The sequence below is a fragment of the Capsicum annuum genome, chromosome 6 (genome assembly GCF_002878395.1).
Source record: "Capsicum annuum cultivar UCD-10X-F1 chromosome 6, UCD10Xv1.1, whole genome shotgun sequence".
NCBI lineage: Eukaryota > Viridiplantae > Streptophyta > Magnoliopsida > Solanales > Solanaceae > Capsicum > Capsicum annuum.
Genome location: NC_061116.1, coordinates 76,892,847 through 76,964,935, shown reverse-complemented (window position 1 = coordinate 76,964,935; position 72,089 = coordinate 76,892,847). Strand labels below are relative to the sequence as shown.

At 33.1% G+C, this 72,089-nt stretch overlaps 1 long non-coding RNA gene and 1 pseudogene across 1 annotated transcript; one reads left to right on the top strand and one right to left on the bottom strand.

Annotated features, from left to right (window-relative positions):
* Positions 1-28,928: 28,928 nt before the first annotated feature.
* Positions 28,929-36,745, bottom strand: LOC107873271. Its single transcript, XR_001675229.2, has 3 exons — positions 36,507-36,745; positions 36,213-36,424; positions 28,929-29,472 (listed from the first exon to the last, which is right to left on the bottom strand). It is a non-coding gene; the product is annotated as an uncharacterized LOC107873271 (long non-coding RNA).
* A 31,676-nt stretch (positions 36,746-68,421) lies between these two features.
* Positions 68,422-70,715, top strand: LOC107874248 (annotated as a pseudogene).
* Positions 70,716-72,089: the final 1,374 nt, after the last annotated feature.

The following is a 72,089-nucleotide window of genomic DNA, read 5'->3' as shown; positions in this document are numbered from 1 at the left end:
GAAGACATTGAAGACTCTTAAGAATTTCGGTCATAATTTTTTTTTCTTTTTTGGTTTCAAGTGGAAGAATTTTAATAATTGTTCAAGTTTAAATTATAATATGACAATTTTTTTTTATTATTTTGTCGTTTTAGAAAAATTGTGGATGCTATTTTATATGCCCATAAATGAAATTAGCATCATTACGTCGAGATTGAGGAGAACCTGTTTTGATGGTGATACGACTTTACAGAGTAAGATTAAGATTAACACGCAATTTAACTTTAAAAGAAATATAGAAGATAGAGATCGATTATCACTAGACATTGCTAAGAGAATCAAAAGAAAAACAAAATCTCTTGAAAGATTTGCTTAATAAATATCCAACATAAAGAGAGTTTCTATTTTTTTTTTTTTTTTAACAAAAAGGAAATTGAATGAAGAAGTTAAAAAAGAAAAGAAAATTGTTGGATATTTCTGTTAATCAACATCAATTACAATATTTACCAATCATATTTAGCTTAATCATCTTTTACATATTTGGAAGTAGGTTATATATAATTATTTTAGAATATTCTGTAACTATATTTATCATGTATAGTTCTTATCGTGTATAACATTTTCAATGTTATTATGAAATATAAAATAAAGAACAAGAAGAGTTGAGAGAGAAGAGAGAATTCTTTATTTCTCATAAAGAATTTCTAGATGGGTGAATTAAAATGAAGGTAAATCCCATTATTTATAGTAGAAAACTAACCTTAGGGTTTCTAACCTTTTCATAAATAGACATTCACTATATATGGTAAAGTAGACATTCACTATATATGATAATATATTTATTACACTCCCCCTTGAATGTCTAATTAATAGATAACATGCCTCGTTAAAATCTTACTAGAAAAAATTTGAAGGAAAAAAAGTACACATTTCTAATAATACGCATATAGGATGCCTCATTAAAAAACTTACAAGAAAAATCCAGTGAGACAAAACCTCATAAGAAAAAAAGAGTACAACACGTATTAACTCCCCCTAATGAGAACATCTTTGAACTTTTGCATCCCGATCTAGTGCACCATCTTTTTGAAAGTTGCAATTGGAGGAGACTTGGTGAATAAATCAACCACATTGTCACTTGAACGAATATGTTGCATGTTAATATCAACATTCTTTTGTAGCTCGTGTATATAGAAAAGTTTTGATGAAGTGTGCTTTGTTCTATCTCTTTATGTGAATCCTCCCTTATGTTGTGCCATGCATACTGCATTATCTTCATATAAAATTGTGGATAATTTGTCACATTTTAAACCATATTTTTCTTGAATGAGATGTATCATGGACCTTAACCATACACATTCTTGGCTAGCTTCATGAATAAATATTATCTCAGCATGGTTCAATGAAGTGGCTAGCTAGACTACTTTGTATATCTCCAAGATATGACAGTGTCCCCACATGTGAACACATTACCTATTTGAAATTGAGATTTATGCGGGTTAAATAAATACTTAGCACCATCATAATCAACAAGATCAGAACAACAATCTTCAGAATAAAATAAGATTATGTTGATTCCATTTCGATATCTCTTAGTAGGAGTAAAACTATACCTTGCTAACAAATTAACTAAAAAAGGTTATATCAAACCTTGTAGTATTTGCAAGATACATTAGTGCACCAATTACACTAAGATATGGTATTTCAGGACCAAGGAGTTCCTCATTCCTTTTTTCTTAGGTCGGAATGGATCCTTATTCAATTCTGCATGTTTCTCATTTAAGTAAATATTCTATTTCTTTTGAAAACTCTCCAAGAGTTTCAATAATGTTAAAACCATCAATTTATCCCTTATAATGATAATAAATAAGTTTCCCAGAAACTTTATATGCTTCAGGCTTTTTGAAACCTTTAGGGATTTTCATATTAATTTTTGTCAAGTGACAATATCCAACATTTCCTATGTGACATCTTCTAGTGTTTGGGCTGCAAATTAAATAAGTGTTATGCTTACCAAAATGCATCCTTTCATGTCACTTGATAAATGTTTCTACGTCAGCATGCTTAATAGACGTAAAATTTAGATTCTCATAATCGTTCACAATATTGCACAAATATTGTGTCAAACATATCATTGATGATATATCATTTTGTATCGATTCACAGTTTAACATAACATTTTGAGATCTTATCACTTCATTATTTTCAAGTACCTCAACCTCTCATAAAGTTTCATGAACTGTTATGTCGTAGGCTCTTTAAGAACACATTACCTTCTTATTATAATTATTTACTTTATATCTTTTTCAAGAATTATTTCATTTGGAACCGATTGGTCTGTCACGCTTCACGCATGCATAGACCTTGTCCTCTAGGGATATAAAATAGGAGCACTTGTAGCTTAAATATGATATGTTTTTGGCATTTGAATTGAATTATCTTTTGAATGAGGATCTGATGATAATTCTTAACATATTTCATAGCTACTTATAATCTCCCCTTTATGTTAGAAAAACTACCATACATCTTTCATCTTCTTTGAGAAATTCATCTTTATGCATTAGGTATATTCATTTATTAAATACCACACATCAAAACTACTAGATAGAATAATTAATTCCTTACCTTGAACCAAGTGAGAGAGAAGTATTAATCATAATTTTTGGTCTAATGCAAACAAGTGTTATTGTATACAATATATCATACTTCAGACCTACACATGTGACTTTTTTCTCATATACAAAGATTCAACTAATTATTGAAGTCATTTCGCACCAACTTAATTAACATTATCAAGATGAATTGTCTTGATTACACAATCTAAAAATTATGCTCTTAACTCAATTTTATTGAGCAAGCAACTTTATGAATGTCAAATTGCAGGTTGGAAATAAATGCACATGTGATTATCTTATTAATGCATCTTTTTAACATATCACATGATAGGTGAATGACCCATATTCTCTTTTTATAATTTTTAAATTTTAAGGGATTCAATCTCAACATTAGTTGGTCCAACCAACTTATCATGAGAACAAATAACATTAAAAGTAATGAAGAATTTTCTAATTCTTCAATATATGTTAAATACTGAGTATTTACATCTTTGAGATGGCACAATCGTTCATGTTATTTAGATGGCGCAATCGTTCATGTTAATTTGATGAAATTTTATTCTAGCAAACTCTAAGTTTACCATAACATGTACCTTTTATTTTAGTAAATTTCAGATTTAGTATTACATGAATAAATTTTAGATTTTCTACTTTAGAAGTAGATTTCAAAATAACTCTACTCAATTATTTAGCCTCTTTCGGGGGTGAGTTATGATACCATCACAATCAAGTACACGTTTGCGTTAATAAACTTATCATTCCCCAGGAATGAAAAATAATCATTCCTTAACCCTATCAAATTCTGATAGTTTATAACCTCTTTCATGATATTGCTACTTCAGGAGAACATCAAGTCATACATATCATTCAAAGTATATCATATATTGCTACCACATTCACTTTAAGAATGGAGCAAATTGTATCTTTCATACTTATCATATATTGCTATCACATTCACTTCATGGAATTGATCATATTCAATGGACAAGTTTCATGAATTTTTATAAAATACATATTTTTTCTGACTTAGCCATCATAATAACATTAATATGGTGCATTGAGATTCAAACTCATTGTCTTTATCCATATAAAGGCGTTTCGGCCTAACTCAGTAGGAATTGAACCCAACATCTTATCATGATGGTGCATTGAAACTTTTAACCCAATGTCTTACCCTCTTAATGAGATAAGACTAAATTCAACATCATATGTTTTAACAATATTGTTCTTTATGAATAAATTTAAAGCATAAATGGTTCCAAACCAATTATTTTTCTCAAATCCAACAATAATTATATCATTAGTAGAAAAAGACAAATAACATAAGTGTAAACACCTAATTTTTTACCAAATCTAAGTGTTTTTGCCACTTTAGTGTTCAATTTCGTTTTAGGGTCTAAATTAGACATTTTAAATTTATCTTATTTTTACTAAATATATTTTAAAATTTTTGAAAAAAATACAAAAATAGAGTCACATTTTAAATAAGTTTTATTTTTATTTTTTTTAGTTTTTATTTGTTTATTTATTTAAAAAAAAAAGGAGAAGAAATTTTTCTAAATTATAGTTGTTTCTTCTTTCAATTTTTAATAAAGAATGTTGTGATATTAATATTTCTTAACCATATACCTAAGACTAGCTAGTTAACTTATCTTGTATTTTGTTAGTTTTAAAATAGATTTTATTATTTTATTTAAAATATTAATTAAAATAATTAAAAAAAAAAGAATCCTAAACTACCCAAACCACCCACAAGTCCCACTCTCAGAAAACCTCTCCCCCATTTTCCCATAACACACACACACGACACAAACACATACACATTATATATAACACACACATGCACACAACCAAGAAAGGAAAAAAGAAAAACAACAAAAGAGACAGAAAAAAAACAACAACCAAGAAACAGAAAAGAAAACAACAAAGAAGTAGGAAGGAAAAAACAAAAAAGAAACAAAAAGAAAAAAAAAGAAACGAAACAGAAGAAGGGAGACGGAAAGGAAAAACAACCAAAAAAAAAACGAGTTAAGGATTTCGTTCGAGATTCCGGTGAAATCGTCTTTACTTCTACATTTGATTTTTTCAGGTTCTTATTTAATGTATTTATTTTGTTATAATTGTGTTGTCGAAGCATAAACAAATTTATTTGGTGAGAAAAAGAAAAAAAAACATTCTCAATTCTTTTTTTTATAATGTAACATCACGAATCTGCTAAACTTTATTTCAATATACAAAGTTGTTTGAGTTTCATGAATGTTTAATCTATTAATATTTATTACATGTGAACGTTAATAGTTTATTTAATTAAAATTAGAGTAAAGTAGTATAATGAATAATTGTTTTGCATGCCTATGCGAAATTCAACTGTTTATTTTTGTTTCGGAGGATACTAAACAGTTTTTGTTAAATTGTATTTTAGTTTAATTAATTATATATATTAACCAAGTAAATTAGATCTCTGTAATTTATACCAATGAAACCAATGGTCCTTATTCTGTGTTTCTTGAAACCACATTGATGATAACAACCATATTGTGTAATGATGAAGGTTTTTTTTTCTATTTTTTTTACCACACGCCGGGATTAATCATAAAAAAAAAAATAGAAATTAATTATTGCACATGCCTTAGTAATAATATCGTAATACCTTGATTCATATCAAAACCTTAAAGATTTTTTCTTAGAATAAACAGTAAGGTATTAAGTTTTTTTTTTGTTCAAAGTGTTTGGGGTGTGATTTTTTGTTTAAAGTGTATGTGTTATTTAAATTATTGATCCGGACATGTAATCATCCAGAATGACGTTTAGGTATTTGTGCTCGTTTTATTTTCCTCACTTAAGTGGGTGTCTAGTGTTTAACTCGGTGTCGTGTGTGGGATGATGTTTATTAATAAATTGATTATTATGGTATCAAGTTTATTTGGTTACGATATTTGAGTCTCCGATGAAATTTTAGAAATGTTTAGGCTTAAAGTCGAAGTTAATGGCTCCGATTTATTATTTATTATTATTATCTTAATTAGAGTAGGGTAAAAGGAATAAGATATAATTGTCTCGAATTCATAATGGACTAATCAATGCTTTTAAAGCTAGAAATTTTTAGGCCTTTAAAAATATTTTATCGATAAATAAAGAGATGAAAAGCTCATTTTTTTAGGGCACGGATATGTAGAAAGAATGATTTAGGTTTTAACCCCCAGTAAAATTACATTAATGTTTTCTTACTTATATATATTGGTAAATTTAATCTACTTTAGAGCAAAATGTAAGATTAATTCTTTTCTTTTAAAAGAAAATAAATAAATAAATAAAAAAGAACTTTGGGTTTAGATATCAAACGATAGAGTTTCTCCAATTTTTAAGTTTAAATCTACGAAGTATAGAAGAATAAATGTTCAAAGTTTAACATAAGTGAAAATTAACGATGAAGTTGGAAAGCCCTGCTACCGACCATTCGTTATAATAAATTGACCTACCGTTTGAAATCGATTGAATTGGGTGGGTAAATTTCAAACCTATTAGGTGCTTATTTAGACTACGAAAATGGAGACGATTCATAAATGCCTCAAAGGCACGTGAAATGTACCAAAACTCATGGTAAGGCCGAAAAGTACTACTATCGGTAAGCCACACATCAATGCAGTTTTAAATAATTTAAAATAAATTCAAAGTAGGATGTAAGTAGCTTTTAGGCCGACAAATATTATGTATCCAAAAGATTAATTTAAGCCAGACATAAGTCATTAAAGCGACTGTGCTAGAACCATGGGACTCGAGGGGTGCCTAACACCTTCCCCTCGGTCAATAGAATTCCTTATCCGGATTTCTAGTTCGCAGACGAAAAAATAAAAATTGAAGAGTCATTTTCTTTTGAATAGGGATTCAATAAGGTGACTTGGAACACCCAGACTCAATTCTAAGTGGCGACTCTGTAAATAAAATAATCCCTTTTCAAAACGTCACTTTAATTGGAAAACCCATTTTCTCTAAAACCAACTCCCTAGCGGGGTCGGATGCGGTGAAAACCGGGGGTGTGACAATAAGGAATTACTAACCTTGAAATTACCTTTAGATTTATAATCTCACCTTATTTGACAGAGTCTCGTGCTGATAATGTGTTATGAAATATAAAATAAAGAACAAAAAGAATTGAGAGAGAATAGAGAAGACTTCTTTATTTCTCATGAGAATTTCTTGATGGGTGAATTACAATGAAGGTAAACCCCATTATTTATAGTAGAAAACTAACATTGGGGTTTCTAACTTTTGCTTAAATAGACATTCACTATATATGGTAAAGTAAATATTCACTATATATGGTAAAGTAGACATTCACTATTGTAATACCCCGTACTTCTACCTATCTTGAAATCGTCCCAAGTATGTTAGAAACTTACTTTGAAAGATGAATTCACTTTTATATACAAGGAATTTTTAAGATTTTCACATTTTCATGTGGGAAATTGAATTAGCTTTCCAACGATACCAATTTTATCCAAATTCGGTATCGGGGTAGAAAGTTATGGCCATTTTATAGAAAGTAGTCAAAACTACCCAGATGTGACGATGAGGGCCGACGGACCATCGAGCTAGCGAAGAACCGTCACCCAAAATATTGCAGCAGAGGCAGTGAGACTACTTTTTGCCTAAGGGTGATGACTCAGGCCGATGGAACATCGAGCTTGCGATGGACCATCGCCCAAGCCTTCACAGCAGAGACAGTGAACCCCTATGCTGCCCAAGTGCGATGGTTAAGACCGACGGACCATCGACCCAATAATGGAATATCGCACCCACCATCGCATAACTCATTCAGTTATTTTAAAGTTATTTTTAAAAGGGTATTTGGGTCTTTTTCCACTCATTTTTACCCCTAATAATATCAGATCAAGGCTTATAAGTTCATTATCCATCTATAACACCAAATTAGAGTTTCTCTCAATGATCAATCCCCAAGAACAAGAAACCCTAGCTATTTAATTCCAAGTCAATAATTCAAGATTTCCTCCACCAATCTTTAAGAAATCATTCACCCAGGTATGTCATGTGTTGATTCATGGGTTCCTTTCACCCATGAAGCTCAAGAATCCCTTTTCAAAATCCAAGATTTGTGTATTTATGAATGTTCATAATTTAAATTGAATTAAAATTCATGTTCATGATGTTGTGGGGTTTTGATTCATGTTTAAAATTACATATTCCAATGATTGACCCTAGGATGTGAGGATTTGCTTAGTATTCATAATAAACCCTTCAATTTACAAGTTTGATGATGATTGTATAACCAAAGCATGCTCCCTATGTGTTTGATTAAATGCCTATGTGAAGGAAAAGTGTCATACTAGGATAAGAATATGAAATCCCCATTCATGTACAAGTTCATGCATGTCAAGTGTTTGATGAAATGTCTTAGTCAATGAATTATGGATATATGTGTAGCCATTGTGGTACTTTAGAACTTGTACTTCATGAAATTTCAAACTTATTATATTATGGATTGTTGATGTTGGTCGTGTATTCAAGAAAGTCATGCTTTGTCAGTTTCTTCCCATCGAGTCCTGGGGGTACTTATACTCAAAAATTTAGCTATGTGCCTAGAATTAGTGTCATGTTTTCATGATAATCTTAGTCAAGCCATGATCAGCAGAATTCAATCAGTTACATGACTCAGGAAAACTCAGTAAATTCAGTATCAGTCCAGTAACCTCAGTAATCTCAGTAATGTCAGTAATCTCAGTAATCTCAGTCAGTTATCAGATCTCAATAACATTCTATCAGTCAACGAAATTCAGTGAAACTCAATCCAGTTCAGTCCAGTATATTCTGTTCAGTGTCTATTCAGATGAGAATAGGATTCAGCACCGAGTGAGCCAAGGATGGGAACTCACCGGCGAGTAGAGGGTGTGATTCTTAGAAACAATCCTTGCGCTCCAGAACTACGTAGCCAGCGTAGGTTGAGATATCAAACCTGCTAGATGAGGGTAGATAAGGTGGCTTAACCTGTTAGATGAGGGTCCCGTCATTCTCATTAGAGTACCTGTTAGATGAGGGTCACTCACAGCTTGTTCTTACTAGTGGCACAGTATTGATATCCTTCCAATTGGGGTAACAAATTAGATCCCAACTCAGCTATAATATTTTATTAGGGGCATGTCGGTTAAAGGACTATTTCTCACAGTTTCAGTTACAGATCAGGACTATCAAACATAGTCATTTAATCTCAGTAAAAGAACTCAGATAGTTCTTTAAATTTTAGGACTATCAGATACAGTCAACTCAGAATAGTACGAAACTCATCTAGTTCCATCAGAACCTAGACTATTAGATACAGTCGCTCAGTATCTCATGTTATCAGTACTCAAACTCAGTAATCATGTTATCATGAACGCAATTACAATTATTATGTATTCATGTATACATTCTCACATTCATGTTATCCAGTCAGTTAGTATAGTTCATGCATGTGAAACATTGCATTCAGCCTACCTCATATGCATACCAATACATTCAAGCATACTGACGCATTTGCGCTATGGTATTTTATACCATAGGTTCAGATGCATGAGCTCCAGAGCATCAGTAGCATTCCAACCTTAGCAGTTAGAGTTAGCAGTGAGTCCTCATCCTTCGAGGACATGACCATTACTTTATTATCTCATTAATTAATTTATTTCAGTAGTTGAAGTTAGTTGGGGACATGTCCCATCAACTCTTTATTCAGATAGTTTAGAGGCTTTTAGACTAGCATGTTCAGACAGTTATTTTAGTTGTCTTTGCTATTTCATACCTCCTCCAGATATTATGTTTTATCAGTTATGTTATAGTTTTAAACATTACGGACTTACAACTTTTATTTTCATATTTATACAGTATATTATACAGTATTTAGGTACATATATCAGTCATGGGTTAGCTTATGATCCTTCGGGGTCATGAGCACCGTGTAGCATTTTGAGTACCAGATTCAGGGCATTACAAACTTGGTATCAGAGCCTAAGGTTCAACAGTGTCTTAGGAAGTCTGAAAAGCCACATCTAGTAGAGTGTTGTGCATGGGTGTGTTGTGCACCACACTTATGGACAGAAGGCTATGAGATGTTTTAGGAACAGTTTTTCTTCTTTCAGTATTCATGTCGTGCCAGTGAGTATAAGCTTAAATATAAACTCCCAGTCTAATCCGTTCTTCTATTTTATTTATAGAATATGTCTCCCAAAAGGGCTATCAAAAGGAGAATTGGAAATCAGTCAGTACCTTTGCCTGTTCAGACAGATTCCCTGGACGAGCATGCCTTTCATGGCGAATTCAAAATCGACTCCCTCAATTTATCTTACTCAGTAGTAGCTTAGAGCAATTAATAGGTTATTATTCCAACCCCTTGTCCAGTCAGTGCTCCAGTACCAAAATTCTGAGGTGGCAATAGGGATAGGGCGCCAGGGCTTAAATCTCAGGGCAGTGTTAGAAGTGATCGAACCCATCCCCTTTGTCAGATTTGTGGTAAGAACCATCAGGGTATTTATAGAGATGACAACGATGTTAGTTTCGGATGTGGAAAGCCAAACCACAGAGTCAGAGATTGTCCTTAGTTAGGTTTTTAGGGTCAGCATAACTGTTCCTCAGCTCAGTCCGATCGCCCGAATAGTAGGGTGCCACCTCTAGTGCTACCAATAGGCAATGTCTAAATAGACTCTATGCTCTTCAATTCTGAAAGGATCAGGAAAATTCTCCTGATGGGGTTACTGGTATGTTATAGATCTTTCATGTACATATTTACGTCTTGCTAGATCCAGGAGCTTCTTTGTCTTTTGTTACTCCCTATTTAGCAGTTGATTTCAGAGTCAGTCTCAAAATTCTAGCAGAGCCCTTCTCAGTATCTATCCAGTGGGTAAAACTATCATAGCCCGATAGGTATACAGGAAATGCCCAGTCATAATATTTCAGAAAGTCACCTCAGCAGACTTAGTTGAATTAGAGATGACTGATTTTGATGTCATTCTCAAAATGGATTGGCTTCATTCCTTCTATGCCACAGTCGACTGTAGAAATAGAGTTGTCCAGTTTTAGTTCTCGAATGAACCCGTCCTAGAGTGGAAGGGTAGTACTTCAGTTTTCAGAGGTCAGCTTATTTCCTACCTTCGAGCATGGAAAATGATATCTAAAGGATATGTTTATCATCTTGTTCATGTTAAGGACTCTAGTTCCAGAACTCCCAGTCTTGAATCAGTCTCAGTAGTGAATAAATATTCAGATATGTTTCCTAAATATTTTCTCAGAGTTCCTCCCAAAAGGGAAATAAACTTTAGCATTAATGTTCTTTCAGATACTCATCCTTTATCTGTTCTTCCATATAGAATGACACCAGCGAAACTCAAGAACTAAAAGAACAATTGAAGGATCTCTTAGATAAGGGATTCATCAGTCCCAGTGTTTCCCCATGGGGTGCACTAGTTCTATTCGTGTGAAAGAGAGACGACTCTCTTAGAATGTATATAGACTACCTTCAACTCAATAAAGTCATGGTTACGAATAAGTATCCACTTCCCAGAATCAATGACTTGTTTGTCTAACTTCAGGGTGCCAGATATTTCTCTAAGATGGACATCAGATCAGGCTATCATCAACCCAGAGTTAGAGAATGTGACATTCCAAGAACAACTTTTTGGACTCGGTATGGTCACTTCAAATTCTTAGTCATGTACTTTGGTCTTAACAATGCCCCAGCTGCCTTCATGGACTTGATGAACTATGTGTTCAAGCATTACTTGGACAAGTTTGTGATAGTCTTCATAGATGACATCCTCGTCTATCCCTGAAGTGAACATAATCATGCAGACCATTTCAAAATAGTATTACAGATCCTCAAAACCCATCAATTATTATGATATATATTCATGTCCTACCTGCTAGCTCCATGATCATCGCACATATTTGTACACATTAGTGAAAATTATGTACGATTTCAGTTCCCAGTATAAGAAGTCCCATTTTACTCCACGGTACGAATTATGTTCCATGAACACAACTTATATTTACACACCTTCCATAGAATCATATGCATTTCTAGTTCCTGGTATAAGGAGTTCCAGTTTACTCAATAGTACAGATCATGTCCTATGAATACAGAACCTTCAGAATCAGGTCATGCAGCACACGACTCATGTACTCATATCGTTCTTTACAGTATGCTCATCCCACATAGCTTATGTTCCACTCTTAGTGATTATCTAAACTCAGGTTATGTTATATATAACCTCAGTCTAGATCCCTCAATGAATCTGTGGTGTCAATATTTCGTCTCTCAGGCCTTAGTTACAACGTCAGTTTAGTAATCAGTATTCAGTAAAGGACTCATATAGTCCTATAGGACCATGGCTTTCAGTTATTAATTACTTAGCCATCAGAATTCAGTACTTCAGTACCAGTATAAACCTCAATTATCAAAAACCAGCATTCAGTCCCAGTATAAGTCTCAATTACAAATTTAGTTACAGTCTCTGCTACGGTATTAGATATAGTATCAGCCTCAGTCTCAGTTCAAAAATTAGATCATTAACACAGTCCAATTTTGGATTTGCTTGACCATAGCATAAAGTTATCAGTTACACATGCTATCAGTGTTTCAGTACCTCAGCTTACAGAATGTTTTTGAATCATGTTATATGCCTGGTCTTGTATTCTTATACAATACAAGTATTTCATGAATTCATGCTCATCTATCTCATGTTACTTAGTTTGTCCCTTTCTCATATTCATAAAAACTCCATATTCTCAGTCTAGTTATTCAGACTTAGTACAGTTCAGTCTTATATGCCCAGTGCTCAGCCATCAGTCAGTCAGCATATCAGATGATTCAATTAGTAGGAATTAGTTTAAACAACTAGTACTTTAGTTCGACAGTCAGAAAAAAAATTCACATATTTTCCTATTCTGTCCACCAATTCGCACTATTCGAAGTCTCATGGATGTAACTATCCTAAGATGGATCAATAAAGTAGTCACGTGTTTAGCTCAGTTCATGTTTCATGACTTAGTCTCAGATCCCAGATATTCAGTTGTGATTCCATTCGTGGGTGTTCTGTGCATCTTTCCAGTATCTCCTTAGTATCTCAGCCAAGTCAGCATTCTATGAGAGACGTAGTGTCCCAAGGGGGAGATACACTATAATCCCCTGAACTTTTATTACCTAAATATGTCATTCCTTCTTCATGTAAGGAACCTATTTTAGAGTAGTGGGTACTCTTAGGTGGACCCTCAAGCTCCAATCTCAGCCGTAAGCCATGTACGCAATAGTTCAGTTCAATTTATGATACTCAGTATATGTCACACATTACAGACTCAGTCATGTTCCCATGTTCCTATTTAGTAAAGGATCTCGAGTTCGGGATTAGTGACTTTATCTATCTAAGGATCTCTCCTATGAATGGAGTAAAGAGATTCAGCAAGAAGGGAAAGCTCAGTCCCTGAAATGTCGGTCCCTTCAAAATTCTCAGTTGTTTTAGCAAGGTAACTTATGAGCTTGAGTTACCTTTAGATCTAGCTTCAGTGCATCCAGTCTTTTATGTCTCCTTGCTTAAGAAATGCATAGGTAACCCAGTAGTCGTAGTCCCTGTTAGGGGCATAGATATTCAGAACAACTTCTATTATTGAGGAACAAAGAAGTTCCTCTACTTAAAGATCTTTAGCGGAATCAGTTCGTTGAGGGAGCTACTTGGAAAGCAGAAGCAGACATGCGTACCAAGTATCCTCACCTCTTCCCTACAAACTCAGACCTGGATTAAGGTAACAGTTCTCCTTAAGCTTATTCAGTTTCATGTTCAGGTTTTAGTGACAAGCTTGGTGTCCATTTTATGTTCAGGTTTCAGTGACAAGATTGGTATCCATTTCATGTTCAGAATTCCATTATAAACTTGGTATTAAATACCATTGCATATTCAGTGATGCATTTATGTATCAGTTCAGTTATATAATCGTGCATCAGGCATGTATTCTCATTGTGAGAACCTTGGTTCATTAGAACACTCAGTCATGCATTTATGAATCAGTTACACATGCATCAGATATGCATGTTTGGTATGATAGATATGCATGTTTGGTATGATATATTCAGTTATCAGTCATGTCAGTTATGAGATCATGTTCTAGTTATTCATGTTCAGTATGTACGTCAGTTTATCTTCTCCCCTCTCACTCAGTCTCATTCAATGATGAATATTCTCAAGGGGGAGATATTGTAATACCCCGTACTTTTACCTAGCTTGAAATCATCCCAAGTATGTTAGAAACTTACTTTGAAAGATAAATCTACTTTTATATACATGGAATTTTTAATATTTTCACTTTTTATCATGTGGGAAATTGAATTAGCTTTCCAACGATACCAATTTTATCCAAATCCGGTATCGGGGTAGAAAGTTATGGTCATTTTATAGAAAGCAGTCAAAACTACCCAGGTGCGATGATGAGGGCCGACAGACCATCGAGCTAGCTACGAACCATTTCCCAAACTATCACAGTAGAGGCAGTGAGACCACCTTCTGTGGAAGGACGACAACTCAGGTTGATAGAATTTTGAGCTAGCAACGGACCGTTGCCCAAGCCGTCGCAACAGAGACAGAGAACCCCTATTCTGCCCAGGTGCGACGGTCAGGACCGACAGACCGTCGACCTAGCGATGGACCTTCGCTCTCACCGTCACATAGTTTATTCAGTTATTTTAAAGTCATTTTTAAAAGGGTATTTAGGTCTTTTTCCAACTATTTTAACCCCTAATAATATCAAATCAAGGCTTACAAGTTCATTATCCATCTATAACACCAAATTAGGGTTTCTCTCAAAGATCAATCCCCAAGAACAAGAAACCCTAGCTGTTTAATTTCAAGTCAAGAATTCAAGCTTTCCTCCACCAATCTTCAAGAAATCATCCACCCAGGTATGTCATGTGTTGATTCATCGGTCCCTTTCACCCATGAAGCTCAAGAATCTCTTTTCAAAATCCAAGATTTGTGTATTTATGAATGTTCATGATTTAAATTGAATTGAAATTCATGTTCATGTGTTGTGGGGTTTTGATTTATGTTTGAAATTACATATTCCAATGATTGACCCTAGGATGTGAGGATGGCAAGAAATACCTATGAAAGTCCCTAGGGTTAAAGTTATTTGCCTAAGAATCCCTAGCCTACCTATAAATACGCCTATGACTCCATCAGTTTGGCATACCTTAGATAGGCATACGCTAGAAAATCCTTAGGTGTCTCTTCCCTTTTTTTTTTAAGGTTTTGACAAAGGTGATTCTTCACAACACTTGAATAATAATGGCTGACAATACATTTCTATTTATTTTTCCGCTACACATTGGCTCGTGTATGTGTTGAAATTTTAACATGTGGTATCAGAGCCAACTTTAGCCATGTTGTTTAGTATTTCGTTATATTCACAAATAGTAGTATTGTTTTAATTGTACATTTAATTGTTATATCATATTCTTATTATAATATCTTGACTAATTATAAGAAATATGAATGGGAGATATGTAGGCTCAACCTATTCCCTTATCGTATACAAACTATTATCACTATGGCTGAAGAATCATCGTTTTAACGAAGGACATGTAGGCTCAACCTATTTCTTTGTTGTATGTTTTTTTTATTAATAAAAGATGCTTTATACAATGGATTGCTTTGATGTAGACTCTTCCTAATCAATCCTCTTTAATATTTTAAGAATTACACTTTGTTTAAGTTAATTATTAAAATTAACTATTATGAGATGTCATTCTGAGTTCTTTTTATCATATGTTTGGGTTAGCCACAACATCCCGAGCATATGATATAAAAAATAATTTATTTAATCACATAAAGTTAAGTAATTGAAATATAATAATGACATCTAATAAAGTCCTATTATCTTATCAAAATAGTAACCTTACCCCACAGGGAGATAACTAATTGGTTAGATTAACTGGAATAGATAGTAAAGCTTTCTGTTTAAAAATTATACTATGCCCACAAGTATGGATTATTTTTTAGTTTTATTCGATTTACTAGTCTAATAAAGTTAAGTAATTCTATGCATGAGTGCAACCTCTACCCATAGGAAGGTTTAGAATTTACTTAAGAATCGGTATTTACGCGATTCATTTTGATAGTTATGTATTTCATAGATTTTGTATGTGTATCTTTGTTTTACAGTTAACACAACTTTTTCTACTGCTCTCTTTAACAAAAATGCTTGAATTCTAATGTTGTCTGGTAACAACTTACTGAATAGAAGGAGAAAGTCCTTCTCACTTTAGGGTGTTTGGATATGGATCTAGCACTTCATGTGAAAGAACCATCTAAATCCACAGAATCAAGTACGCCAGAGGCTAAGGCTTTTTATGAACGGTGGGAGTGATCTAATCTCTTGAGCTTAATTCTCATAAAGTCTCATATAAGTCAAAGCATTAGGGGTTCTATCCCTAACAACAATAATGTAAAAGCTTACATGAAGGCAATTGATGAACAATTTGTAAGCTCTGATAAGGTGTTTACGAAAACCCTTATGAAGAGGCTCTCAAGTATGACATTTGATAGAAGTCATACAGTACGTGAACATATTATGGAAATGAGAGATATTGCTACTAAAATCAAGTCTCTTGAGGTTGATATATCCTCACCATTTCTTATGCATTTTATTCTCAACTCTTTTCCTACAAAGTATGGTCCGTTCAAGATATCTTACAACACATATACAGATAAATGGTTAATCAATGAACTCTTGACTATGTGTGTGCAAGAAGAAGAGAGGTTGAAGCATGAGATACCAAAAAGTGAAAATTTAGTAACTTATGATAAGAAAAATGCAATAAAGGGAAAAAATATTCCTATGAAGAAGAAGGACAGTCTTGACAAAGACACTTGCCATTTCTGCAGAAAGAAGGGACACCGAAAGAAAGTTACCTGAAATACAAGAAGTGGCTCCAGAAGAAAGGTAATTTTACCTTTGTATGTTATGAATCTAATTTAATTGAAGTTTCTGATAATACATGGTGGATCGATTCTAGTTCGACTACTCACATTGCCAAAATCATGCAGAAAACCGATGAAAAGTGAACAAAATATTTATTCTGGCAATAGGATGGCATCACATGTGGGGACTTATAGGATCATTTTCTAAAAGATGATTTTTCATTGGATTAAGAAAATATTTTTTCCATCATATTTTAAGAATTTAATTTCTTTTTCTAGACTATCCATGTTTAGTTATGATTTTAATTTTCATTTGTCTACAATAAACTTTTGAAAGACAATAAAGTCATGGGTTTTGGAAATATGTATGGAAATTTATTTAAATTTAAGCTGGCCTCCACAACTGAATTTAATGTCATAACTATACATGATCAAGAAATTTACACTAAGCAATGTATTATCAATGAGAACTGTAACACCCTATACTTTTTCCTAGCTTAAATTTGCTCCTAAAATGTCAAGGACTAGCTTCAAAAATGAATTCCATTTTATGCATATGGAATTTTCAAGATTTTGAATTTCCATTATGTGGAAAATTGAATAAGTTTTCCATCGATACCAAATTCTCCCATATCCGACACTCGGTTGAGAAGTTAGAGCATTTTTAAGTTAACAATGTGCCACCTGGACTCTCAGCACGTCGCGGGGAAGGAAAAAAATCACAATTTTCACTTTCCAGTGAAGTTTCGTAATCATGGTGTGCCACAAAGGAGTCCCATTACACATTTGGTAATTTTCAGTAAGCCTCCATGATAATGGTGCATCACGGAGGTAGCCAAAAGGACATTCCAAAGGGACACCGCGATAGTGGTGTGTCACGGAGTCTCCCCAGTTTCCAATTTTCCAAATTCTACATAGACACCGCGATAATGGCATGTCGCGGTGGCCACCCAGTTCAGAAAAATATTACGTTTTTCAGTTTCGTTTAGAGGTTTAAAGAGGGTATTTTGGTCAATTCCCAAGCCCCTAATCTGTCCAAACATAAGATTTAATCCTATTCTAAGTACTTTATACCCAATTTCATCCATTCTCTCCTAAAAAAAAACCCTAAAGCTCCAATGCTTCTTCTATAAGAAATAAAAAATCCTCCATAGATTCTCTAAGAAAGCTCCAAATTGAGGATTCCCAAGGCAAGGTAATCAAGAACTCATCTCCAAGAACTCAAATAGGAATCAATAGATTAAGTTTCTTCATTTAATCTCAATCAAGGTATATGGGGTTTTTTAACAAGGATAATTCTTTCATCCCTATGCCCAAAAATTTATTTTAATTACAAATTTACTAAATTTAATGTGATTTTCCAAGAAATTAAAGTTAGGGTTTATATCCAATATTGATATTTTATAAGATTATGAGATGTCAAGTGATTTACAAGTTGATTTTCATGTTTATGTTCATATTTTCATGCATATGGCAGAAATTTCCAGATTTTGAGTTGATTTATCAATATTTACATTATCAAGCATGAACATTTTGATGTTTTGACATGAGTTTAATGCAAGAGTCATTAAGCCCTAATTAAAGATAGCTATTTCAAGATTGTTTGTGCTATGAGTACCCTATGATAAGATTATTCTCAGATTTTTGACAAAGATTTGACCTTTTGGTCCTAAGCTAAGATAAAGAATCCACATTGTTCATATAACTTCAGATTTTAAAAAAAAAGCATAATTGGTTTTCTTGTAAACCCTTGTGCTATTTTTGAAGTGGATTTCTTAAGATCTTGAGCATAAGAATGAGAGTAGTATTTATCACCGAGATGGGTATGTTACCAAGGTTTTATGTCCCTGAACTACATGCCACCATAGGATTAAGATTATTCCCATTTCTATATGGATGACTAATAGTGTGATCACTTAAGTTAAGAAGTTCTATTAAAATGGCAAGAGTAGAACAACTCTCCCCAATATGGGAAAGACGTTGGACTCCATGAATGCTCACATGGTTTATCTCAGTTATAAGAACTTCCCAAAAGAGGTCCCCTACTCTTAAAATAGTCTATTGATTTAAAGCCTTAAGATAAAGTATTTTATCTAATTGAAAAGAATAATAGAAAAGCTTTTAGAAAACTAAGTGTAAAGGCTCAACTTAATTCAGATTATGCTTTACAAAAAGATATTAGCTATAGTTTTCAGCTTTCAGATTTAAGAGTGAGTCCTTTATACACTTAAACATCATGATTTAAAGAGAGAATACAAGTACAACTTTTAGAACTAAATGTTATGACTCACTAGATTTATAAAGCATGACTTGCTTCTCATGATTATTATTTTTAGTATTTCAGATATTTTAGTTTATGTGATTCATTTACATTTAGCATGTATTGTTTTACAAATTATGATGATGAGATGATGTTTTTACTTATGCATTCTCCACCGTATACTCAATACATCCTTAAAGTATTGATCCATATATACCTCTATGTGCTACATTATCTCATAATGTAGGTATCATTTCAGTTTTAGCAGGCATACCATATTCAGATAGTTTGCAGCTTCAAGTCAGCAGGTGATGAGTCTTTTTGATTAAAGGGCTTAAGTAAGTCATAGTTTGAGAGTATTTTATTTTTTCTTTATTCAGCCGTATTGATTTGGGATAGCTGGGGTCATGTCCCGGCTACCTATAGTCAATACTAGTAGAGGCTTCATAGATAGTCAGTAGAGTTAATGTATTTGAATCCGGTGTTATTTTGTAAAAGCAGGGTTGTAATCATTTAATTTTTATTCTGTACTGATCAGATTTAGAAAAGAGTCATCTTCCACTTATTTCATTCAGATTTATGTATTTTATTTAGTTGCTTATGAGTTATACCAGTAGAAGGTTTAACTTGGGATCACTAATGGCCCTAAGCACCATGTGGCATCTCGGGACCATTTTTGGGGCATTACAAACTTGGTGTCAGAGCACAGGGTTCAAGTGTCCTAGGGTTTCTGTGAAGCCGTGTCTAGTAGAGTCTTGCAGAATGGTACGAAGACGTTTGTACTTTTTTTTTAGAGGTTACAAGGCATTTAAGAAAAGTTTCCTTTCTTTCCTACTCTAGATCTTGCAGTAAAGTTGTTTTCTTAGAATTTTCTATCTATTCATGTGTTACCTCAAAATTCCTCATCTATTTATTATTCATGAGATAACATAATTAGCAAGTTCCAGTTTCTCCTCAAATAATGCTCTCAGATTTACTAGCAGAAACTTTAGAAGTCACAGAAGGGACTTGAGAGGAGCTCCCTAGTGTGTTAAGTTCCTTGAGTTTAAAGTTTATGATCTTATCCTTATGAGTTGTTCAGTTGAGACAGAATTAGATATGTATTCATATAATGCTTATGAGATGAGATAGTGTGAACCTAGATTGTTAAATAAAGTGTGAATTCGGGGGGTATTGTGAACTTCTGTGTTATGATTTATGAATAGTAGAAGCTTATTATAGTTGAAAGTATGAGTATAGAAGAGTAGTGACAAGAAAAGCGGGAATGAAGATTGATAAGAAGTATAGAGATAAACTCGTGCATGTTGTCGAGATGGGTTGAGGTGATAGTCCCTTATGTGTTAGTTTAATGGAGGTAGAGAAGGAGTTATTAGTTAAGGAGAATTGTTGTTTGTTTGATGTATGGAAGGAGTTATTAATTATATTAGTTGTGTTAGAAAATTATAGAATATTACTGAAGTGTTTGGTGGTTTAGTATCATTAATTTGGGCTTTCCATGAGGTTACAAAAAGGATTTTAGTTGAAACCTATAGAGCTATGATTGTAATTTAGGTGTATAGATGGGTAAATAGTAGTGATGTGTAGAAGTAGTATGTGCTAATTGATCATAATGAGATAGGTATTTTACCCGACCACTATTATTATGAAGTTCTACCGGACTAATATTTCTTGATGTTTTATTTTATAGCTTCCAAGTGAGAATAGTATGTAAGGTGGGTTGTTAAATCATGTTTATCACTAGACATTAAGTTTAAACAGTTGATTGGTCATCGAGGTGGATGTAATATTTTCCTTGGTTAGTGGTGCTAGTTATATGGAAGTGATCTAGTAGGCTTGAACAGTATGTACAAGAGTTTGAGTCCATCATAATTAAGTATGATGTTGTATGAATGATGATGGAGTATGCCCAAGGTGATATAGGGTTGCTTTATTTTCTAAGGTTATTATTTTTTTGTGTGGTTGGTAGTACCATTGAGTTACTAAGTGGAAGAAGACTAGTTAGATGGTATATAGTGTTCTAAATACCTAAGTTAAGGAGTTTTAATTGATGATGTTGAGCATTTTTGATATGATCTTAATTCTCATGGTTTAGAGATATAAGTTTAGAGATGAGATATTAGTAGGCTATGACGAAAGCAGCATGGTTTATTAAAGGTTAAGACATCTATGTTAAGTGTTAGAATCTAAGTTTGAAACCTTATAGAAATGAGAGTTGAAGCTCTAGATCGTGTAAATTCAGGATGTAGTGATACTCATGAAGATTCTAAGTTAGTAAGTGTTCCAGATATTATATAGTGACTAGTGAGGGCTATAGAAAGATAGAGTTGTACCTCGGAAGGAAGTAGTAGAAATGGGTTTTACACTTTCAGGTGTAGTCTATCAGAGTAAGTTTATTATTTACGTGTATTGTTGTATTCCAGACTCTAGAGTGCAGCGAGTGTAGTCCAGTTTAGAGTTTAGTGGGGGGGTTCCACCGGCTTAGAGTGATTGCTTAAAACTAAGAAGGAGATGATAGAATAAGTAACAAAGTCAGACTTTTCGATTCTAGTAGTGATGCCAGTGTAGTTTAGAACATCATACGACGAGGATGAGACTCAACCCATTCTTATTTTAGTGTTGGTATTTCAGTTATTCCAATATCTACTCATACTTTATAGTATGTTCAGTCACAGTACTCGTGCAACACTTTTAACAATCAAGCGAAGTCCAGATCTATATCATGTACGCCCTTAGACTCGATCTCTTTAATGATTCCATATCGTGAACCCTCTATTCCTCAGGCCACGACAAAGTGTCAAGCTATGCTTAGTATCCCTTCATGTTCTGGATTGTAACATTCCAATCTTTCAGTGACCTCCCCCAGGTCAAGATAGTGATGATGAGCAATTGTGTAGATGGGAAAGAGTAAATGTGTTATGTTGGGAAAAATGGTTGAAAGATGGTTTTATGTAAGTCTATAAGTTTGAAAGAATTTTTGAGGTGAAGTTTAATTTCTTGTGTATGACTTGGTTAGTTGAGAATATTTTATGTGTGTCATCCTAAGAATTGAATAGTGCATGGAATTTGTTATTGATAGAGGTATTAGAGAATATGAGAAAGATGCTCTTATGAGTATTTGTTTAGAAGTGCACATGTGGTTATGAAGATAGGATTGAACGTTAAGTTGATATATAATTGGATGGGCGCGTTGTGTGCTAAACATTTCCTAATAAGAGGTTGAATTTTGTTATAGAAGTGATAAAAAGAATTATCTTAGAGAGGAGTAGTTATTACAATGCTTGGGTTATTGAATCCATAGTTTAGACTAGTGTTATGGTGTTAGGTATAGTACCTTGTGATCATGAGTTAGGCTTGACCACGATGAGAAAATATGGTTCAGTTAGAATTTAGTAGATGAATATATCAATGCCATGCGAGAATTATAAGTTGAATCAAGCGTGTATGGTATTTGAGGGGAATAATATAGTTGAGGGAGTGTTTGAGAAGTGTTGCTAAGCTTTAAAGTAAGAAGTTTCATTGCTAAAGGCCAGAAATTCTATCCTGACTTATGATTTATAGGTCTAAGTTCCATGTTATAGAGTCGTAGCAATGTTGTAGTTTCCTATTCAGATGTTTTGTCCAGATCATGTCCACAGTTTTTTACTCTCTAATAGCATTAGAAATTTCTTAGAAAGGTGTTGAAGAAATACTCCATCAGGGTATGAGCGTTCGGTATGATTCAGTCCGTATAGCCAGCAATCCAGCTTAACAGTCTGACAGACAAATTTCCACAGTTTTTCATCTTCCAATTTAGTCTAGTCTTACTACCTAAAATTTCATGAGTATGGCAATTTCAAGAGGTAGTTTGTTCGCATCCATATAAATTACAGATTCAGCTCAGTATATGCATTATGCATTAGTTTCAGATTCAGATATTAAGTCATAATTCAGTTCATAAGTATCCTGCGTATCATCTCAGTCTTTTCCTACTATTTCAACCAAATCAGTATCATTCGGGGATGAACGATCCCAAGGGGGAGATGTTGTAATGCCCCAAGTTTTCATGGAGTTTTCACGTCATAAACCTCTCATCTTTTTCTCACGAAATTAGATCTAGCCTAAGGGAATTGTTACCCATAACTTGTCTCTCTCGTTTCTATCTTAGCCATATGGATATTTTTATGTAAGTTCATGTACTCACAGATCAGTTCAGTAGCTCACTACATTGAGATTCAGTCATACAGTTTATTTTAGTTGTGCATGATAGCTTATAACCTCAGATTCCTCAGTAATTTCAGCCTAATTTTCCACATTCGATGCCGAATGTTCCCAAGGGGGAGATATTGTAACACCCCATATTTTTTCTAGCTTAAATTCTCTCCTAGAATGTCAAGGACTATCTTAAAAAATGAATACCATTTTATGCATATGGATAACAAACTAGTTATCCGTTGCATCAGAGGAGTTATCTATTGCAACAGACTAGTTATCTGTTGCATCAAATGAGTTATTTATTATAACAAACTAGTTATCTGTTGCAACAGACGAGTTATCTGTTGCAACAAAGGAGTAATCTATTGCAATAGAGGATTAATCTATTTTGAACAACACAAAATAGCTCCTGCCATAAACCTAATAAATAACCAATATGTTTCAACAGATGATCCATCGATTGAAAGAACTCAAAACTCTTGCTATTCTAGTGGATTCAAAATAGTTCCTTATGTCCAATCATCGATATATTTGTTGAGAAGAAGAAATAGACAGAAACATAAAATTTTCATTAAACAAAAATAAAATCCATTAGGTAGATAGATCGGATATAAATAAAAATAAAAATACATACCCTAAAAGAAAAAACATAACCTAATTATTATTATTATTATTATTATTATTATTATTATTATTATTATTCTCATCATCATCATCATCATCATCATCATCATCATCATTATTATTGCCAGCCGACCAATCATCAACCGGCAGTAGCAGTGCCCTCCTCAGCTTGTGAATCTCTCGGAGTATCCTTGCTCTCACGGCGCCCAACTCCCACTGCATGTCATTAACCTGCCTCTGAAGTTTCTTTACTGTGTCGCGTAGAATAGTAATGTCCCAAACAGGATCAACCATATCTAGAACATGCATAAATTGATAAAAAATGTAAAAAATACAAGTAAAGGAAAGGGCCCGAATGTAATACAATGTATACTACCAATTGGATAGATTTACACAAAAAGAAAGAAAAAAAACTTACCTGAGTTAGGGAAAAGGTATATGGTCTTTGAAGAGAAAGTGGTTGAAGATGTAATATGAAATACAAGATACAAGAAATAAATAGAGTGTAGTAAAATGAACGAGTAAGGAGAGACCTATTTATAGAGGATTGAATTTGAATGACTTAGCAAAGAGGCGCAAATGTTCACCTCCATTTTATTAATTACATTCAAACTGATGACTTTTTTATTACTGGGAAAAGTTATGACTTAATTAAATCAAATTGTTGACTTTTTTATTATTGTGATAAGTCATGACTTTTCAGCTTATTATTATTAATTAGTTCTTAAATTTAAATAATTTTTTTCTCAATTAAATAATCGAAGACTTCTCACCCTTTCAATAACCATTTATTTTAATAATAATAACCGTTTGTATTGAGTTGTGGCAACAGATTGTATATCTGTTGCATCAGATAACCCATCTGTGGCAACAGATATACCAGTTGTTGCAACAAATGGACCATTTGTGCAACATATAATCTATCTGCTGTAACAAATTGGTTATCTGTTGCGTCAGATGTCTACAACTGATGCAACAATGGACTATTTATTGGGGGACCGTCTTTTTTAATAATCATCATATACTTTCATTAATCCAAATTGGTGACTTTTTTATTATATAAATTGAAAAAAATAGATTTTAAAATAAAAATGGTGAAAAGTCACTACTTGTTGCCTATTTAATATTAACATCAATTATTCAAATTAAATAACCATTTTTTCACGGTTATAAATTGTGTTTATCATTTATGACTTTTTGTTTTATGTGAAAAGAAATGACTTAATTAAATCAAGCTGTTGACTTTTTGATTATTGTGACAAGTCATGACTTTTTAGCTTCTTAATATTAATTAGTTCTTAAATTAAATAATATTTTTTTATATTAAATAATTGAAAACTTCTAACCTTTTCAATAACCATTTCTTTTAATAATAATAATCATTTTTATTGACCTGTTGCAATAAATTGTTCATATGTTGCAACAGATGGTCCATGTGCGCAACAAATGAGATATTTGTTGCGACAGATGAACCATCTGTTGAAGGAGCTTTTTTGATTTCTTCTAACAACTGATTCATCAGTCACAACAGATGGGGTTCATCAGCTATTTTGAGTGTGTTAGACAAAAAGTCACGACTGTTCACCTTGTTTTTGACAATCATCATATACCTTAATTAATCCAAAGTGGTTACTTTTTTGTTATATAATAAATAATTAAAAAATAGATTTAAAAATAAAAATGGTGAAAAGTCACGACTTGTCACCTATTTAATATTAATATTATTTTTTAAAATTAAATAACCATTTTTTTACAGTTATAAATTGTGTTTATCATATATTTCCTTATTATTTATTTACGAATCATTTTTCATATTAAATAATCAAATGGCAATCAACATCCGAATGAACGTTATCCTTGTTACTGGCGAGTATGTGTCAAAGTAATCAAGGCCTTTTTTGTTTAAAGTATTTCACAACAAATCTTACGTTGTATTTGTCAATAGTACCATTATCCTTCATCTTTGTTTTGAAGGTCCATTTAGAATGTAAAGGTTTATTTCCTAGAGGAAGATCAACTAGCTCGCAAATATGATTTCTCATGATTGAATTAATCTTACTATTGACTGCCTCTTTCTAAAAGAATGAGTTCAAAGAAGACATCACTTCTTTAAACATTTGAGGATCATTTTCATGAAGAAATGTTACAAAATTTAATCCGAAGGAAGTTGACGTTATTTGATGTGTACTACATCTTGAATTCTCATCATTAAGTACATTCGTGTTTGTTTAATCTCCAGGCCATTTAGACCCTCCACTAGATATCTCATGTTCATTAATACAGATAAATGTACTTAAAAAACTCAACATTATTTGATTTGATTATCATATTTTCATGGATATCCAGATGTTTGAACTTATGAACAAAAAATTGACATATTTTACTGCTTGTAGCATATTCGATAAACACATAGTCCACAGTTTTTGATCCTATTTTAACCCTTTTAGGTATAGAAAATTGCATTTTAGCTGAACACGCCCAAACTTTGAAATATTTCAAGTTGTGTTTTTTTCTTTTACATTTTTTATATAGAATAGAATATGTCTTTCTATGGGGGCACTCATTGAGTATTTGGTTTGCTGTTAGGATAGCTTCCTCTCATAAATTTTGTGGTAAAACAGAATTTATGAGTAAGCCATTCATCGTTTCCTTTGACGTTCAATTTTTTCTTTTCACAGTTCCATTTGATTAAGGTGAATACGAGGTAGTAGTTTGATGGATAATTCCATTTTTCAAATATATCTCTGCAAAAAAAGATTCATACCCCCTACCCCTATCACTTCTTATCATTTTGATCTTTTTATACAACTGATTTTCAACTTTAATTTTCTATTACCTAAATACGTCTATTGTTTTATTCTTACCATTTGGCGAATAGACATAACAATATCTAGTTTAATCATCAATAAAAGTTATGGATACTTTTTTCTGCCACGACCTGGTGTTGACTTCAAATAAAAAATGTCTATGTGAATTAAGTCTAAAGGATTGAAATTCCTTTCAACAGACTTATAAGGATGCTTATCATACTTGTATTCCACATATGTTTGACACTTTAATTTATTGCACTCAAAGTTAAGAAAAACTTTTAACTTAATTAATTTTTACAAGGTTTTGTAATTGACATGTCCTAAATGTTTATGCCACAATTCCTTTGACTCAAGTAAGCAAGAAGAAATGTAACTTTTATTATTTTCAACACTCATACGTTGATCTTAAAAAGGCCCTCTATGAGGTAACCTTTAATTACATACACTTCTCTCTTACTAATTATAATTTTATCATAAACAAATACACATTTGAATCCATTCTTAGTCAAAACTAACATTAAAATAAGTTTTTTCACAACTCCAAAACAAAAAAGATGTTGTTGAGTATCACCACCTTTCCCGATATCATCTTCAAGCAAATCTTGCATGTTTCTTCAACCTTCATCGTAGTGGAGTTAGCTATGAATATCTTGTTATCATCTTCATCCAGAGTGTATGATGCAAATAATTCCTTGTTGGCACATATATGGTGGGTGGCACCAGAATTAATCCATCACTTTCTAGGATTCTAACCAAATTTCACTCTGAAAGCATAGCACATAGATCATCCACATCTTCTTTGGATTCAGCCATGTTGCCTTGATCCTTTTTCTTGCCCTTCTTGGGAGACCAACAATCTGTCATCTTGTGACTAATTTTACCATAGTTAAAGTAATTTCCTTTGAATTTCTTCTTAGGAGGATTGCCTTGTTGTCCTGATGCATTCTATCACTACTTTGATTTATTAGGATTTTCCTCCATAATATTTGCTCCGCTCATTACAGAATTCCCTATTGACCTATTTTTAGTTGTGTTGTTCTCTTATTCAATCCATAACCTCACAATGAGGTCTTCAACATACATCTTCTTGCGTTTTTCCTTCAAGTAATTTTTGAAGTCTTTCCACAAAGGTGGTAACTTCTCGATTATAGTAGTTACTTGAAAGGCTTCATTCATAACCAAATATACACAAAGGTTATGTGATTATCATAAACAAAATTAATATGTTTAATAAAGGTATTGACTAAATTTATACCTTCCTCTAGGAAATCATGGACGATGGCTTGCAGTTCTTGAACTTGGGTAATGACAATTTTACTGTCTACCATCTTAAAGTTCAGAAATCTTGCAACAATGAGTTTCATCATTCCTGCATGCTTTATTTTGTATATATTTTCCAGAGCATCTCATAGTTCCTTAGAGATCTTCATGTTGTTGTACACATTGTACAAATCATTTTATAGGCCACTCAATATGTAGTTTTTACATAAGAAATTTGAATGCTTCCAAGCTTCCGTTATTATAAAGCATTCTTTTTTTGATGTGTCTTTTGGCATCTCTAAAACGCTTTATATGAAGAATCTTGATAGACATAATGTATTCAAATAAAAGAACACGTTTTTCAACCATATTTTAAAATCCACACAAGAAAATTTGCTAGGTTTTTTCATTATTTTCATGGCGGGAGCAACATTCAAGCTGCTTGAAGTAGCAATATTTGTTGTTGTGACATTTTTCACTCCATCATTAACTTGATTTTCAATACTCATTTTGCTATCACAAAGAGTCAACCAATTTAGTATGTTAGAATACTAACTATAAAGTTTAAAACTTTAAATAACTTATTTCTAGTTTAACGATGAAATTTTTATGTTTTTCAAATCGTCAACCAAATGAACTTTAGCTTGTGATAAAGTTTTTATATCTTCAAATCACTATTAAGTTCAAAAAGAGTAGAAACCCAAAAGCTTTAGTCTCCAGAAATCTAAATATACATATTATTAATAATTTTTTGAAGATTGTTATGTATCTTTTACAGTCTTTTGGACGAGCAGAAAGATTTCACCTTTTACCTTTTGAGTCTTAGGATGTCGCCTTACTAATCCTTATCTTGATCCCAGTTAACTATAACCTTTTGAGTTTGTAGCTATTAGATAAAATCTAACCATCTTTCTTAGATAAAACCTATTAGCGTGAATTGACAGTTAAACTCCAAATTACTGTTGTCATTATCTTTTCCTAGTCATAACTCCTTTTTTAGAGTAAGTACCATAATCTAGACAGGATCCTAACGTGTGCACCTGTTAAGAAAATGATTAAAGTGAAGATAATACAATGCATGCATGGCTATCGATTTAGAATGACAAAAGCACTTCCCCTACTTCGTTAATCTGCTAGGGTTTCCATAACCCTAGCTAAGGGGTTCTAGCTGCTTATGCTTGTGAAGTAATCAACAACATTCATGATGGAAATAATAAGATGAAATCATAATAATCACAAGTAAAATCCCAAAACCATAACTGAATTAATCAACCAAAATCAATACAAGAGAATTCCAAGATCAAAATCAAATCTCGAGATCAAAATATGTTTGTAAGTATCAAGAGTGAGTAACTTCTACTAAGAAACACATAAGGAGTATTTATTTTTCATGAGGAAACCCTAAATCCAAAGCTCAAACGAAATAAGAGAAAACAGGGTCGATGGCTACATGTGGTCACCACATGCGGCCTGGCCTTGGGTGCATGTAGTACATTCGGCCTACAAGCTTGGTGCATGTAGTGACCGCATGTGCTCAGACAAAAAATTCCTGTAGGTATGCTCTCGAGATTTTGGACTTCTATCACATGCTTTGTCCACATGCGGTCCATATATACTACATGCGATCCACATGTTGACTTAGCAAGTACCAGAAGTTATTTTCTTCGGCTCTTCTTCTATTCCCGCACATGTTTTGGTCATGAACACCCATTATTGCTCACATAAGTAGCCAAAAATACCTTTTTTTCTCCTTTTCATGAACTTAGCATCCAAAACCTAGTTTCCTACAAAATATATCCAAAATGCATTATATCTAACAAAACAACCTCAGAAACTTACATAGTTTCATTGTTTTAAGTATCGAAAGTGCTATATTTCTATAGCACATCAAGACCCTCAACTTAGAACATTTGCATGTCCTTAGTAAGAAAACACAACACAACAAAACAAAACTAAAAACGACACTTAACTAGGAGAATCTAAATTATTCAAGGCAGTCAATCAACACTTTTAAGCTTAAATAATAACACCACCTTCAATCTCACTTTTAAAAACCAACTATGTATAAATATGAAACACAACAATGTGACATAATGGGATCAAGGTGTGACATTACATTAGAAATAGAAAACCATGCATATGTACAAGTTACACTACCCAAAGACGTAAGTATCTAGAAATATGACTTATGTGTCCCCACAATAAAGAAGTCCCAATCACTCATGTGATATAATACATGTCAATGCAGAGACAGTCAAGAGATACTCACACTTAAAAGAGTAGATCCAATCAATATGTATCAAATACCATAAGTTTGCCCCTATTTTCTTTACCTTATCATTCAGACAATCAAGATAGGATTACTATAGGACTTTTCTCAGCTTGTAATATAGGCTTGGGGGATGTAATGGTACATATGGACATATCAAGTGTCTTATCTTCCTTGGCAATACACTAACCTTGGGGTCTCACTTATTAGCCAATTTCCTATTTATTCCACCATTATTTCTCCCCTTTTATTTTAAAACACATTCAGGTTGGGTGTGGTCTTTTATTCTTTATTTTTCACTTTTTTATTTTCTTTTTTATTTCTTTTTCTTTTGCTACCACACCTAGCCGTACCAACTTTTTCTCTTATTCTACCCTTCTACATACCCACTTTATATCATATACCCCTATGATTGTCACTCTCAAATTAGGCGATTTGCTTGGATTGAGCTGCACAATGTCTAAGGAGAATCAGAGCCAAAACAGGTTCATTGTAACATAAATGGGAAGGTGAGTGGTGAAACAATAAAACCAAGCTATAAGGCTCAAAACAGGGATCAAGGGATACTATTTCACATAGGGAAGGTCATTTAGGCTAAAAGTAGACTAAAATAAAAAATGGTCTATGATCCTTTACTAACCAACTACCCTACAACCTAGACAAGACTAACCGAGCAAGTTATGAATTTAAAATGCAAAGGAAAATAAGTTACATCTCACACACACGTGGCATAGGGTCAATATTATAAACTACTAGTTATCTTATTCATGCAATTGTTAGCAAGTGATTATCATATACCTAATCCTAATGTCGTAACAAGATTCACAATGTTCACACATCTATACAATCACACAGTTCTAAAACACAATTTTGGAGGGGTATCATTTTTTCTCAAAAATCAATGAAAACATGATTATCACCCTTAAAACTTAAGAATCTCCTCATTACATAAAAGCATAACACAATACAAAATAAAACACAATATGACACAAATTAACCTAGACATGTCAGTTCTACAATATACTATGACCGATATAAAAAGAAGCATGACAACAAAAAGCCACAAAGGCTATGGAATATCCCACCCCCAACTAAACACTGCGCACTGTATTAATGTACTAAAATAAGATAAAACAAAAGGAAGTGATAACATACCTAGGACACACTAAGAGTTTGTGTCACGAGCATCCCCAGATAGGGGCATATCAGCTAAAGAAGGCATTGGTGGTGGCAATGCACTACTAAAAAATACATCCACTACTATCGCGTCATATCTCAGTCTCTCAACAATTGTAGAATCCATCAAATCATGCCTAACCTTTTTAACGGCCTGGTCATATGGCATATTAGGATCCATATTACGAGCAAAGGTACACTCTTTCACTGAAAGAGTTACGAGCAGAGGTACGCTTTCTCATTGAAAGAGTGGTTTCTATATGGCTCTCTGTGAGAGAGCATACCTTTACTCGCAATATGTCCAACTCCTCCCTTATCTGGGCTAGATCCGACACCTTTATCTCTGTAAATTGGGTTGTAACCCATCTCTTAAATTCATCAAGATGTGTCTATGAGTCATCACGTAGCTCAGGAAGGTTATCTCTCTGTACGGCCTCCCATCAAGTGGTACCCCAGTCTGAGAAAGGTACCGCCACTCATGTACAGTAGTCAGATGTACCCTAATTTAAGGAGGCTACAAAGAAGGCTACCCATGATGCACCAGTATAACAGGGGCAGAGTCCCATACCCACACATACCTCGAAGGCACCTCTAGAGAAGGAAAATCCGAAGTGGTGTGTGGAAAGCATGCGGGAGATTTTTGATATGGACAGTCGTATTTCGAAGTCAAACAGGTCCAAGAGATTTATTTATGAGGAGCACCAGATTGATCTATCAGGGCTTAGCATAGTACCACAGTTGCAAGCTTCCTTCGATCATTACCAGTTAGAGTGGATGGCTTCCATACGGATATGATGGAAAGGATATTTGGTATGATTAAATGCTTGTAGAATTAATGATTGATGTAAGATGGAATCTGCCAAACTCTTTGTAATAAGTTTAAGCTCTATGTTGTTATGTACTATAAATGACTAATCAATACCTTGGTTAGGGCAATTGGATGAAAGAAGAAAAGAATTTCTTGGGTCATTCAATAGTCAATTATAATGTGACATGCACACATAGTTGTTTACCTTTTGGGATTTGACAGTTACACCATATTCTAGGGTGATCCGAAGCTATAAGGACAGAGGAAATACTACATTATTCTTCTGTAAGTTCTTGAGAGTAAATTGTATACTTCATGCTATCCAGTCGCTAAGGAGTGTTTCTAGACGTTAATCTTAATTAGTATATTAATATGATTGATTTACTATTGAATTAGTTTTGAATCTATGGGGTCACACACCAACGAATGTTCCTATCTTTGTTAAGGATTAATTATTTTACTGATCATTATATTAAAGAATTTAATTAGTCAAATGAATAAATTATTAGTCCAAACAAAATATTATTATGTTCTTTGCTAGCATCAAGAATATAATTAATATTATGAATAAATTGAAATATTTTATTTGAATTGAATTAAAGTATATCTTTTGATTAAAATATATTAATAAAATATATAATAATAAAATACTATTGAAGAAAAGGACTTAAATTAGAATCCAATTTTGAATTGGTGCAGCTACACGCACATTCAAACATGCAATTCCTATTTGAAATTGTTTTAAGGAAGTTTGGTACTTTTGCTGCACATTACAGCATAGAAGTCCATTAAGGACTTATGAAATCACGCATACCCATAGGGGATGAAATTGTGGTTTTTAATTGGAAGAATTTCATAAAAAATTAATTATGAAATTAAATATTTATCCTAAATAAATTAAAGTATTATCCTATCCAAATAAGAAAAAAATTGAGAGGTGATTCTATATAAAGAGTGATGAAAAAATTTCATAACATAAGTTTATGAAAAAGTATTTTTATTATGAGAACAGTTTTCGGAAAAGATTCAGTTCTCAATGAAGAATTGGTAGCTGCACTCTTCTTGATTGTTAAATACAATATTCATCTATAATCTATAATAGATATGTATAATTTATATCTATAATATATCAAAAGTGTGAGGTCTAGAAATGTTATTTGAATTTTTTGCCTTCGTTAAAAGTGATAAAATTATTTTTTTACTTTTTTTCCTTAAATTATTATTTAATTATATTTATAATATTGTCTCCTAAAATACATGGAATCAGAACATTAAAATATATGATAATAATTTTTGTTAAATTAGAAATTCTAAAATACATTTTAAGAGATAAAACTTTTGGCAAAAGACAGAGATATTCAAACGCCAAAAAAATTGGGAAAGGAGCAATCTAATTTAATAAAGGTTGGGTTTAGTTGCTTTAGTCAAAAAAACCTTTTCATGCACAAAAAATTCAAAAATAAGAAGATAAATACACGTAGAATTCTAATATTTCTTAGAATTTTAGGGTTGTATCCACGTAGAACTCATGTAAATTGGTAAAGAAATCTATCTCAAAGACAACTCTTCAGTTAAATAATTTATATTAGAAAAATTAAAATATTTAGAGTTTTATCTTATATAGAATTTGAGGGTAAATGGAGTTCTATTTAACAATGCATACAATCTCATTAAATTTTGGTTCCAACTGCAATCGCATCAATTTAAAATTTGCCTTGTAACTATATATCCTTTATTCTTTTCTTTGGTTAAGTTAAGATATGAATTACATATAAGTTCTCTTATGCTAATAAATGGAGATAAGACAGGTTTGATCCCGTGTTTAAGGTGATTAAGCTTATACACTGTTGTATGAATTTAACTTTTATTACAAAATGTTGTTTTTCGTTGACATATACTACTTAATGCATGACACCCTAATTGGAACAAGAACACTTATTATAATGTCATTGTTTTGATTTGTAATTTTTTAATTGTTCTAATATTATGTTTCAAGGTAAAGATTCAAAATGGATAAGAAGTGGCAGTGAAAAGTTTGTCAGTAGATTTAGGCTAAGGTGAAGTAGAATTCAAAAACGAAATCTTGTTGCTTACCAAGCTTCAACACAGGAATTTGGTTAGATTGTTGGGATTTGGCTAATGTTGGTGGGTTTTATTTTTCAGAACTAATTTTGATAAATTTTACAAAATGGAGATTATTGCTTTTCACTTCTTTTCTCAATCTATTATTTAATTAAATTAAAGACTCTTAAAATGTATAAAAAAGAAATTAAGAATTCCTTAATGTGATTGGGTATTTAATTAAATTAAGAACTTTTAAATTATATGAAAAGAAATTAAAAATACCTAAATGTTGTTGGGCCTTTACCTAGACAGAGGCTTCGATAGGGGCAGTATCAATTATTGAATTTGTAGAAGAGAAAAGTGAATGTGCAATTTGCTTGTTGGAGTTTCAAGTTGGGGATAAAACTCGAGATATCTTGCATGCATTGTTATCATTCCAATTGTATTAACAAGTGGTTGAGAATACATGGATCCTGCCCATTATTTATAATTATCCTATTAACTATATCATTTTAAAATATTTGGACGAATTATCATGGGATTAACGTGCAATGCACGCATACTGAGACTAGTTAAATAATATTATGACACAAGCTAGGATTAGAAGCCATAAAATACAATTCATCTTTATAGTGCGTAATTAATATTCATATGATTTGACTCATTGGTATAGTTAATACTTAATATTTAAATAATTTTTTATCCGATTAAATTTATGTCCATTACTAAAAAAATTATTAATTCTTTTTGTTATATAATATCATTTAATTTTGCTCCACGTATCATAAAAGTGACTTTGATCGAATTTGGTAAAAACCTTAACCGAAAGGCTAAGATGTGAGAAAATAACAAAAAATATATATGTTTGAGTAAGTTCAAAATAATCCATCAAATATGTTTCTGACGAGCAGTTTTGTAGGTTAGTCAACAATTCTCCAAATATTGGCTTGTGAGGAATTAAAATAAATATATCAGCATAATATAATACTAAAAGCTAATTAAACTCATAAGTCATAATAAAGGACACGTATTGTAGTTACTAGTTAACTGATATACTAAATTATAAAATTTCTTACATTTAATTCAAGGCAGTAGTCCAACTTTATATATTCCAAAGAAAAATCATATCTTCAAAAATAAATTAAAGATTTTTCATTCACTTTTCGACTGATAGAGTAAAAACAAAGACGAAGGATAGACTTTACCATTGTAATTTTTTCTTAACTGTATCTATATATCGATACTTCGTGAGAATAAATGGAGTCCAAGTGGACTCATTCAAGATGAGTTCATGCACAAATGGAGAAATTAAAAGAAATTAGTACCGAATCTTTTAAGAGGCAAAGAAATAAATAAAATCCATGTAAATATTATAGGAGCAATTGGGAGGACATAACATGTGTATTTACGCAAACATAATGCAAGCAATTAAGCCAACTTAATAATTCCACCAAAGGAACCAGATTAAATGGTCGCAATAAGAATTGATTCAAACCACAAGCGAGAGCTACATTAATTACAATTTCGATAAAAATGAGTTAGGGCAGTGACTTGTAGCATGTTAGAACCTAAACTAATGGAAGAACAATTATAGGAAACAAGAAAGTACAAACAGTGGGGTTAAGAAACACAACAAGCAGCAATTACGTTTTGACCAACAAAATTCACAGGAAACAAAAAACTATGAATAGAGAATTACGAAACACAACAAGCAACAACTAATTTTCGGGCAACAAAGTGCGTAGGAAACAAGAAACTATGAACATGGGATTAAGAAACACAACAAGCAACAACTAAACTCGAGCAACAAAGTGCATATGAAACAAGAAACTATGAACACAGTTTTAAGAAACACAACAGGCAGCAGCTAAGTTTAGACTGCCATATACATAAAAAAAAAAAAAAAATAGGAAGATGTGAACACGGGAACATCTGACTTTTATCACTATTAGACTCTTACAGAAATAGGAAATATTCAAAGAAAAATACATTTTTTATTTAAAGATGCAGTCAATCTACTCTTATTGCCAAACATAACATCATCAAACTTCACATTGAGACGGCTCAGACATCACGACTTCGGCTATCATACAAAATACGTCAAAAAGCCAACCCACACACAAAATTTTACTCAAACTAGTGAGAACAAGTTCAAACAGGAGCCAAACATATGGTGAGGAATTAGGACGGAGCAGAGAGAGTATTACCTTTTCCGGAGCAGCGAACAGGACGACGAATGGACGACTTCAAATCGATGTTTCTTCGAGAATTTTTGGTTGCATAGGATTAGAAGCACGTGACTACCGAATCCTCACTTTTTCCCCAAAAATCCTCCCCCTTAACCCTTATCCCTTAGCCTCCATTTATAGGCAAAATTGGGGAGAAAAAGGTGTTGAATTTTGAAATTATGGACCTCAATCTGAAATTTCAACTAATCTTTAACAAATTTTCACATCCACAATGAGACAAAGTAGAGAGTTGTTGAGAATTAATTTCTTTACCTGAAAAAGTGAATCAACGACTAAGAAAGATGAAAACCATTTAATTTTTTGCCATAGACGCTGAACCGGGGGGCAAAAATAGTAAAAGTGCATCTGGGTTCGGGTTGCAGTGGTGGACTGTGTTGACACTGTTGCTGGTGTCGTTTGTTGCTGTTACGCTGTTGCTATGTTGAATGGTGTTGTTGCGCTATTTGTTAAGGGAGGAAAAGCAAAAGGATTATTTGGTTGGGTTGAGAATTGGGCCGATTTTGTGTTTTTTTACCAAAAAAATATATAAAGTAGCATACTTAAATATTAAATTATAAAAAATAACAACACTTTTATCAAATTACATTTTGTAGCATATGTATTTGTATGTATTTGTATTTTTGTAGCAATAGTTTGCAAAAATACAAAATACACATTGATCATAAAGGCAATAAAAATTATATGTATTTGTATTTTTGTATCAACAGTTTGCAAAAATACAAAATACTACTTGCTATATTATGTAATTATGAAACTGTTGCTATGAAACTCATAATTAAGGGGATAAGTATGCTATCTCTGAATTTTACCCTTTTTTTTTATTTAGGGCTGCTGTGGAGGCTGGGTCGGTTTTGCTATTAATTAAAGGGGAAAGGACAAAAATAACACCTAAAACTAAAATAATTCCACAAAACTAGCACTTAAATTTAAAAATTCAAAAAATAGCACTCGATCATGGTGCCAATGGATAAAAAGTTAAGCAGAAAGCGTGTAGCTCCACTTCCTATGATATACCAAACACAAATATGATATTATCTTTGATCCATTTTTTATTTTTAAAAATGTTCTACACCCCCGTCAATCTTTTTTTCTTTTTATTGCATATACCTAACTATATGCAATTCAACTTTTCCTTTTGCAAAGCAAAAGTGTGGATTTTGCATGCTAGTTACTTCTCGTTTTTTCACATTTTTTTAGGGAAAAGGCATCGTTTTCACCTTAAACTATACCCGAAAAGTCGAAGTCACACCTAAACTATACTAGTGACCTATTACACACCTAAACTATAAAAAGGTGAAACTATTTACACCCTGTCAGGCTACCACCACTTGCATGTGGTGTAGTGTTTTACACGCGCTGCCACGTCAGTAAAAAGTATCACTTTTTTTATAGTTAAGGTGTGTAATAGGTCACTTATATAGTTTAGGTGTAGATTCGAATTTTCGACTATAGTTTGAGGTGGAAACGATGCATTTTCCCTTAATGTTTTTAGCCATTTACTTTTTTTATTTAATATGCTGGACGCGCCTAAAATAAGTGTAACACACGCGCCTTAGAATGGGGGTCGCAGGGAGGTAATATATCACTTTTATATAGTTAAGGTGTGTAATAGGTCACTTATATAATTTAGGTGTGGCTTAAACTTTTCTTGTATAGTATGGGGTGAAAATGATGCATTTTCCCTTTTTTTTTAAAACGCTAGTTTTTTTTTTTTTTAATTTTTATTTTTTATTTTATGTTCTATTTTTTTAAAAAAATTTTGATGTTTCATTCAATTATAAAAAAAATCACTCCTCTTTTGTGTTTTTCACTATTTTTATACCTTTTTTTGCAGTTTTTTTTAAAATCTATTCCTTTTTTTAAATTAGCATAACCACAATTATTAACGTTGAAACATGCATTATGTATATCTATGGAATGATGACATTGACTATCCAAAAAGTCCTATGAAAGCTTTACTATAAGAAACTTTATTTGACCAAAACAAATACATAGGATTTTAAGGAGCAGATAATGCAACTCAAACTCAAAATGGAAAACCTAACTCCGACTTTCTTCAACAGTTCAACTACAATTCCCCAAATCCCAAAACCACCCCCAACATTATTGCAAGTCAAAAAGAGGAACTATAAATAAAACAAGTCAAACATCAAAAGAAAATAGATACACACATTCTATACAATTTTAACAACAATTATTATTTAGATACATATTTTATACGACTCTATATAGTTTCTATATGCATTTTAAAAATGTATCAATCTATTATAAGAGAGTATCAATCGAGTATATAGACACTGCAAGTGTATCAATGTAGTATAAAAGTGTAGTAATGTGGTATAAAAGAGTACCAATTGGGTATAGGGACCGCATGTGCTTACATAGAATTTCCTTTCTCTTTTTCTAAAATGTGTATTAATATAGTATAAAAGTGTATCAATGTGGTATAAAAGTGTATCAATTGAGTATAGAGACTGCATGTGCCCAATTGAGCCAAATGGCTAAAAAAGAGGATTACTTTAGCCGACTGGCTACAACATGTCTACCTTTTCAATTATGAGCCATTTTGTTTTAAAATGGTCATGCCATGTATTTTTTTCTTAATTAAATAGGTTAAGGGAGAAGAAGATGGTGGGCCTAGCGGGTCGGGTATAAAGGGAAGTAGGCTGGCAGGTTTGGGCTGGTGTTGAGGGAAAGGCTGGAGGGTTGTTTAGGGAGGAGGAAAATAAGAGGAAAAATTACATAAATATACAATTTAAGCATTAATATTACAAAAACTACCACTAATATATTTTTTTTACAAAATATAACAATATTTACAAAATCTATCACATGTCATTTTATATTGAAAATTCTATCCCTTTTCTCACATTCTTCTTTATCTACGAAAATAAAAAAACTAAAACATATTTACTTTCCTTCCTCCTCAAATATCCAAGCGCCAAACTGAAATTCCATATCCAAAATCAAGTGTGAAGTATTTTGAATTTAAACTATGAGTGCAAACTAATTATGGGCTGGATGACAATTCGTTTTGGCCCACGTGTTTTCCTTCCTATTTTTTCCACGAGCAGATGAATCCCGAGTGCGACAATAGCAATGGCAAAACCAAATCAAACATTTGAGCAAATCGTGACAGTGTTTCTCCAAGAGGCAAGCAAAGTACAAGAAGACTAAAAAATAAAGAAAGAATTGAAAACGGAAGTAGTCGAAGTTGTACAAGACGATGAACAGGATTGTAAAGTGGGTGTTTTGCAGAGATATTTTTTACAAGAATGGAAAATTGGTGTTGAAAAGGAAAAGTGTTGAAAAGAAATAAGTCGATTAGATTAGATCTTTTGGTAGTTTTGAGAAGTTTTGAGAATTGTCCGATGACACCGGCTGAGATGGATATCAATGATTTTATGGTGCATGAATTGTATAGAAATTGGTGTATCTATTGTGTAGTGTATGAATTGTATAGAAATTGGTGTATCTATGGTGTAGTATATGAATTGTATAAAAATTAGTATATCTATGGTGTAGTGTAAGAATTGTATAGAAATTAGTGTATCTATGGTGCATGAATTGTACAGAATTTGGTGTATCAACAGTTTTACGATGTCTAAATTGTATAGAAATTGGTGTATTAATAATTTTGTATCAATAATTTTATGGTGTTTGAATTATCTAGAAATTAATTTATCAATAACAACAATTTATGATGTTGAAAATATATAAAAATTGGTGTATCAATAATTTTATAGTGTCCAAAATATATAGAAATGGGTGTATCAATAATTTTATGGTGTCTAGTCTATATAAAAATAGGTATATCAATAATTTTATGGTGTATTAGAATTTTTTATATAAAAATTGATGTATTAATAATTTTATGGTGTTCAAAATGTATAAAAATTGGTGTATCAATAATTTTATGGTGTCCGATCTATATAAAAATAGGTGAATCAATAATTTTATGGTGTATGAAATTTGTATTGGATGTGGTTTGAATCAACCGGAGAATTTACTACCATTAATGATGTTTTCTCCTAAAAAATATTAAAAATTAAGGTCAATTGAATTAAATAAATTAAATCTAAAAACATAAAACAAATATCAAATAAATATAGTGCTTTATCGTTTGCCTTATTTATTATTTTTTTAAAAAAAATTGATGAAAAACAAAATAGGAGAATTTGTAGGGTAAAATATCAACTATTAAGTTACCCCCTTAAACCATGCTATTTTATTTATTGTCTTTTATTTTTTCTTTTGCCTTATTTGAAAGATTTTGTTATATTTCTATTGTTATATTTTGTAAAATAGAAATTATGGGTAGTTTTTGTAATATTGACTCTTAAAGTGTATATTTATGTGATTTGCCCTACATAAGACCACAATTATTACATCTAATTATGGTTATCTTATTAATAAAATGGTCACGATTGCATATATTTCGATAAAGTTGAGACGTAATTATCTCTTGATTAGTTTAACAAATTTCTCAAATTTAATAATTTTAAAATAAATATTTAATGAGACATAATTTATTTTATTTTTTCAAATAATAATAACAACATTAATAATAATAATAAATAAATATTAAGAAACTAATTATGACATCAAATTTTTTTTAAATTTTCAATCGATACTGGGAAAAATAGAATATTTGCAATTGTTCAAACTTTTCACTCTGAATAAATTTTAAAGCATTTTCTTTAATAGATAATTATGTAATTATGTATAATTAAACACTAAATATATTAATTTCTCCTAAATTCAAAAGGTAGGGCTGAAATTTATTTTAAAATAACTAAAATAAATATTTTAAAACTATTTAAAATTGAGAAATTCAAAAATTAATTTGGAATGTGGAGGGAAAAAATTAGGTTTCAATAACTGCCCCTCCCTTTGGCTAGCTGAATACAAGTAACTCTAGACAAAGGGAGTTTGACACTCCTAATTTTTGTCCGACCACAAATTCGTCTATTAGATGAAATTTTTGCACGATTATTTTTTGCGGAGTTATGGCCGAACCTCGGTATTGGGTTTTCTATATATCTCAGGTTACATAAGAATTCAGGCCACTTGTAGTTCATAAAACTTGATTTTAAAGCACGATTTTTAAAGAATTCACGAGCTATTCCAACTATCGAAAAGCTATGGAATAAGAGAATTGGGGGAAGGTTGGAATGCAGTCGAGTTTTCTACATAGAGCCCATCTTACATATCCCATTGATTCAGGAAATCAGACTGCTTGTAGTTCGACTCGATCGGTAGAAAAGATAGTCTTTTATGTTAGACGATCTTTGGTTTGGGATGAGCAAAAAATATATCGAGTTAGGGCTAAGGGGTGTGTAACCTCTTAACCATGAATGTAAAATCCTTCACATCCATAGGCAAGAATCTACCTGGGCATAATTTCCAGAACTCTGAGTGTGTTATCACTCGAATTTGAAGGAATGAGAAATTTCTTTCAGTATAAGTTTAGAAGTATCTTGAAAGTGAAACTGAAACTAGAATAACTCAAAACATCCCACATGTCTTCTAATAGCGGTATGGTTTGATGGTGCCAGAAGTCGTCCTTTAGCTCGCGTCCAAAGAGTTTGAATCCCTCTTCAGACTATGTCCCAGTTTGCTGCTAAGAAAAAGTTCCACATTGTGCTACATCATTTTTGGAGTCGTCCACACCTGTGATTTTGATTTGAAAATTTCATCTTTTTTTATGCTCTCGACAACAACTAAAACAAATGGTTAGTTGTAAATGTAGCATTACACAAACATAAATTGGTGCAAACCTGTTTGAACATGCTATGCTGAGGTAGTTGAATTAATTTGCATAATCAATTTGAAGGAAGTGATGGTCCAACACGTCTCATTGAAAGGCAGATGACCTATTTGAATATAATATGTCACTTGGAATGGAGTAACGATCCAATGTGCCTCATTGAAAATGTAACGTGCCACTTGAATGGGATGACGATCTAAGTGTCTCATTGAAAGGTGGATGACCTATCTTGAATGTACATGTCACTTGAACGGGGTGACGACCCAACATGTCTCATTGAAAGACGGACGACCAACGGGATGATGACCCAACGTGTCTTATTAAAAGGTAGATGACCAATATTGAATATAACATATCACTTGAATGGGGTGACAACCCAACGGTCTCATTGAAAGGCGGATGATCAATATTAAATATAACATATCAGTTGAATGGGGTGACGACCCAACATGTCTCATTGAAAGGCGGACGACCAACATTGAATATGACATGTCACTTTAACGGGGTGACGACCCAACGTGTTTCATTGAAAGGTGGACAACCAATATTAAATATAACATATCACTTGAATGGGGTGACGAACCAACATGTCTTATTGAAAGGTAGAAAACCAATATTGAATATAACATATCACTTAAATGGGGTGACGATGCAACGTGTCTCATTGAAAGACGCAAGACCAACATTGAATATAACATGTCACTTGAACGGGGTGATGACCCAACGTGTCTCATTAAAAGGCGGACGACCAATTTTGAATGTAACATGTCACTTTAACGGGGTGACAACCCAACGTGTCTCTTGAAATACAAACAACCAATATTGAATATAACGTGTCACTTTGAATGGGGTGACGTCCCAATGTGATGAACTTTATCCTTTGAATCAGGAGTCCTTCAAAGGACTTGCGCATGTCCTGAGATTCTGGATTGAATCCTCAAACTTTGAAAAGATACTTTTGCATTACTTCTTAGAGGTGATCCTGCATAACGTCACCTGTACAACTTGAACAACACTCATTAATAATGGAACAATTTGTTGTAACAAAGTCAGGAATGATGGAGATGAAGTTGTTTGTCTCATGATGAGTAGTTTGGATAATATCTCTATGTCTTCATCTTTGTAACTGATCATTTTCCTATAAAATTAGAGAAAGTTTTAGAGATCATGACAAAGTAATAGAAACATAAATCAAGAGGAAAATAGAGGGAGAAGTTGTCTGGATTATTATGGCAGGGTCATAGTGGGTCTGCTAATGCCCTGTGTCATGCTTAACGTTATCAGCTTTGTGACTTCATTATTCCTGCATCCAAAGAAAAATTCTTAGTTTTGAGAGACTGACTGTGTTGGTATTGTCTTGCTCCCCTAATGCACCTTGTCGATCATCGATTTACAAATTTTTCTGATCTTGAGGTACAACTTTTGTGAAATTTTTTAGGTTCCTCCTAAAAAATTCTTCCCCGGTCTATAACATATAACTCCCAAACTTTCTTATAATTTGCAACATCTATGAGTATGAAATTTTTGAATCTTCTTAAAAATTTTGGCGCAGTCTAAAATGCAAAATACTTGAACCGTTTCTGACGTAAAGTACTTTAAGCATAGCTAACTTTAAATGTTATGCGCCGATCACAGCTTCAGCAACATCTAATTTTCAACTTCGTAGAAAATATCAAGTTTTCTGAAATTTTTAAGATCTTCTTAAAAATTTCTGCCCCAGTTACATGCCTCAATATCATCATCACTCAACTTGGGGAAGGATTCTTTTGATTAATTTTAAGATCTTCTAAAATTTTTTTCATAATTTCTATTAAACTTTTACAGAAAATATGACTGAGTCAGTGTAGCCCCTACGCATTCCATTGAGATAGGAAAGGTAGTTCCAACATAAAATGAGAAGATAAATCTTCTATGGGGCATACCGAAGCCGACATAGGCCGCCTACGTATCCCTTTCTTGGAAATTCAGGTCAAACGTAGTTCATACAAAATAAAAGGGATATTTGAAATTTTTGATAACATGACCGAAGCTAATACAGACCGCCTATGTATTCCACAAGGAAAATCAGGTCGAACGTAGTTCATTACAGCAAAAGGGTGCAATTACAAGAAAATCAAATCATAAAGTGCAATTATAAGAAAATAAGCAACAAAATGCGATTACAAGGAAATAAAATGAGAAAGTATGAATACAAGGAAAATAAATGCTAAATTTTAAATATAGTATAGAAGGATGTCGAAAGTGCATCTTTTTAAGAGAAATTGACGATTCCAATGACTACTTCTTGTGATTGGGCAATGGATTTTTGTTAACATTAACTGGAGCTTCTTCAAGTGTTATCATTTTATTGTCAATCAGATCCTGAATTTGATGCTTGAGAGTGATACATTTCTTTGTGTCATGTCCAGCAACTCCAGAGTGGTAAGCACATCGCTTGCTTGGATCTTACCAATTAGCAGAAGTGTTCACAGGTTTTGCTTCCACTGGATGAAGTAATTTTATGTCTTTCAACCTTTCAAAATTAGAGATTCTGCCAATGACATGAAAATTCTGGGAGGCTTCCTTTCATGAATGGCATGAGGAGCATTATTTTGATAGCTTTGTGGTGGAGGTTGAGCATGATATGTTTCTTGTGCATTGAACACCGGATAATGAGCATATCGAGCATTGGGTTGATATTGAGGAGGTTTTTTTGTAGCTGGAAGAGTTTTCTTGAGTCATCAGTCCCATTACTTCCTTCCTTTTTTTCTTCCCATTCCCAAAAGAGCCAGTCTGGAAGCCTTTGTGAGTGAATTACAGTTCTGTCAAGTTTATTAGTCGTCTTGTCTTGAGGCCATCCTCAATCATTTCTCTAGTCTTGAAAATTTTGATAATATTTTTCCAGCCATCGTTACCATGCGATCAAAATATTCTAGATGTAGTGCATGGATGAAGTAATTGATCATTTCAGCTTCTTCGATAGGGGGATGTACCCCAGTTGCTTCTTCCCTCCAGCGTATGGCATATTCACGAAAATTCTCATTTGATCTCCATCTTAGCTTTGTGATTGAGATCCTGTCAGGAATGATATCGATATGAAACTTGTAATGATCCACAAAAGCATTTTCCAGGTCATCCCAAGTGCGCCACTTAGTCACATCTTGCTTGGCATACCATTCTAGAGCCTTTCCACTCAAACTTTGACTAAATAGCTTGACCCGTACTCCTTTATTCTTGCCCACACCAATAAACTTTTCACAATAAGTTTTCAAGTGAAAGAAAGGATTTTTGGACTCATCAAACTTTTCATACTTTGGGATCTTATAACCAGGAGGCAACTCAATCTCGGGAAATGCACACAATTCTTCATACTTGACACTTTGGTTATTCCCAAGCCCCCGAAGGCTTCTCATTGCATCTTCTAAGACCTTGAAATTTTTGTTCACCGTCTCATCAGTGCACACTCTTGGATTATTTTCGGCTTCAATATAATGATTGGTATCTAAGCGGTATAATCCTGGAGTTTGTGTCACAGGTGGAGCGGCAACATAGGTGTACACTGGCGGAGCATGGTATGGCAAAGGTATATTCTGAACCTTTGGACGATTGAATGTGTACCCAGAAGGGGCATTCTGAGAAACATAAGCAAAATAACTTTCCTGATCTACTCCTTCTGGCATTGGAAACATAAGTCCGTTTTGTCGAACATCAAGAGGCAGAGTAATGTTTGGAGGAATCTGAGAAGGTGTTCTACTTTGCATCACTATGATCCTTAGCTCGGTAATTTGTTTCTCCAAACCGACAATGAGTTCTGGGGTTATTTCCCTTCCTATCGAGGCACTTGGGTCCATTGCCACAGAAAAGGTGGGAACTGACTCAGATGAAGTATTTGTGTTAATCAAACTAGGATCCATAGTTGAACGAGTCCTTTTGTTAGCCCAAGCAAGAACTGATGAATCTATAGTTGCCTTCTTGACCTTAGACCGTGTGAACTACTGATGTTCTGCCAGCAATTACTTTGACTTTGTAAAACGAGCATGTTTTGACTACCAATACAAATCAGCCTCTCTCTAAAAGAAAAGAAAAAAACTCAAAAAGTAAAAAGTTACTTCATGATGGACCAAAGTAATATACGAAGCAAAATGACATATATTTGACTTGAAACAAACTAAGTCCAGAATTCGAAGGATAAAGCACTTGAGAAAGTGGTCGAATAATCAGAACTTTGATTCTTTGACGGATCTTGAATTTGATGGGAAAAATAGAACTTCAAACAGGATGAACTAAGTTATTTGAAAAAGGATATTAATGGATAAACATCCTAAAAAGGTTTATCATAAAGCTTTAAGGGCAATATAGTCATTTTATTAATAGAATTTCTGGATAGTTTTAACTATAATCAAATATGGGAAAAGTGAGTTACGAGGACAACGCGATCAATGTGAATTGTATAATAGCCTAATGAAATTTTGAACAAAATTGGGTAAATTGGAAGAAATTTTATCAATGAGCTTCTAAGGATATTTTGGAAGGTTCAGATTTGAAGTCTTATATGCCTATTAATGCTCCAGGACTTCGAAATAGGAATAATGGACTAGTCTTGTTTCGAGCCAAATGTATGTTCTTTAAAGAGATAAGCAAACATAGACAAAGAAAAATAATAAAATATTTTAGCACATAAACAATTATTACGCGTCCTAGCATACGTGGGACCTTACAAGCCAAAGGTAAGACTAGCATTAAATATCAATTTGAGATTCTGATAAATTGATTCAATCTTTAATTAATGACCTTTCTCAAGTTTGGAGTTTAGATTTCCAAACTCAATTTGGTCAAATTTCAATTTGGATTTATCTATACACATAATATAAGGATCGTCATTGGGTCGTGAACCCAGTTGACATAGTGGAGTTTCCTAAATGTGTGGGATGACACCTTGGGTCAAACCACCTATGGATTATGCATGAATGGCCTAGATTAATGGAGGAAACACTCTATCTTAAGATTTGGTAAGATTTGGATGGACACGGACTTGGATATCCTATATGAGAAGGCATATGGTCCCATGACAGTAAAACTCCCGCTTACCCTATGTATGCGCCAACTCTCTAAAATAGATAATTTGAAAGAATTTTGAAAAAGTACAATGTACAATCCGCATGAACAATGTGTGTAAGTGTCAGTTTTACGAAGTGGAGGAAATATGAACGTAATGCCAGTTTATATGAAATTTAAATAAATAAACACGTAATAATCAGTCACAACTAGTTAGAAAGTTTATTTTTGGTTAGAACCTAGATAAATCCCCAGCAGAGTCGCTATTTCTGTTTTATCCCTTTCTACCACAACCTATACTAACGGACTATGCGGGCACCTACGCTATTCTAAGTAGATAGGAGAACCTTTATTACCCAACTAAAAATATGCGGAAGACTTCTGTTTTTAAGAAAATATAAAGTAAATTAAATACTATTAAACAAACTTTTTACAAATACTTCTTACAAATGTCCTTCACTATCCCAAGACTTGGCCAGACATGTACAAGATCTACCTATTATAACAGACTAACAATGAAATAAATAATACAAAGACTCTAACATCTGCCAGGAAGAAAGTGTAGAAGTTAGTGCTGAATATCGCCATCCATCTACTAACTTCAACTAACCTGCATCCAGTCTACACTCCAAGAAAGAATGTAGAAGAGTAAGGTCAGTACAACCATATGTACTGGTAGGCATCATCGGCCGACCGTGTTAGTTCATATAATCATAAAATAGAATTAAGGAAAATAAATCATGACATCTTTAATGGAATATAATTCAACTAAGGTTGTAATAATATGATTACTTTACCTATATAAGTTACAACATCCAACTACTCTTCCAACTCCATCAATATTACATTCGCTACTAACATACTCTAGCCTCATTAGTTCACACCATCCACCATAATCCAACGCTAATACATCACTATTCCTCTTTATTCACCTTATCTTACATCACTATTCCTTTTTATTCACCTTATCTTTTTTATTACTCATATTCACAGAAACAAACCTGTAATCATAGAAAACCCACACTAAACTCTCGGGCTAACAACCAAATGCTCTATTATAATATTAAAGAATGATAACTAGACATTTTGGTAAGCTACGATTAAAACACGTATAAATGAAGCAAGTTAACCAACATATAAGTAAGTACAAAGTTTCACTTTGCCAAATACATATCACACAATCAAATACCTAATGAATCAACAAAACAACAATAACAAATCAAACAGTGCTCACAAACAAGCCACATAACCATCAAGAGTATCAACCATACTGTAAACATCCACAGACTCAATACAAATATGTACACACATTCTATGGGACTTATTTTTGCCCAAATAGTCATGACCTATAGGGAACACTATGTTCATGTACAGTACCGGCGTGGTACCCAATCCAACATATACATATCCGTACCGGTGTGGTACCCAATTCAACATATACATATCCGTACCGGTGTGGTATCCGATCCAATATATAATATGCATACCGGCATGGTACCTAATCTAATATATACATATCCATACCGGCGTGGTACCTGATCCAAAATATAAGCATCCGTACCGATGTGGTACCCAATCCAAAATATACACATCCATACCGATGTTGTACCCGATAAAAAATATACACATCTGTACCAACGTGGTATCCGATCCAACATATACATATTCGTACTGGTGTGGTACCCGATCCAACGTATACATATCCATACCGGTGTGGTATCCGATCAAATATATACATATCCATACCGGTGTGGTACCCTATCCAAAATACACATATCCATACCGGCGTGGTACCCGATCCAACATATACATATCTGTACCGGTGTGGTACCCGATCTAACATAATAAATATTATCAATATCAAATTTACACAACCTCACAGCATACAACACAATATACCAAGTTTACAAGTACACTTAAAGTCATAAGACAATTTCATCAAGTAAATTTTTAATAATCATTTATACACGCATCAACAAGCCAAACATCAACAATTTCTAACATGTCAGAATATCAATCAAAAAGTATTCATAGCATTACTTTAAGGAGTTATCATTATCAAACAAGACTCTCATAGGCACAATTAATAAACCACCATTGTCACCAATTTAGCCTCTCATAGACATCCAATAGATATAGTATTTTTATCAATATCAAAACAAGAGTATCATAAAATAAATAATAATTTTATTTTTACTCATACAAGTTACTATTGGATCCATTAAATATTAAAATTATCATTATCTTCTTAAATACTGCAATTTGAGTTATAACATCACCACCTATAACTAACACATTCACAGGTATCATTATCCTCTACCTCTTTCCACATAATACAATCATCACACTAATTTAAGTCATCTATCCCTTAGATATTACTATGCTCATCAATATTTGATCTTAGCATAATTCTCCTCATCATATTATTGCAGAATACATACGGCCTAATACCATTACAACTCAACTAGTTTCATCACTAGAACGACTAAAAAAATATCATGTTCATATACTACCTTTACAACAAACTCCTTTCAGGAACATAATACAAAATATCATAAATATTACATAATCAACCAATTATATAGTTGTTGGGATTAAAATTAAGTACTCGTGTCTTTATCTACCTCAACTCCATGCCCACGGGCCTAGACATGATTTCTCCTATCAATTCTAAATTATGAAAATATAAAATAACAAAATCTTCTTCTCATCAATCCTAGCCTACCTGGATACCAAGCTTTTAAAAGAAACAAGAAGAAACCAAGATGCTCTTTCCTTTTCCTTCATGCCTTGGAATTATCAACCATCTAAAAATCAAGCAATAATAAGAGTAATTAAATAATTACTCTTCAAACAAATATCTTAGGGATTCAAAATCACTAGTTCTGTCCTTAATTCAAGGTCTATATCATTCTCTAATATCAGTTAGCCATTAGTTCACTCTTTCAAGCTTAACCCATCTCCATTAATGGAGTTTCTATGCTAAAGGTCTCATCTTTATGGAATTCAAGGTTCCTAACTATTAAAATTCATAATCAACTTTATGAAATTCATGTTAGAAATCTTTAATTTATAGTTTAGAATCAGTTATAGGTCATATTAAAAATATCCATGAGTATTTCTCAAAATAATTCCACCATTAAAAGTCTTTCTAAGGATTCTAAGATTGTAAACGGATTAAAAGATGAAGAAAATAATGGAATAACTTACCTCAACGAAGGAATTTCACCTTCAGCCTTAGGAAATCATCTCTCTAGGGTTGGATAATGAAATTTGGGGGTTTTGGACTTAAAATACGGCTGAAGTTTATTTAAATACCATCAGAATTTTTGTTACAGTGAAATCCCATTTCATCCCGAACAATGCTCCGTAAAATAGTCATAACCTTTTACTACGAATTTCGATTGAGGAACGGTTTATTTTGTTGGAAAGAGGACCCATAGATATTTAATTTGATAGGCAATGGGACCCCTAACTCTTTATATTCTATGAGATATGATCATTTGAAGTTGGCCCTAATAAAAACCCATATCGAAACTGTATCGGAAAGAAAGTTTTAAACTTAACTTGGTGTTAGGGATATTGTATGACCTTAATTAATAGCTAATGAAATTTAAAACTAAGTTATTGATATTAGAACTCATGAATAATTAAATTCATTGGCTTTAAGTGTATCTAGACACATCCGAAGGGTAAAATCTTCGTTGAAAAGTTTAAGGTGACATAATAAATAAAATATTGGCTAATTTGGACCCAAATTAATATTGAGGAATGAATTTATTATGAATAATTTAGTAACAGCAAAATAGGTCGGTACAATCAGATACCAATTTACCATTCGTTCGTCCCCGAAAAGGCATTCAGTGAAGAAAAACACGAGGTTGGAATTACAGAGACATTACTAACAGAGTTGCTTATACTGCACCCTGTGCACTTGCTTGATATCCTTATCGATCAACCCACATCTATACTCAATCATTTAAGTAAGATTTTCAAAATACAAAGATATGGAGCAAAATATTTACACATGAATCACTTATTCTCCTTTCAATGACCTAAATTTGAAACTTGAATTTCACGAAAGCAGGACAGAGATGGTTAAAAGATTTACCTTGATGAAGACAAATATCCAAAAACACCTCTTTTTCACTACCGAAGCTCTAGAGCCCCAAATTCAATTATGAAAAGTGCTATGAGATGCTACATGAATCTACAACTCAAATTTTCAATACTAGATAAGTCATATCTAATCCATCCAAAATACAAGCTCTCCCTGAGACACCTGACTCGGTTTCTAGCCAAGACTACCCTATGAAAAATCTACATTTGATCACATTTAAACCACCACACCACTTACAAGTCACATAACTTAGATATCCACATGAACTCAATCAAGACTACTAAATTCATTCTATAAAGCTAGCTTCAACATTTCACAAATACTATTGTTTTCACCTCAAGATCACCCACGGTTCAAGCTTAGTATTTACTACTATACATTGATGACAACATAACCTATCACTTATTACACAGGCTTACAACAATTGGACATAAATATCCTAAAAAATTATAGCCTACAACACATTCTCCTCCACAACATCATCAATATTCATCTAATTATCATGCCTTAATCACTCAACAAGCAGTATCCACCAAGTATAACCCAAGAAAGATCAATCATGCCATTAATAATTCACTTATTCTCCCATGCAGTATCATTCTTAATTATTCTTAATTATCATGGAAATTACTATTCTCTAAAAGTATCATATATAAGCCAACTCTATGGGATATGCAAATGTATAATTCAGCCACAAGGTCAAGTTAATAATAATTGATCTTCTTAAGATTTTTCCTATCACATAAATCCACAGCTATAACTTATGTCCTAATAATCACTAACTCAATATTTTTCAGGTATGTCAAGTGTTGATTCATGGTCCCTTTTTACTCATGAAGCTAAAGGATCCATTTTTAATTCAAAGATTGTATATTTTAGAATGTTCATGGTTTATTTGAGTTGGAATTCATGTTTATGTTGCTATTGGGTTTTGATCCCTATTATAGACTATTGATTTTAAGAATTGATCTTCGTGTATGATGATTTACGCGGTATTCTTGATAAACCCTTCAATTTGAAAGTTGAATTATGTAGCCATGACAATTTAATTTATTAATTATTGTATATCCAAAGTATGCTCCCCATGTATTTGATAAAATGCCTATGTGAAGAAAATAGTGCCTTCATAGCATGTTATCATGAATCCCCATTCATGTACAAGATAGTGCATGTAAAGTGTTTGATGAAATGTCTTAGTCAATAAATTATGGATATATGTAGCCATTGTTGTACTTTCAAGCTTGTGCCATGATTTATTTTTATGCTATCAAGTCCTAGGGGTATTAAATACCTGATACTTTAGCTGTGTACCTAGAGCCAGTGTCATATTTTCATGATACTCTCAGTCAAGCCATGATCAGTAGAATTCAGTCAGTCATGTGACTCAGGAAAACTCAGTAAACTTAGTATCAGTCCAGTCCCATTCAGTAATCTCAGTGATCTCAGTCAGTCATCATGTCCCAGTAGTATTTAGTTTGAACCTTAGTAAACTCAGTTAGCTAGCAAAACTCAGTAGCATTCTGTTAGTTAATAGAATTTAGTAGTATTCCATCAGCAAATGGAAATCCAGTGAACTCAGTTCAATCTAGTTAATCAGTAAAATTAGTAACAGATCAGTCAACCTAATATGAACTAGGAAAGTAGTTCTATGTCTATTCAGTTGGGAGTAGAATTCAGCACCGAGTGAACCCAGGGATAAGGACACACACCATAAGCCAGTAGAGGGTGTGATCCTTAGTAGCAATCCCTACGTTCTAGAACTACGTAGCCAGCGTAGGTGGAGATGTACCCCTACGAGTCTAGGGACTATACATCTCATTTGAGTTTTCCTTATAAGAAGGGTTAACGGAAGAGCTCCATTTCAGATAGGGTTTACTCATAGCTTGTCTTTACCCATAGCACGGTACTGATACCCTTCCAGCTAGGGTTACAGGTTGAACCCCACTAGTTCAGATTTAGGGCATGTCGATTAGACGATTACCTCCCACAGTCTCAGTTTTAAATTTAGTCTTCAGAATAGAACTCAATCCAGTTATATAGAAATTAGGACTGTCAGACACAGTCACTCAGCTTAGTACGGAACTCACCTAGTTCCATCAGAATTCAGGACTGTCAGATATAGTCACCCACTTTAGCAAAGAACACGGATAGTTATACAGATTTCAGGACTATCAGATACAGTTATTCATCTTCGTATAACACTTAAATCAATTATTTATAATCAGGACTATCAGAAACAATCTTTCAGTTATCAGTTACTATTAAACTTAGATGTTAGTAAATCTATGTTGTCAGTAGACTCAGTAGTCAAAACTCAGTATTTAATCCTACCACGACCTCAGTTACAGTTATGTATTCATGAATGAATTCTCATGTTCATGATTATATAGTCAGTTATCATTGTTCATGCATATAAACCCTTACATTCAGCTTACCTCACTTACATTCTAGTATATTCAATAGCATTGACGTATTTGTGCTATGGTGTTTTAAACCATAGGTTTAGAAGCACGAGCTCCCGAGCATTCTTAGTAGATTAGACGTTCTACAGCCAGATTAGCAGTGAGTCATCATCATTCGAGGATAGTATAATTATTTTATTAATTTATTATTTTAATAGTTCAGAGTTAGTTAGGGGCATATTCCATCAACTCTACATATTTTAGACTATTTAGAGGCTTTCAGACTGCAGTATATTTTAGACAAGTTATTTTAGTTTTGGGTATTGTTATACCCCATTACAAATATTATTTTATATTTAGTATTAGTTTAGTTTTAAACTTATGGCCTTACAGCTTATATTCAGAATAATTATAGTATATTATTCAGTGGTCAGTTACAGAAATCATTCATGGGTTAGCTTATGGTCCTTTAGGGTCATGAGCATCGTGTAACGTTCCGGGTACCAAATTTGGGGCTTTACAAACTTGGTATCAAAGACAGGTTCAACAGTATCCTAGGAAGTCTGAAAAGCCGCATCTAGTAGAGTCTTGTACATGGATGTGTTGTGCACCACACTTATGTGTAGGAGGCTATGAGATATTTTAGGAACAATTTCCTTTCTTTCAGTATTCATATCATGCCAGTGAGCATAATCTCCAAATATTTTCTCAGTCTAATCTGCTTTTTCTTCTTGCTTATAGAATATGCCTTCCAAAGGGGCTAGTAAAAGAAGAATCGGTAATCTGTCAGCACCTCAGCCCGTTCAGGCAGATCCCCTGGACGAACATATTTCCCATGCAGAATTTAGGACTGCATTTACTACTCTAGCCAATTCAGTCACAACTCAGAATGAACGGCCACCTACTGTTCCAGTCAATTCAGTGGCCAATTTAGCTGCAGCCAGGATTTGAGACTTCACCCGAATGAATCCTTCCTTATTCTTAGGTTCTAATTCCAAAGAGGATCAAAAGGAATTCCTCGACCAGGTTTAAAAAGTCACAGACATTATGGGAGTGGCTTCCAGTGATAGTGTAGAGTTAGTCGCTTATCATCTACAAGATGTAGCCCATACATAGTTTAAACAGTGAAAGGTAGATAGGGGTATAGATGCAGAGCCCATCGAATGGGAAGAGTTTTCTACGACCTTCTTAGATAGATTTTTTCCCCTAGAGCAGAAAGAAGCCAAAGTGTTAGAGTTCATCAATCTCAAAAAAGGTAGCATGAGCATAAAAGAATACTCCCTCAAGTTCACCCAGTTAGCTAGGTATGCTCCCCATGTAGTAGCAGACAGTAGATCCAGAATAAGTAAGTTTATGTCTAGGATTTCAGGTAGAGTGGTTAAGAAGTGTAGGAATGCGATGTTGATTAAGGAAATGGAAATATCTAGACTTATGGTCCATGCTCAACAGATTGAAGAGCAGAAACTCAAGAAGAAGTAGAGAGAGAATAAGAGAGCCAGAGTAGGTAGTTATGGTTTTTCTCAGCTAGGGTCGCAGGGTGGTAACTGTTCTCAGCATATCCAAAAGTTTTCAGTTTCAGCTCCTTCCTCAGCCAGTGCTTCAGTTCCTAAGTTTAAAAATAGTAGCAAAGATAGGGCTCTAGGATCCAAATCTCAGAATAGTGCAAGCATTATTCGCACTCATCTACTTTGAGAAGAATATGTTAAGTATCATAAGGGAGTATGTAGAGCCAGCAATAATATGTGTTTCGGGTATGGTGAGTTAGGTTACAAGGTTCGGGGCTGTCCGAAACCTAGTCCACAAAGTCAGCACAATCGTCCTTCAACTTAGTCTGGTCGTCCAAATCAGCAGGGTGCCAATTCCAGCGCTATCAGTTGGCAACGCCCAAACAGACTCTATGCACTTCAGTCCTAATAAGATTAGGAAAGTTCTTCTGATGTACTCACTGGTATATTGCAGATCTCTTATTTACATATTTATGCTTCTTTAGATTCAGGAGCTTCTTTTTCTTTTATAACACTTTGCATACCAGTCAACTTTAAGGTCAGACCAGATGTTAACACGACCTTTCTCAGTCTTTACCCAGTGGGTAAAATGATTATAGACTGACGGGTATACGGGAACTGTCTGGTTATGATATCTCACAAAGACAGGCCTTCACGTTCTAATAGTAATACCAGTATGTGTAGGAAATCAGTATAGGAAGATGATTCCCGGCCTATTCTTATCTCAATGTGAAGTTTTGTACTTCAACTATCACGATACTTATGCATGCTTCACGCCTCAATTCCATGAACACAACTTGTATTCACATACTTTTCATAGAATTGTGTGCGTTTCCGATTCCTAATATAGGGAGTTCTAGTTCACTCAGTGTTATGAATCATGAGTATAGAAATTTCAAACTCAGGTCTTGCAGCTCATGACATATACACTCATGTTATGATTTATAGTGTGCTCAGCTCATATAATTCATGCTCCCCGCCTAATGATCAGCCAAACTCAGATTATGTCATAAATACCCTTAATTAAGATCCCTAGGTAAATTCGTGGTGTTGATGTTTTATTCGTAAGCCTTAGTTACCACGTCAGTTTAGTAATCTATATTTAGTAAAGGACTTAGATAGTCCTGCAGAACCATGGCTTTCAGTTATCAGTTACTTAGCCATCAGAATTCAGTACGTCCATATCAGTCTAAACCTCAGTTATCAAAAAACCTGCATTCAGTCCCAGTTATAGTCTTAGTTATGGTTACAATCTCTTAGCTACCATTTCAGTCCCAGTCCTAGTCCAGCCAGATCAGAAACTCAGTTCACTTTCAGGATTACCCAACCCTAGCATATGGCCATCAGTTACTCAGTTATTAGTATTTCAGTACCTCAGTTACAGAATATTTTTGAATTATTTCATATGCTTGGTCTCACAATTTCAAGTAATACAGTTTTCATAAATCCATGCCCAGTCACCTCATGTCACTCAGTCAGTCCTTACCTCCTATGCATAATACTCTACAGCCTCAGGCTAGTTATTTAGACTAAGTACAATTTAGTCTTATATGCCCAACATTCATCTATCAGTTATTCAATTAATCAGATAAGTTAGTATGTTTAGGAATTCGTGCTCAGCACTCATACGAATATCTTTAGTAGTCTCAGGTAAAGAAAAGTACTTCAGTTAAGTACACGTTCCAATATAAGTTAGATTGATCAGCCAGTAATTCAGTCTAGCAGTCAGGCAATTAGTTCATATGGTGTGATTTCCCATCTTTCCAATTAGTCATACTATTAGAAAACTCAGGAATGTAACCATTCCAAGATAGAAAGTCCCAGTAGTTTCAAGATCAGCTCAGTTTATGCACCATGTCTCAGTTTTAGATCCCAGATATTCAGTCACGATTCAGTTCGTAGGTGCTCAGTGTATTATCTTAGTTTTTCTTAGTATCTCAGTCAAGTCAGTATTCTTCGAGGGACATAATGTCCCAAGGGGGAGATGCTTTATTACCCCCCAACTATCCATGTCCTAAACCCTCCAGTTTCTCCTCACGTAATGAATCCAGTTTGGAGTAGTGGGTACCCATAGGTTGACCCTCTAGATCCAATCTCAGTCGTACACCATGAACTCAATGGCTTAGTTTAGTTCACGATACTCAGCCCATGTCACACGTTACAGACTCAGTCATATTCTCATATTATAGTTTATGAGTTAGTTTAGTCATGTATTCATGCATCAGATATCTGTGATCAACTTATCAATACTCTCAGTCATGTAGTCATGACTTAGCTCAGTCATAAAATTATGCATTAGATATGAATTCTCAGTATGAATCTCAGTAATGTCAATCATGTAGTCATGTTTCAATTATTCATGTTCAATATGTTCTTCAGCTTATCATTTCTCCCATTTTAATCAATCTCATTCAAGGATGAATGTTCCCAAGGGGGAGATATTGTAATACCCCATACTTCTACCTAGCTTAAAATTATCCCAAAAATGTTAAAGACTTACTTTAAAATATGAATTCACTTTTGTACATGTGGAATTTTCAAGATTTTGACTTTTTATCATGTGGAAAATTGAATAAGCTTTCCGTCAATACCAAATTCACCCAAATCCGACACCTGGGCGAATTGTTAGAGCCTTTTTAGTGAGACAGTGTGCCACCTGAGCCATCAACGTGTCACGGAGCATGCCAAAATAGAAATCATCAAAATCCAGTGAGCCTCCGCGATTATGGTGCAACGCACCAAGGCTGGAATCCAAAGTTTTCAATTTCCAGTATCTCAATGCGATACCATTGCGTCACGGTAAGACTCCAGGTCCCATCCAATATTGCAATGTCATTTCACCGCATCGTGCCATCAATCCAGTTCCAATTGGCAATTTCCAGTGGTACGACGCGATACCACTGCATCGTGCCAGGTGCCCAAATCGGGTTTTCAGTGACAAAAAATATAAACTTTCTAAGAGAAATTGGGTCTTTTTTCATGACCCAGATCAGCCTTTAACCACAAAATTATGCCTTTAAAACCCTATTATATCACTTTTCCTCACTTTCTCTCAAGAACAAAATCATTCTCCCTCAAGAAGCAAAAACTCTAGCTCAAGAAATCAAGGTCAATTCCAAGAATCCTTCTAAGAACTTTAAGAATTTAGATTTTCAGGTATGTCAAGTGTTAATTCATGGGCCTCTTTCACTCATGAATCTCAAGGATCCCTTTTCAATTAAAATATTGTATATTTAAGAATGTTCATGGTTTATTTGAATTGGAATTCATGTTCATGTTGTTGTTGGGTTTTGATCTATGTTATAGACTATTAATTTCAAGAATTGATCTTAGTGTGTGATGATTTATGTGGTATTCTTGATAAAACCTTCAATTTGCAAGATGAATTATGTAGCAATGATAATTTGATTTATTGATTATTGTATAACCAAAGCATGCTCCCCATGTGTTTGATAAAATTCCTATGTGAAGAAAATAGTGCCTTCATAGCATGTTATTATGAATCCCCATTCATGTACAAGTTAGTGCATGTAAATTTTTTGATGAAATGTCTTAGTCAATGATTATGGATATATGTAGCCATTGTTGTGCTTTCAAGCTTGTGCCATGATTTACTTTTACGCTGTTGAGTCCTGGGGGTATTAAATACCCAATAATTTAGCTGTGTGCCTAGAGCCAGTGTCATGTTTTCACGATTCTCTTAGTCAAGCCATGATCAGTAGAATTCAGTCAGTCATGTGACTCAGGAAAACTCAGTATCAGTCCAATCCCATTCAGTAATCTCAGTAATCTCAGTGATCTCAGTCAGTTATCATGTCCCACTAGTATTTAGTTCGGACCTTAGTAAACTCAGTCAGCTAGCATAACTCAATAGCATTCTGTCAGTTAACAAAATTCAGTAGTATTTTGTCAATCAATGGAAATCCAGTGAACTCAGTTCAATCTAGTTAATCAGTAAAGTTAGTAACAGATCAGTCCAGCCTAGTATGAACTAGGAAATCTGTTCTGTGTCTATTCAGTTAGGAGTAGGATTCAGCATCGAGTTAACCCAGGGATGAGGATACACACTGTTAGCTAGTAGAGGGTGTGATCCTTAGTAGCAATCCCTGCATTCTAGAACTATGTAGCCAGCGTAGGTGGAGATGTACCCCTACGAGTCTAGGGACTATACATCTCATTTGAGTTTTTCTTACAGGAGGGGTTGACGGAAGAGCTCCCTATCAGAGAGGGATTACTTATAGCTTGTCTTTACCCGTGGCATGATACTGACACCCTTTCTGTTGGGGTTACAGGTTGGACCCCACCAGTTCAAATTCAGGGCATGTCGATTAGATGATTACCTCCTACAGTCTCAGTTTCAGATTCAGTCTTCAGAATAGAACTCAGTCCAGTTCTATAGAAATCAGGACTGTCAGACACAGTCACTCAGCTCAGTACAGAACTCAGCTAGTTTTATCAGAACTCAGAACTGTCAGATACAGTCACCCACTTTACCAAAGAACTTGGATAGTTATACAGATTTTAGGATTGTTAGATACAGTCATCAAGCTCCGTATAATACTTAGATCAGTTATTTATAATCAGGACTGTCAGAAACAATCTTTCAGTTATCAGTTACTAGTAAACTTAGATATTAGTAAATCCATGTTACTAATAGACACAATAGTCAGAACTCAGTATTCAGTTCTACAACGACCTTAATTACAATTACATATTTATGTATGTATTCTAGCATTCATGATTATACAGTCAGTTATCAATGTTCTTGCATATGAACCCTTGCATTTAGCTTACCTCACTTTCATACCAGTACATTCAATCGTACTGACGCATTTGTGCTATGGTGTTTTATACCATTAGTTTAGAAGAACGAGCTCCTAAAAATTCTTAGTAGATCAGACGTTCAGCAGCCAGATTAGCAGTGAGTCCTCATCATTCTAGAATAGCATGATTATTTTATTACTTTATTATTTCAATAGCTCGGAGTTAGTTTGGGACATATCCCATCAACTCCACAGATTTTAGACAATTTAAAGGCTTTCAGACTATTACATATTTCAGACAGTTTATTTTAGTTTTGCGTATTGTTACACCCCATTACAGACTTTTTTTATATTCAGTATTAGTTTAGTTTTGAACCTTATGGCCTTACAACTTATATTCCGCATAATTATAGTATATTATTTGGTGCTTAGTTATAGATATTAGTCATGGGTTAGCTTGTGGTCCTTCGGGGTCATGAGCACTGTGTAACGTTTTGGGTACCAGATTCGGGATGTTACACATTGCTCTTGTACTTGTGGGACCTGTGAACCTAACGCTCTGTACCAACTGTCATGACCCAGACTAACAGACCGTGCAGGCACCTACGCTATTCTAAGTAGCTAGGAAAACCCTTATTACTTAACTAAAAATATGCGAAAGACTTCTGGTTTTAAGAAAATATAAGGTAAATTAAATAATAATAAATAAACTTTTTACAAATACTTCTTACAAATGTCCTTCACTATCCCAAGACTTGGCCATACATGTACAAGAGCTACCTATTACAACATAGATTGACAATGAAATAAATAATACAAAGATTCTAAAATCTGCTAGGAAGAAAGTGCAGAAGTTAGTGCTGAATATCGTCATCCATTTAGTAACTACAACTAACCTACATCCAGTCTACACTCCAAGAAGGAATGTAGAAGAGTAGGGTCAGTACAACCGCATGTACTGGTAGGTATCATTCACCGACCGTGTTAGTTCATATAATCATAAAATAGAATTAAGGAAAATAAATCATGACATATTTAATGGAATATAATTCATCTAAGGTTGTAATAATATGATTACTTCACCTATATAAGTTACAACATCCAACTAATCTTCCAAATCCATTAATATTACATTCGCTACTAACATACTCAAGCCTCATTAGTTCACACCATCAACCACAATCCAACACCAATACATCACTATTCCTCTTTATTCACCTTATCTTACATCACTATTCCTTTTTATTTACCTTATCTTTTTCATTACTCATATTCATATGAACAAACCCGTAATCATAGACAACCTACACTAAACTCCCAGGCTAACAACCAAATGCTCTATTATAATATTAAAGAATGATAACTAGCAATTTTGGTAGGCTACGATTAAAACATGTATAAATGAAGCAAGTCAACCAACATATAAGTAAGTACCAATTTTAACTTTTTCAAATACATATCACACAATCAAATACCCAATAAATCAATAATACAACAACAACAAATCAAACAGTGCTCACAAACAAGCCACATAACCATCAAGAGTATCAACCATACTGTAAACATCCACAGACTCAACACAAATATGTACACACATGCTATAGGACTATTTTTTTTGAAATAGTCATGACTTGCAAGGAACAATCTATGTTCATGTACCGTACCGGCGTGGTACCTGATCCAATATATATATCCGTATCGGCGTGGTACCCGATCCAACATATACATATCCGTACCGGCGTGGTACTCAATCCAATATATTCATATCCGTACCCGCATGGTACCCTATCCAACATATACATATCTTTATCGGCGTGGTACCCGATCTAAAATATACACATCCATACGGGCGTGGTACTCGATCAAAAATATACATATCCATACCGGTGTGGTACCCGATTTAGCATATACATATCCATACCGGCGTGGTACCCAATCCACCATATACATATCCGTACCGGCATAGTACCCGATCAAATATATATATATCCATACTGGTGTGGTACCCTATCCAAAATACACATATCCATACCGGCGTGGTACCCGATCCAACATATACATATTCATACCGGCATGGTACCCGATCCAACATAAATAAGTATTATCAATATCAAATTTACATAACCTCGCAGTATACAACACAATGTACCAAGTTTACAAGTATACTTAAAGTCATATGACAATTCCATCAAGTAAATTTTTAATAATAATTTATACACGCACCAACAATCCAAACATCAACAATTTCAAGCATGTCCGAATACCAATCAACAAGTATTCATAGCATTACTTTAAGGAGTTATCATTATCAAACAAGACTCTCATAGGCACAATTAATAAACCACCATTATCACCAATTTAGCCTCTCAAGGACATCCAATAGATATAGTATTTTTTTCAATGTCAAAACAAGAATATCATAAAATAAATCACAATTTAGTTCTTACGCATACAAGTCACTATTGGAGCCCTAATTACTCATTAATTATTAAAAATATCTATTTTCTTAAATACTGTAATTTGAGTTATAACATCAGCACCTATAACTAACACATTCACACGTATCATTATCCTCTACCTCTTTCCACATAATACAACCATCACACTAATTCAAGTTATCTATTCCTTAGATATTACTATGCTCATCAATATTCGATCTTAGCATAATTCTTCTCATCATATTATTGCACAATACATACAACCTAATACCATTACAACTCTATTAGGTTCATCACTAGAACAATTAAAAAAATGTCATGTTCATATACTACGTTTATAACAATCTCCTTTCGGGCACATAACACAAAATATCATAAATATTACATAATCAATCAATAATATAATTTTTGGGATTAAACTTAAATATTCATGCCTTTATCCACCTCAGCTCCATGCCAACATGCCTAGACATGATTTTTCCCATCAATTCTAAATTATGAAAATATAAAATAACACAATCTTCTACTCATCAAATCTAGCCTACCTAGACTCCAAACTTTTAAAAGAAACAAGCAGCAACCAAGATGCTCTTTCCTTTTCCTTCATGCCTTGGAATAATCAACCATCTAAAAATCAAGCAATAATAAAAGTAATTAAATAATTATTCTTCAAACAAATATCTTGGGGATTCAAAATCACTAGTTCAATCCTTAATTCAAGGTCTATATTATTTTTCAATGTTAGGTAGCCATTAATTAGCTCTTTTAAGCTTAATCCATCTCCATTAATGGAGTTTCTATGCTAAAGGTCTCATCTTTACGGAATTCAAGGTTCCTAACCATCAAAATTCATAATACAGTTTATGAAATTCATGTTAGGAATCTTTTATTTTTAGTTTAGAATCGGTTATAGGTCATATTAAAAATACCCATGGGTATTTCCCAAAAGAATTCCACCATTAAAAGTCTTTCTAAGGATTCTAAGATGTTAAAAGGATTAAAAGACGAAGAAAATAATGGAAAAACTTACCTCAATGAAGGAATTTCATCTTCAGCCTTGGGAAATCCTCTCTCTAGTGTTGGATAATGAAATTTGGGGGTTTTGGACATAAAATACGGCTGAATTTGATTTAAATACAATAAGAATTTTTGTTACAGTGAAATCCCATTTCAGTCCAGATAGTGCTCTGTAAAATAGTCATAACCTTTTACTCCGAATTCGAATTGAGGAACGGTTTATTGCATTGGAAAGAGGACTCAAAAATATTTAATTTGATAGGTAATGGGACCCTTAAACCCTTATATTCTATGAGATATGATCGTTTGAAGTTGGCCCTAATAAAAACCCATATCGAAACTGTATCGGAAAGAAAGTTTTAAACTTAACTTTGTGTTAGGGATATTGTATGACCTTAGTTAATAGCTACAAAAATTTAAAAATAATTTATTGATATTAGAACTCATGAATAATTAAATTCATCAGGCTTGAGTTTATCTAGACACATCTGAAAACTAAGATCTTCACCGAAAAGTTTAAGGTGACATAATAAATAAAATATTGGTTAATTTGGACCCAAATTAATATTGAGAAATGAATTTATTATGAATAATTTAGTAACGAAAAAATGGTTTGTTATACTTTCGGGCTTCATTTGGCGAGAAAATGTTTTGACTTCTTTTATTATACACCGTGGGATAGTGCCCAGCTACTGTTTTCAGTGTATATGCACTGTATATCAGCGTATATGCACTGTATATCAGCGTATACCAGCTTATATACTTGTCTCTTGGTTCATTTTCGGGACTTTGGCCGAGGCTCGGACATGACGAAGTTCGAATGCGAGGATAAATAGAGTCCAAGTGGACTCAATAAAGATGAGTTCATGCACAAATGGAGAAATTAGTACCGAATCTTGTAAGAGGGAAAGAAATAAATAAAATCCATGTAAATATTATAGGAGCAATTGGGTCAAATAAATAGGACATAACATGTGTATTTACGCTAAAATAATGGAAGCAATTAAGCCAACTTGATAATTACACCATGTGAATAGAAAGAGACCAGATTAAATGGTCGCAACAAGAATTGAATCAACTAAAAATTACACAAATACACAACTTATATTTTCAATATTGTAAAAAATCTCAACTCTCTAAACATATTACAAAAATCCCACATATACACAGAATGCTATGTATATGTTGGCTATGTTATGTATATTAATAGGGAGAGAGAATAAAGTAATTAAAAAAGTGGAAGAGAGTATAATTACTTTTAAAAAGTTGGTATTTATGTTATTTATATGATTCAAACCACACGCGAGAGCCACATTAATTACAATTTCGATAAAAATAAGTTTGGGTAGTGACTTGTAACATGTTAAACGTAAACTTATGGAAGAACAATTATATAGGAAACAAGAAAGTACAAACAGTGGGGTTAAGAAACACAACAAGCAGCAATTACGTTTTGACCAACAAAATTCATAGGAAACAAGAAACTATGAATATAGAATTATGAAACACAACAAGCAACAACTAAATTTCGGGAAACAAAGTGCATAGGAAACAAGAAACTATGAACATGGGATTAAGAAACACAACAAACAACAACTAATTTTCGAGCAACAAAGTGCATATGAAACAAGAAACTATGAACACAGTTTTAAGAAACACAACAGGCAGCAGCTAAGTTTAGACGGCCACATACATAAAAAAAAAAGGAAGATGCGAACACGGGAAGATCTGACTGTTTTGGTTTGAAAACAAGTTATACCGAGATTAGTTATGTTGGGATAAGTTGTGCTGTAATTATTTTTTATTGAGCGTTTGGTTTGTTGTATTCAAAGTAATATGCATGGTATAATTTCTAGGAATAAATTAATTGATTACCAAAATGCCCTCCATCTTATTTAAATTATATATATATATATATATATATATATATATATATATATATATATATATATATATTTCTTTTCAAACTTTAAATATTTATTTTTAAAAATAAAACTTTCATCTTATTTAGCTTAATTTTTGTATGTGTGTGCATTTCCATAATTATATCGTGTGTATTTTAAAATAAAAATTTCATCTTATTTAGCTTTAATTATTTTGCGTGTGCCTTCCCATGATTATGCAGTATGTGTTTACAAAAAAATCTTACTACATCTTATTTAGTTTGAAATAAAAATTTTCAACTTAATTTATTAAAGTAAAAGATAATTTGTTGTTTATGTCACTTCATTTAAATACACATCACTCATATAATATAGATTATTAAAATTTATTTTAATTGATATATAAAATATCAATTTTTAAGTGATTAAAAAAATATTTAATTTAAAATATGTAATTAAACAATAGAGACGACATTTTTATTATTTTTAGAGAAATTAAAATATATAAATAAACATAATAATTATTCAAATAAATTTAACGTATAATATATTCATAAATAAAATATTTCTTATATGTGTATGAATCTCTAATATTTCTTGTTAAATTACTTATTTTGTTCTAAATTCCATAAAATATTGATAGTCTCATTTTTTCTTAAAAAAATTCATCATCAAAAAATGTGAAAAAGAATTACTCTCATTTTTTATTATTTAGTATCATTAATATTTGGAGAGTCAAATTATATTTTAAACATTTTTTTTTTTTTAAATATCTTTAGCTAAATATAAAAATATTTTTTTATTTAATAAATAAGCATGTATTAAGTTATAAGGAGAATGTCAACATACTTTAGTAACTTGTCCATAATTTTATAAAAATAGCTTATATTTTATTTAAAAAATAAAGTAATACATACATACATACATACATACATATATATATATATATATATATATATAATCTAAAAAGAATTTGGAGGGCAATTGTGTCTTATTCTAATTTTATCCCAAGATAACTTAACATGGAATAATAATCCCACCATATCTATGGATAACTTATCTCGGGACTAATTATTAGTCCTGAGATAAGTTATCCCAAATATTAACAACCAAACAAGTGAAACAAATTTTTATCCTGGAATTATTATTTTATCCCGGGATTATTTACATCCAAACTACAAACCAAACAACACCTTAGACTTTACAGAAATAGGAAATATTCAAGAGAAAAATGAATTTTTTATTCAAAGATGCAGTCAAATCTACTCTTATTGCCAAACATAACATCATCAAACTTTATAATAAGACGGCTCAGACTTCACAACTTCGGCTATCATACAAAATACGTCAAAAAGCCAACCCACACATAAAATTTTACCCAAACTAGTGAGAACAAGTTCAAACAGGAGCCAAACATATGGTGAGGAATTAGGATGGAGCAGAGAGAGTATGTCCTTTTCCGGACCAGCAAACGGGACGATGAATGGACGACTTCAAATCGATGTTTCTTCGAGAATTTTTGGTTGCACAGAATTAGAAGCACACGCCTCCCGAATCCTCAATTTTTCCCCAAAAATACTCCCCCTTAACTCGCATCCCTTAGCCTTTATTTATAGGAAAAATTGGGGAGAAAAAGGTTTTGAATTTTGAAAATATGGACCTTAAAATCTGAAATTTTCAACTAATCTTTAACAATTTTTCACATCCATAATGAGACAAAGTAGAGAGTTGTTGAGAATTAATTTCTTTACCTAAAAAAGTGAATCAAGGACTGAGAAAGATGAAAATAATTTACTTTTTTGCCATAGACGCTGAACCAGGAGGAGGGGGGGCAAAAATGGTAAAAAGGCATCTGGGTTCGGGTTGCAGTGGTTGACTACGTTAAAACTGTTGCTGTTATGCTGGTGCTATGTTGAATGGGGTTGTTGCGCTGTTTGTTGTACGGTGTTAAGGGGAAAAAGGCAAAAGGATTATTGGGTCGGGTCGAGAATTGGGCCGATTTTATGTTGAGTATTTTTATTTAGGGCTACTGTGGAGGTTGGGTTAGTTTTGCTGTTAATTAAATTTGTTAAGGGAGAAGAAGATGGTGGGCCTAGCAGGTCAGGTATAAAAGTAGAAAATTGCATGCCATAGACCCAAATATGGGTGGCTTTAGATATTTGATCCCAAATAAGAATGTCTTTGAAGAATAGTCTTCCTTACTTTTTAATGTACTAAAAGTACCATTTTGCCCCTCTACACCCCAAATATATATATTTTTAAACTTTTTATGCTCATTTACCTCTCAAATTTTATTTTTTATTATTTTTATTTTTCCTTTACTTTTATTATTTTACTTTTTTTTTTTCACTTTTTATTTTTTCCTTTAAATATATTATTCTGTTTTTTATTATTTTTAATTTTTATTTTTTTCTTTAACTTTATTTTCATGTTTTATTTGTTTTCATATTCAAGTTGGCATTGTAACTTCAACTGTCATTGACTCTACTATATTCTGTATTTTCACTATTGACGGTATACTCCTTTGTATTGAATTATTTAGAAAAGCTCCTTCTCCGACACCAGGACTAGCTCGGGAGACATCTCCAGCACCCGCACCTGATGCATCTGCACCTACTGCAGATGCTAGCTCCCCTACTCCAATGATATTTCCTCCCGCTCCACCGACTTTATCTCCTGCTGGTGATCCGGAGGATGGTCCAGCATCTGATTCAGAGAACAGTACGACGGGTATAAAGAAGAACGACGGTACCATATGTGGAAGATTTTAATTCGGATGCTTCGTAATCCATTTTTATCAGAAGCATCCTTTCATCTGTGACATTGAAGTATTTGATAATTTGTCGAGCTTGAATACTAATTTTTGGGCGTTTATCGAGTGTGGATTGAATACGTCGAAATGGTAGGTTTACTATCTTTAAGCTTTTCATTTTTTCATTTTTGTACTTATGGTAATGCATATATTCTAATTGTATTCATTTTTCATGTATTTTAAGTGCCAAAAATATATACGTTAAAGAAAAAGACGTGCTACCCGAATGCTTAGTGTTTGGCTCTTATGGAGTGGATTCGAAGGAGTGGTTTTATTCACTTGCAACTTGTGGTCGACCTATGAATGGCATGGTATTATCACTTGCTATCTTAATCTATATTTGAATTGGCTAATGTCTGCCTGCTATCTTTGTAACTTTGGTGTAAAGTTATAACTTTTCTATTCACTAGTAGAGCCAGGTGTATGGTTAGAGGGGCGAAAGGGAGTCATTCGATTTTTAGTTTAATCTTGATTTGTCTACCTGTTTTAACTTTATTTTCATTTTATTGTAAAAACAAATCCAATGTTGTTAACAAGATCCTTCCTATTTCAATTCATCGTTCGATCACAAGGTTTGGCTCATTTCTTGGTTGTATGATACTAAGTAGGCGCTTGGACATAGAATTTATAAAGTTGGAGTTGAATATAGAGTAATGTTTAATTTGTATGTGGGGTTACTAACATTTCAGGAAGTTAGCTGCACAAATCGCGAACAAGCAACAGAAACCAACAATTGAGGTACAGTGTCTATCCCCTCCTGGTTTATTTTATAATTGAGTTGCTGTTAATATTGTATATCCATAGATAACAAATCAACTAATCCCAGTGGCTCCAATTAGAGATGAAACAAAAAACTGCATTATTATCGATGGTGAAGATTACAAGGCCACTGGTTATTCTGACATGCCAATGTTTGTGCAGCATACTGAAGCAATGATGAAGGAAATTGATAGGATGGAAAGCTTTTATGATCTATATATCATGGTTATGAATATAATTCTTATGGATTGCCATTTATGTGTTAAATCTTTGATTCAGGATTAGGAAATTGAGATGGAAGATACAAAAGATTGGTCAGTTGTGGACATAGACAGTTCTGATAAAAAGAACGAACTCACTGTAGTAAAATACATTGATGACATCTATGCTTACTTCAAGAAGGCTTAAGTATAGATGTTATCTCCGCTCTCCCTATTTGTTTGTTTGAATTTTTTTTTTGGTTACAACTTGTACATGCTTATTACCCCATTGTGTGGGAATACACTGGGTTTGTTGTTATTGTTGTACATGATCATTAGGATTATGGCATGTAGAGTTAGAAGAAGTCCCATATTTTTCAACTGATTATCTAATTCTTTTGGATAAGATCTCATTAAGCTTAATAGATTGCCAAATTATTCACAAAAGCTAGTCTAATTTTAATATGGACTGCAATTTTAAGTCAGTAAAATAATAGGGCAGAACATAGGATATATAGACACACAGAGGGTATACTTGGGCTATTTTTGTTGTGATGCTATTCTATCAAGGATGATTACTATTTCAATTTTAATTGGAAATCTGGAAAGAAATGGAGGTGTATTTTTTACCCCTTTCTTTTAATGTCATTTTCAATTGTAGATCGCTGGCTGCATCCCTCTAAACTATATAGAACAACAATTTGATATCAATGAGAGGATGAGAGGCATCTTCATTAACTGACTAATTGAGGTATATAGTGTTTGCTATTGCATGTTATTTCTTAGTTTTATGAAGAAGAATTTGATAATTTTAGGTGTCATTTAACGTCTAATCCAATTTATAGATTCACTACAAGTTTGAAATGATAGAGGAGACCTTGTATTTGAATATGAATCTCATCGATAGATTCCTGCCAGTTCAGTTAGTGATTAGAAAAAAACTTCAGCTTGTTTGAATAACAGCTTTGCTTCTTGCCTGCAAGTATGAAGAGATTTCTGTACCTGTAGTGAAGGATCTAATTTTGATCTCTGACAAGGCTTATGCTAGAAAACAAGTGCTTGAAATGGTTAGTTTAAGACCAAAATCTTACATTATCAGGACTTGTATCTCCACTTTGTTCTTCCTCGCTAAATGATTTCTATCATTTTCTTATCCACGGGAGAAGTTGATAGTTAATGCCTTACAGTTCAACATGACAATACCTATAACTTATGTGTTTATACGACGGTTCCTTAAAGCCTCTCAATCTGATAAGAACGTCGGTTAAACGTCTTTGTCACATGAAGAAGTAACGCAACAATATGAATCACTACCCATAAAACATTTTGTCATTATTTAAATCAGGTGGAGCTCGTGTCTTTCTTCTTGATTGAGCTATGTCTAGTTGAATACGAAATGCTTAGATTCCCAACATCAATTCTTGCTGTTGCAGCTGTCTTTACTGCTCAGTGCACTCTCAGTGTGTCCAAGGAGTGGAGCATAACCTGTGAGAAGCATAGCAGCTACGACAAGAATCAGATTTTGTAAGTATATTTTGTTTTTAAAGATACTTGTAAATGTACATCCCTTTATCAAATAGAAAAAGATGTGTAATTATGTGCCTTATTTTCTACGATAGGGAATGCTCAAAATTGATGGTTTCTTTCCATCAGAAGGTAGTAATTGGGAAGCTTACTGGCCTGCACTGAAAGTACAATACGTATAAATATGGCAATGTTGCAAGATGTGAACTAGCTTCTTTTCTGTTAGAATCCTAGTTCTAGGATAAAAAGAACACATAAGGGGGAATGACATGCTTTGCCAGTAGTTGTGTTAAATGAAATTGTTGATGTGTGCGCAACATATGTTGCTCCAGGCTCTAGGGAAGGGGGAAGGATGTTTTTGAGTTCTTTTGCTACTAAGAGAACCATGAGTTTATTTGTTTTTTTCATGTACATTGTTTGACATTGCTGGTGCTTTGTAAAATATCTTACTTTCCATACTTTTTCTTGAACACAAATATTAGAAAGTTAAAATTTCTTCTTAACAGTATAAAGCTTAAGTGATTAGAAGCTTGGACACATAACACACTTAACAAATAATGTGACTAGAAGCTTGGTGGACCCACTTAAAAAGCCTTCATATATATATATATATATATATATATATATATATATAGGTATCCTCTAAAAAAATAACTTTATCAGTTGGTCTTGAGAATAAGAAGTGTCAATGTCAATAATACTAGTGCGGGAGAGGTAACAAAGTCACATATTGAACCAACATATTTATTAACTGGGTCCCTATTTTAGCTGGTCCAATATTATTTGGGCTAAACATGTAACTCAATGATTGAAGCGTTATAAGCCAAAAGTACATACTGAAACCTGTGTTGAGCAAAAGAATATTAGTAAAAATTTGTATTTGATATTTATAATAACAGTACAACAATCTTCTAAACTAAATCTTGCTCATGAGGCAAGAGTTGCATATATGTTAATAATCTAATCAGTGTAATTAAAGAATAAACTTTTGCCTCTTGGACAAAAGTTTTCAATTTAAATAGTATAGCATTTGTACAACAATTTTCTAAACTAAGTCTTGCCCATGAGGTAAGAGTTGCATATATGTTAATAATCTAATCAATGCAATTAAAGAATAAAATTTTGCCTCTTGGGAAAAGGTTTTTAATTTTAATAATTTTCTAAGCTAAGTCTTGCCCATGAGGCAAGAATTTCATATATGTTAATAATCTAATCAGTACAATTAAATAATAAATTGTTGCCTCTTGGGAAAAAGTTTTTAATTTCAATAATTTTCTAAAGTCTTGTCCATAAGGCAAGAGTTGCACATATGTTAATAATCTAATCAGTGCAATTAAAGAATAAACTTTGCCTTTTGGGCAAAAGTTTTCGATTTCAACAATTTTCTAAAGTAAGTCTTGCCTATGAGGCAATAGTTGCATATATGTTAATAATCTAATCAGTGCAATTAAAGAATAAATTATTGCCTCCTGGGCAAAAGTTTTCAATTTCAATAATTTTTTAAACTAAGTTTTTCCCATGAGGTTAGAGTTGCATATATGTTAATAATCTAATCAGTGCAATTAAACAATAAACTTTTGCCTCTTGGGAAAAAATTTTCTATTTCAA